The 72,089-nt window shown below is 31.9% G+C and overlaps 4 protein-coding genes across 6 annotated transcripts; 1 reads left to right on the plus strand and 3 right to left on the minus strand.

The window, feature by feature from the left end:
• The first annotated feature begins 23,605 nt into the window (after nucleotides 1–23,605).
• On the plus strand, nucleotides 23,606–31,873 carry LOC147078552 (esterase FE4-like). Of its 3 annotated transcripts, XM_085957348.1 has the most exons (5): nucleotides 23,606–23,892; nucleotides 25,097–25,307; nucleotides 28,508–28,642; nucleotides 29,255–30,543; nucleotides 31,523–31,873. In XM_085957348.1, the coding sequence occupies exons 3-5, from the start codon at nucleotides 28,514–28,516 to the stop codon at nucleotides 31,710–31,712; spliced, it is 1,608 nt and encodes a 535-aa protein (XP_085813474.1). In that variant the 5' UTR covers nucleotides 23,606–23,892; nucleotides 25,097–25,307; nucleotides 28,508–28,513; the 3' UTR covers nucleotides 31,713–31,873. The 3 variants fall into 3 exon arrangements, with proteins under 3 accessions (XP_085813474.1, XP_085813468.1, XP_085813464.1); XM_085957342.1 differs by lacking the exon at nucleotides 25,097–25,307 and having other exon boundaries at nucleotides 23,606–23,917; XM_085957338.1 differs by lacking the exon at nucleotides 25,097–25,307.
• A 3,235-nt stretch (nucleotides 31,874–35,108) lies between these two features.
• Nucleotides 35,109–39,160, minus strand: LOC147078553 (uncharacterized). The gene is made up of 2 exons (XM_085957354.1): nucleotides 38,371–39,160; nucleotides 35,109–36,877 (listed from the first exon to the last, which is right to left on the minus strand). The coding sequence occupies exons 1-2, from the start codon at nucleotides 39,121–39,123 to the stop codon at nucleotides 36,446–36,448; spliced, it is 1,185 nt and encodes a 394-aa protein (XP_085813480.1). The 5' UTR covers nucleotides 39,124–39,160; the 3' UTR covers nucleotides 35,109–36,445.
• A 5,537-nt stretch (nucleotides 39,161–44,697) lies between these two features.
• LOC147078554 (uncharacterized) lies at nucleotides 44,698–46,452 on the minus strand. Its single transcript, XM_085960486.1, has 2 exons — nucleotides 46,069–46,452; nucleotides 44,698–45,072 (listed from the first exon to the last, which is right to left on the minus strand). The coding sequence occupies exons 1-2, from the start codon at nucleotides 46,450–46,452 to the stop codon at nucleotides 44,698–44,700; spliced, it is 759 nt and encodes a 252-aa protein (XP_085816612.1).
• Nucleotides 46,453–53,516: 7,064 nt separating this feature from the next.
• LOC147078555 (uncharacterized) lies at nucleotides 53,517–54,134 on the minus strand. Its single transcript, XM_085960488.1, has 2 exons — nucleotides 54,035–54,134; nucleotides 53,517–53,923 (listed from the first exon to the last, which is right to left on the minus strand). The coding sequence occupies exons 1-2, from the start codon at nucleotides 54,132–54,134 to the stop codon at nucleotides 53,517–53,519; spliced, it is 507 nt and encodes a 168-aa protein (XP_085816614.1).
• Nucleotides 54,135–72,089: the final 17,955 nt, after the last annotated feature.

Below are 72,089 nucleotides of genomic sequence, written 5' to 3' on the forward strand. Positions count from 1 at the left end.
ATCTCACTTTTGCTGCCAGGTCTTCGACGCCGCATCCAGCGTCATTTGACGTATCTGCTTCCTCAGTGATACATTTATTTTCAACTAATATAACTGCACCACGGGGATTTAAGGATTCTTGGCCAAAGCAACTGGAATGCGGCAGCATAGGATCATCTAGGAGCAAGGATGATTATTTTTTTTAATGCCAAAAATGATGATACTCATAGATATCATGAATAATTTTATTTATTCTATCGAATGTATATTATTAATTTATTATTCTCGGTTATCAATTTATAATGTTTGAAGTTATTGAAACTAGTTTTCATTTGATAAATCTCATAGTATTTTTTTACAATGTAAATACAATCCCTAATCGTTTTATGTACTTATAATTTAGATTTATCGTTTCATTAAACTGAATTATTAAAATAAATATATATTTAAATATTCCAATATAATAACCAAAGATTATATACAAAGTAAACCTTCTCTACTTAACTAGACAGAGTGTAAATATTAATTATACCTAAGTGAAGTTGACAAAAGGAATCGAGTGAGAGGAGTTATTTTTAAATCAGCAAATTATTTCGTATTGTAGTCATTTATTGCAATCAATATTATCACCTGTGTTTTATGAATTCCATAAATTATTATTAATGTTGTGATATACTCCAAAACTCACACCTGTTATAGATGGATATTATTGATTTATTTATAACATACTTATTATTATTGTGTATTTTGTACACGAAATATCATTCAAATTATAACGAACATGTACCCATCACGTGAAAAGGTAGATCACATTAACACGTTACACTGAACAATTATTATAAATGGCATTTAGATTAAAAAAAAATCACAAAATTTTATCCAACGTTGACTACCGAAGAAAAGGATTGTTGCTGTTTATATAAGGGAATAACAGGATGCAAACCAAATTCTCTGGGAATGTCCAAGAATGTGCTCCGAGTGAGATGAGATGCTCAAGTCGGTCCGACCAGCTGTTAGACCCATCGGGCCGTCCGGCCTGGTCGGCACAAAGGCTAATTTTATTGCTTTTAAAAAAATTGCGGCGTCTTACTGCGGGCGTGAAGATCTTTTCACTTCAATTTTGTTGTCCAATCAATACGATTAGCTTTTTGTTGTACATTTATTATTAAATTCCTTTTCTTTTTGTTAATTCTCCATACCTTCGTCTACCACGGCACTTTGTATTAGAGTTAAAGTTGGGAGTGTGGCGACCTCTGTTTGAGTATCTGCTCCTGAGACATTACCAATGTGGAAAACTGCTGATGATTCACATCCAAACGTAGGGCCTAAAATGGAGGTTTTATTACATTTTCAAAGCATGATCCTGGACATTCCTTAAGTGTTGTAGATAATCTATTTATATTATTTTGAAGCCTTATTATCCTTTATATTTATTTTAAACATTTGATGACTGCATAAAGTATTTTTATTACATAAAATAGTATTCTTTTAAACCTCTTGCTCTAATGTTTTAGAATGTAGTCATATTTCAGTACATGCATGTGCAGTGGTGTTAAGATTTTTTACATTTACTAATTTTTAAACGCATTTATAAAACCATTAGTATAATTTATGTCGACATTATTATAGTGAAATATTTACGATAAAAAATTATATTGATAATCTATGTGATCCCAAATTTGACAAGAATTAGGCATTTTATTATTCAAAAAATGGGCAAGATTAACACATTTGAAGATAATTCTAAAGATACTAATTATAAGCTATGTCTTTGACCATTATAGTGTGATAAACATCCTACAAATAATGATTGCTTTACAATAATTATTTACCTAAGAATAAGGTAGTGTTTTTTTGAAATACGCCATTTCTTTTGGAATTCCGCAGTGGTTACGCTACAACATACGGCCGTAGCCATAAATTGACAAACTATAATTGAAGTAGGGAGTAAAATGATGGTAACGCGCGTGTTTGAACATGTGCCTAAACGAATTTTTTTTTAGGCTTTCGGGATTCCGGCCTTTGGGATTTCGACCTAGATAACGTTCTAGAAATGTAATCAAGTGCTGAAATACTGAAATTTCACAACACTCTATCTAGTATATTTATTTCACATAGCTTTATTTATATGTATAATAGTAAATGATCTAGTTTAAAAATAACAATATTCAATTGTTTCTTTTAAAATATTATATGTTTTTCAATCAAATACTGTGGGATCGTATTCAATAAAAGTAAAATGGACTCGAAAACGTTGCAATAAATTCCACTAAAATATTGCTGGCATGACTTTCGAATCAAATATCACACAAAAATGTGCTGTTTAAGCAAAAAGCCATATTTTTTTAATCAGAATTACTGTTCGCCGATACGAAGCATTGCTGACATTTGGTGAAACCTCGAATGGAGCTATAAAAATTCGAATAAATTCATATAAAATTGTGCACCGCGATACGAAATTCAAACAGACATGATCTTTAAATCGACTGCATCCATTTGAATCATAAATAAATTGTGTCTCATATAAAGAATTTGGACTATAAAAAGAAGGATTCTTATACGTTATTTCTGTTATGACATTTGAAATAATTTTCCAAAGCGCATGTAGCATGGTTAAGTTGGTAAGCTCCATAAATATTAAAATTATTCAGTTGCCATTCTAATTATCTTACATACGCCATGCCATTCAATGTGATTGCATACTCGAGTGCAGCAATAAACTGTTTAACATATATTTTACGTGACTCTTCAACTAAATGTGTCTTAAGGTGTACTAATGAATTTGAATTTACATGCGCCTGTCAATTACCTACGTGGTCGCAGCCATGGCTTATTCTGGATTGGAACCGTTTCCTCGTGTCAAGCCTATCGGGCACCATTAGCGAGGGGTGCAAGATTAGTAAATGCGCTCCCTAAAGATATAGACATTTCCAATGATGTACTTTGCATTTTGTTTTTGAAACTGTATTTTTCTGTATAAAATTGTATGTTTTTTTGTTTTCAAAAATTATATTTTTTTGTATTAAATTGTACTTAAGTATGTTTTGATTTTTTTTGTTATTATTATTATTAATATTGTTATTATATATATATATTCTATATTCTCTTCTTCTCTCTTGTGAGGGTAATGTTTGACTTATAATGTAAATCTTATGTTGTGTACGTCTTGAATTTAGATTTGTTATGTCCACAATGATTTGTATTCTTAAATAAATAAATAAATAACAACGTCGAAGTGTACTGCTTATGTACTCATCATGACAGATTTTTAAATTTTTATATACCCTGCAAATTAACAAAGAAATGTGTTACCAGTTATGTGAGGTTCTCTGATAAGCTGCAGCTCAGTGGTTTCACACGTACATATTCTAGTAAATTCTTATTTTACTTCACAGTCGATGTCGTCACTCCAAATGTCGCATTCTTCGCGACCGAAAGAGCTACGTTACCCCTGATAGTTTTTTTGCGATTCCTTTCTCTACTCCAGCGAGCAATAATGGTGGGTTTAGAGAACGCGTAGGCCCAACTAACTAACTGACTTTGAGGACCCGACGATAACAAAAAAAAATCATATATTCTATCAATGTGCATAGTAAAAATATCAATGTATCTATTTTCTAGAATCACATCCTGTTACTAAGAAAAAGTATTATTGAAGACGATGTGCATGACACATTAAAATATTATTTGGTTTATCAATTGTGTAAAAAACTACGTTTCTGTTTGAGTGGTTATGCTATAGACAGACCCCTTGTAAGTTATTTGTTGGGATTTTGTTATGATTTTAATGATCGTTTGACTGATTTTAAATGTTTTTTTAATAAATCGATTGGGTAAAAAAATCGCGTCTGCCAGGAAGTCATTCAGCATCCTCTTCGTTCTTCAACATCGGCGCTCTTGCAAACTATATTATGGTGACATAAACTGAGTATGTAAACGAGAGCCTATCCTGGATATTATTCAGCCCTTTCAATTTGGAGTACATTCCTTCATTACTAAATCTGAGAATCATCCAAATGGTTTTTGCCATTCCTATAATCACTACTAGAAAATGTTGGCAGATTAAAAATATGAAGTTTTCAATTAATTATCGTTCAGAAATGATTTAAGGCTATACTTCAGTTGAGACATGGTCTAAAAAGATCGTGGATAGGCGATTCGCGGATTGTGCAAATGACGCGTGCCGAACGAAATATAATTTGTCATAAAAATCCAACATGCGTCCATTTAATGTTATGTTTATTGTTATATTACTAATAATAATAGTATATTCATTGACATGTTTTCTTTTTTAAGTACATAGGTACCTACGTTAAGTGTTTTAGTCATCTTTACACGATTTAAGAATATTTTCATCCGACGCCATGACAAAACAAATCGACGTGCGGACACCTCAGCGGTCGGTCTCCGATTGGCGACTAGTGAGAAATTTCGTCGCAACTACTGTTGAAAATTATTTGCCGTTTCACTGAATTACGCTCTTAATTAAACCATGACGCTTATTCATATAAATTTATTGTGCATATTATATTATTTATTTTATAATGTAGCAATAAACAACATTCTTGTTTAAGAAATGTATCACAGAGCAGGTATTGCAAGTTTTCATTGGTCGGTCTATTAGTACTTGGCGGTATGCTGCCAATAAGGTGTTGGCTGATTAGTATGGTACGGTCGTCAGCCATTGAGATTTTGTATCGGTATGAAGCAAGCTAGCCCAAACTAAACGTGGATTATAATACGATTTTCGTTTATAAGGCCGTCTCTACGAGCACAGCTAATAAATCAAGCTTCGTTGGTAGAAATTATATAAAGTTTATTGACAGTCTTTCGTATGTGTTCAAGATATTAATAGTAATAAATTTTTCAGCTATCTATACTCTATTTCAAAACCTCTCATAGAATTTTAGCATACTTCCTAAAGTTCCTAATCACCCGCAAAGTATCCACATCCTTACAGGCGCATATCGTGGATTAATGAACGATTCTCGGCCTTCAAGCTTCGGAGCATCCCTTAAATAATTAATTTAGATCCTGGTTGTTAATGGTGTACACCAAAGTGTGCACGATAAATAATTGTTAACATCTTACCATCGTAAAAATTGCGTGTTGGTATACGTTCTTTATTATGGTGTATATATCTCCTTAATGGACTTCAACATAAAGGATCAATAGACTTGTTTTATGTGGGCGTATATAATGGCAACATTAGACATCCTTCAAATTTGTAGTGACGGTATCCCATGATCATGGTCGACGTAGCAATGTAGTGGGTGTGACTTATGTTACCACATTTTTTTTTATAAAACATGAAATTTCCCTCGTGGAAACCAAATCTTATTGGTCAATATTATGTTCAGTGAAGGGTTGGATCTATTTAAATAATAAGGATGTGATCGAAATCATGCAATTAATCACATATTCAAATTATACTAAATAAACATGTTTTAGAAGGATTGTTACTCAGACGATTTACTTATGGAAAAAAATGAATAACTAACACCATTGGACAAGGAAAGACGGTTTGTTAGTAGGTATGTGTGGTATAATATAAAATAAATTTATCATGGAACAAAATAACAGAATAACTTTAGGGTTTCTCTCTCTCTTTCGAATAAATGAGGAAAAATAATCAGCAGTCCGTGTCAAATTTACTTTTGCCCTGACACAAATCAATATTTCAAATGTAAAGCGACCACGGGCCCGATATTCGCCCCACTGCAATGTCATTTGACGCTTTGATAAATTCATTTCCTCAGTAGCGTAGGTAACGAAATACAATGCATATTTTAAAAAAATACATTTAGAAAAAATGGTATAAATGAATATGTATATCAATCGAATTAAATTAATGATTCCAAATATTATATAAAACGTAGATAGGTACAGATTATATGTGTCAAAATGTATGTATCACGACAAAAACAAATAAACAGTTTATTATATTTGAGTAGAATAAAAAAATATTTTTAGGTTTTTTTTCTATTTAATATCGAGGGTGTAAAGCCATAAAGATGATATGGAAACTCTGTAAAAAAAAGTTATTTGTTGGGTTAAATTATTTAGAATTTTTAAATTATCACTAATGCACTGTAGAGGTTTTACCCAACTCTATAAACTGACATGTCTATGCTCTAAAAATGAGCATAGACAAAAGCAGACGGAAACATCAGAATTTGTTAGAAGTTCAATAGATAGATACTTATGACACACGTCCGTTCATAAATGTAAAAGTAAAAAGATCGTATCATTATAAATCTGTACAACATAGACTAATATACTCTTGTATATCCTGCCATGTGATATTCACCAGAAGTGTAAAGTAATTGTGCATCATACAAAATAAAACCACTAAAAATGCCCATGCGTGTTTCCTTCATAAAGACCTGTTAAAATGTAAAAATATCATATCTACACAATGGAACGCAACCTATCTGTACATATTATATTAGCGGGGTAGTTGACACAATACAACAACCACACCCTAAATAGCATATTTAGACATCTTAGCAAAGTCGATAAATGGTGGTGTAAACGTACAATATTATAAAAATGTGTCAAAATATTAAGTCTAATTTTGACGTAATCGTTCACTTGAACAAGAAATTGCAATACGAGTAGGTACTAACATGAAAATTAACAGAAAAAAAAATATATTGCTAAATATAAATATGGTTGTAATGGCATTTTTTTTTATTCTTTGATATTATTACTTACTTCACTCAATTATGCTCCGGCATCAAAGTAAATGGAGAAATAAAGCGCTTTTTACCACGGTCTACGTTTCACGACTCTTCCCATGTGAGATAGGGTGAGAGATTATTGACCACGGCGATAATATTGAGTATTAAAGCTCAAAAACTTGAAACCCTGATATTTCACTATCCCTATAACCCTGATTATCTTTTGATAAGATAACATATCTCACAACCATACACGATCGCAAAATCTTCTTTTGATTGATATAAATATACTACTTATTTATAAGATTATGTAAAGGAGCCAAATCGAGCAGTTTTAAAATAAAGTAATGAAAGTAAATCCGTACAAAATCAACGTTACATATGCAGATAGATGTGTTATATAGGCACATAATAATATAAAATTTTGGTATACAATGCAAATTTTGTAACATGGATTCCATCTGCAAGTAAAAGTTTTGAATTAAACGCCATTAGGTAATTTATTGCGTAAAAGACTGAGCCTTCAAAATTATTGTTTTTTATTCTGGTTTTATTTTGCCCAAATATCTGCAGAACCCTCTAGACCTAGAGACACAGTTTAGAAAGCTAGTCTTCTACGTATTTCACGGATATATTTGTTATGTTTAGAACTCATAGAATCCTTAGCATGGACCTAAAACAACTTGGAGAATATCATAGTCTTGATCAGGCAAACTTTCGTCTATTTTGATGTGGATCGTTGTTCAAGCTTGCCATTGTCATTATAATGGAAGAAGAAAGATGAAACTATTTACAGTTCCTACATTGCGTCATTATTGAAAAACTGACCACTTGTATTATCATGATTTTAGTATTGGATTCGTTTGTGCAGTTCAATACTTCTGAGTAGGTAGTTTAACCATTCATGGGTGGCAGTGTCGTCTGAGCATCTAAGATTGAATAGTTTTTTTTTCCATATATAGATAGGTATACCTCCTTCTCACTTCTTGAGTGACCGCCGCATTATGTAGGTACCAGCTGAATTATCCAGCTGCACTCGAGGTCCCTTCGTTGATGTAACAGCAGGTGGTAGAGATAATAGTGAATTCATTCATATAAAAAGTAGTGGCATTGGCGAAGAGCGGAGGTAAGCTGTGAAGATCTGACATAAATAGCGCAAACTAAACTGTATCAGTCATAATTACTTGTTTACATTGAAGTAATCTTTATCTATTATTGTTTGGTTGGGCAGGGCTTAATCGAATAAATAAAATAAAATAAAAAAAAACATCTGCATTTTGTATTCTTAGTTCAATGAAACCAAATAAGTATTACTGACAAAGTGTGTACTATTTTTGTCGAATTTTCACAGACTGCCACTACTAAAATGGTTTGGTCAAGGCAAGGTTTAATTGAATTTTAAAAACTAATCAATAACATATGTAATTTGCATTATTAGTTATATGAAAACAAATAAGTATGATTGGCAATGTTTAGTGTATACTAATTATGTTAAAATTCCACAGTCTACCTCCACTCTTCGCCATTGGGTTAGTGTTCAATAAAATAGTGACTTAATATGAGATGTCAGTTGGGGCCAAGTAGAAAAAGAAAATCAATAGATATTATGCATGTTCTTTATTCATTTTAAGCGTAGGCGCAAGTATGAGTATGATCCTTGTCCAAGAGTTTATTGTCAGATATATCTTGATACCAAATATCATAATGCCTAAATTCCCCATCAAAAAACACTTAAAATCGACAGAGTTGGGAATATAATGATAATATTATTGTAACTGAAAATGAGTCAAGGCTAGACGAGGATGAACGGCGAAACAAACAAAAATAAAGTTACCGTTATCTGTTTCTGGGCGGACGGAGGATCGAGAGTAGGTAGTACAGTCAGTCGGTAATCTACCCTTGAGCCTTGAACGTCGCCTTTAAAAATACAATTTGCTACCTTTTTCGCGCCAAAGCGTGCGTTTACAAATGTTGTTAGTAATTAATTGTTACTTGTCAAGCGAAATATACTTAATGCCTCTGAATCAGTGTTTTTAATAAGTGAAAAGTATAATTCAACACCCTACGTAAACCCCTACCTATCAATGTATAGCAGTTTAGCATAACACTACCAGCATAAATTCGTCCAATTTAGGCATGCTAAGTTTTTTTACTTACCTTAGATTTGGATAATCCGTCACGGTAGTAACGCCGCTGATTTTCACCGAAGTTTTCAATCGAGTTATGAGTTCCTACGCAAGAGGTCGTTAGGCCGTTCATTAATCATTGCGGCATACAGTCACCGCGGAGAGTAATTGGATAAGTGGCCTGAACGTTGGGACAAATTAACGCACAACTTGATGTGGAAGGGGGAGGGTTTTAGACATGCCTTTATTACAAATTCATGACTCGTCCACGTTTTTAAATGCCCAAAAATCTCGAGCCTTAACGGTTTAATTCGGTCCCTAGGTGAGGTACGGAATTTTAAGCGAATTTTTTTATCTAAAACATGTGAAATTATTTACCTTATAACCACTGGCGACTACGTCAATGATGTATTTATTACATACTTAAAATGAACAATAAAACTCAAAGTTGAGATTATTAAGAAACATAATATAATATAATATCGTGTATATCCAACAGTGACGTGCGGTGAGGTTTGCTTATGGGCGTACTATTAGAAAAGTCCATATTATAAATCTGTTATCTACCACAAATTTTCAGCAGTTCCCTTTGTTAAATAAAACAAAATAATTATATTCCGTTACCTACATTGTTGGGAAACAATATTATTATAAAACGTAATACAATCACAATTTACAATAACTACATAATATGCACAGAATGCCATTGCAAAAATATGGGTAGTAGGTTCCATCCGATTACACAGTAAATACACAATAATAGTGCATATTATATTATCGATATAATCATTGATATACTACTAGATGAGGAGTTCCCATACAAGTGTGATTTTAAAAATGTACCACAAAAGAAGATATTACGAATATCGTCTTATAATATTTCCTTGTAGGTATAATGCGTTAAGACCGTTAACACGGATTCCCGAATTTCACCCGTATTGTCCTGGCTGTAAAACTAAATTTGCGTTCTTGGAATAGTGACACTAAGGGTGCTGCAACCCAAAGCTTGCAAGCTACCAAAAAATCATGTCTGAGCGGACAGAGCAAGTCGTCATGCGCTGACTATTAGTTAGAGTATGATTCAAGCTAGGTCGGGCTTACTCATAATTATTGCCAGGTCGTTTTCGAGACAAATATTAAGTGAGCTTATATCGAGTTAAGTCCTCTGATATTAAAACAGTAAGATTTAACACTGGCCGAGTCGCTGAAAATCGGGCGTCATTTTAAGAAGCATATGATTCATCCAGTAGTATATCAATGGATATAATAGATGACACATAGTCTAGCTAGGTCTAAGGGACTGTCCGTTACACACAATGAGACAAATCGAGATGTTGAGAGGAAACTATAGTGATTTACACGAACACCCCTCCCCTCAAAATTTGGCGGTGGCTGATAACATGATAAAATAGAATCACCAATAATTTAAGCAATGTACCCACACACCTAATACGCATTTAATAACAAGCTGTTTCCATAAAATATATACTAGGTATGAATCAACACACACCATGACACTTTTCGCATTTTCCTTGAATTCAGTACCTATTCATTAATTCACCTGAATTCACACATAATATGTCATAAATACATTCTTTACCAGAAAACAAGTTCAATTTCTTATTCATTTGTTGACTGTAGGCGCACAGGTAATCAACCAGCAACGAATTGTCCATTGAATGATATTTGTTGATACCCCATAATTCATTATTCATTAATTTTTTTCACTTTCTAGGATATAATTTTCGTGATTTGTGTAATATAACATAACAAATTATTTTTCTGGGCATGCTCCGCATCTACTATACGTCACTGATATCCAGATATTAGTATAGTGTTCAATTTCATGTGATTAGAATGACATTGTCAACCATCTTTCTATGATCTATGCGTGCTAATATAGCCACTAATCGTTAATTAGTATCTATGTGAATAAAGTATATAGTAACAACGTTATAAAGCCAAAAGGACGTAAGCGACGATAACACAATATAAAGGAAAACAAAAAGAAATAGGTAGGAACTTAATAATTTTTGTGCTTTCGCAAAAATAATGTCCTATTAACAAAAATCTGTGAGGATTTTTGGTTACATGATTTGATTCTAGGATAGAGGTAAAAACAATAATATTTTTACATATATGTTGGGAGTTGGAATTTATAGTTTTTTTTAAATAGTGGGGGCTTCAAACCAGTCAGCGCCACGGGCATCCACATGCTTAAACGCGCAACTGGCTTTTACTATGGTAATATTATTTATATTTAATATAAATAGCGTTTTATATAAATATAATAAATTAGTAACACAATAAAATTATAAATCCATTCTGATATACTCGTATCAATAATCGTGGGGTTACTGCCAAAAGTTGATAAGTCTCGAAATCATGTTATGGAGTAATTGCAATCAGAAATTTTAATATTTCTTCTAAAATCAGGCATAATGCTGATTTCTTTGTAGGTAGGTACCTACTTTATGCGCATAATATGTCGGTTAACCTTGATTATTTTTTTCTATCTTACATAGTTATATTATAATAGGTATAGACAAAAATCCGCATTTAGCTCTAAATAGATCTAATCGCAGCAACCGTTCGATATATTATATAGCTGATGTCGTATAGTCAAAAAGTTTAAAAATCCATTCCCGTTTCTAAATTTAATGTGATACAATACCGAAAATATTCCTGTAATAAAAGAAAATCGTGTCAGCGTTCTCGATTTTTTGTTGGTATATTGCAACACTGAAATCCACGTACACGTAGATCGAATTGTTAACGTCTTTATAAAACAATGTATTGTTATTTTTAAGAAGGAACATCAGACAGGTGAATATGTATTTTGAGCAGGTGTCATTCATAAATGTACATCAAGGTATCTTGATATAATATTTAGAATTGAATAACATTAACACATTCTTATAATATGAGATTTTATAGAGAATGGTGTAGTTTATAAAAAAATAACCCTCGTTTATCATGGTCATATATTTAATTACGTATATATAATTATTTCATTATATAATTTAATTAAAAATTGCATATTATAAAGACTCAATTACGAAGGATTTAATAGTTTAAAAATAATCCCGATATAAAGTGTGTTTGTTATTTTTTTTTTATAGTAAATTGCACATTATTATTTTGATATAAGCTGGAAAACTTGTTCAAAGACCTTACAATCTAAATCTATTTATTTGTCAAAATATATCATGTACTTACCTATAGTGAAATTTCCAAGTTATAAATTCAAGACATTCACAAAATGGCTTGAAAAAAACAAAGATATATGTAACAGTAACAAAACAGAACAGCATTATAAAGCTAAATATATTATAAAATAACGTTGATTTGAACATTCTAAACTCACCATCACGTAAGTAGAATAACATATCAATTTCCGAAACGATTTAGTTGAAAACAGCGATTGCCCTCCCAATTGGTATTACCAATGGCAGGTTACTTCTGCTTCTTGAGAGAATAAACATCATACGCTGCTTGTTTCTTAGATATTTATCATGGACATAATTGGACTCGTAGGTCAATAATATCAAAAATGATAGAATTGGTTACTAAATACTCAAAAATTATATGTATTTTTCAACTACCAATATATTTTAACATTTACGATAATTTTTCAAGACATAGTGAATTATTATATTAATATTATCTGTATGTATTAATACTATGAATTTTGCAAAATCAGCTATGAAAATTAAATTAATGTTCATTGATATTGAATCTAATAAACTTGAAGACCGTATAGTGTACGGTCATCTCTTTCCGATAAGAAAACTCACGGCAAACTGTGAAACGGTGAAATGCTTTACGTTCAATATACTTGTAACCACCTAATACATATACCTAACGTGACCATTTATTTTTTCCCCCAAACCGGGACACCTAAAAAAAAGGAAGGTACCCACTTTAGTTTTAGGCGCCTCACACTTTCATACAATACAATTTACAAGATAGTAATGTTCATGTATTCATTTCCCCCATATTTTTTCATAGTACCTACATATTATTTTATTTATACAGGAATAAATACATGAAAATTTATCAGGTGTTATATTTTTCCGAAGAAAATTTTTTCTTAAGTATATAAATTCTGGTGTTAGTACTAGCTTCTACCTTCAAGATTTTGATTTTGCGCGTTTTTTTTAATTCCTACTGCGAGTTTCTCTATTTTAGAAAACGGGACATTTTGGCGTCCCGAAGCTTTGTTCGGGGACACCGGGACACGCCGCCTGAAAACAGGACTGTCCCGGTGAAAACGGGACGTCTGGTCACATTATGTATACCTACGAAATCTGTACCCATTTAACTTATTTTTGGTCTAATCGGACTTGAGATATATTGACTCTCAGTTACAAATAATATTATAACATACTTTCTACCGACCTATAAATAACTACATAAAAACCTGAAACGTACCATTATTGACAATTCATTCCAACGTAGTTTTCTCTTACATCAGTGACATTTGTATGTGTTATCTAGATTCTAGATGCAGGGCGGTATTGAAAGGTCAATAGTGAACTTTTCGTGACATTTCTGTGCGATAGCCTTCCAACTTCACCCGATAACTCTCTGCAACCCCACCCCTGACACGCAGACGGGTCGCCAATTGAAAGTATCTAAATGCCAGTAGCGTGCCGACCATTTGAATTTTTCACAGTTACAGTAAACCTTTTTGACTAAATATAAAAATATAGTATTATTAAGGCTATACTTCAGCTGGGACACGGTCTAAAATAATCGTGACTACTCGACGCGAAGATTATGCAAACGACGCGTGCAGAACAAAACATAATTTGTCATAAAAATTCAACATGCGTCCATTTAATGTTATCTTTATTGTTCTATTAAAATTAATAATAATATATTCATTGACATGTTTTAATTTTCAAGTAAATGGGTAACGTTTTTTAGTCATATTTGCATGATTTAAGAATTAATTCCCCCGACGCCATCACAAAACAAATTGACGTGTTCACAGCTCGACTATCGCTCTCCGATTGGCAGCGAGTCCGAAATTTTATCGCACCTATAGTTGAAAATTATTTGCCGTTTCACTGAAGTAGGCTCTTAACGTAAACGTCATGTTATCTAGATATAGTACCTATTATTAGTGTTTTCATGTGATTGGGACACGGTTGCTACCATATAGTGCGATACTCCGTACCCTTGTCAAACAACCTCAAGAGTTCCATCGCCGTGGCGACACCCTCTCACCCTGCAGTGGTGCTACAGAAGTGATCTACCTACTTCTCACATCGTGAGACGTGGCGATAGACCGAGGGAAGTGGCACGACCTTGTGCGTACGTTATACCCACGGGGGGGTTACAAGATGAAATAAGTAATTAGGTAAGTATGTATGTAAGGTAAACTGTCAATAATTGTTAGCGGAAATACTCTAATTTCATTAAAACGTGACCAGTATTTGGTTATACTGATAGTATTAAATTATGTGGAATTAGTAATGGTTTCGTTTGTTAATATTATAGCCTTAAAATAAAGCTTACATTTTTGTAATATATATTATGTACATACTTCCTGTAAACCTTTCGATTTAAATAATTATAACGTTTCGGCTTATAATAATATCATGGGTCCCGGGTTCTGAACCCCGGCCAGTCAAATTTATGTTGAATTTCAATGTGTGTTTGTCCATCACATACTATGATCTTCTTAGAATCAAATATGATCAAAATGATGAAATGATGAAATCAAAAATTTGGTAACACCATTTATATTGATCTCTTTTTTTCTAAAATTAATTAATTGGGTACTTTGTGGATCGGTTAAGTTAAAAATATGTAGGTATTATCCATTGAATTTCCTGCAGCTTCAGCATTCACTCTGTCTATACTATTATTCTTGTATAGTATTATTTTGGCTATCATTTGTTTTTCACCAGAAAAGAATCTCGAACTCTTCAGCAGACGGAAGATTGGAAATGCAGCAATATTTGCAGGACTATTCAGGACTAAGCTATCATTCAAAAATATAAAATCCTGGGTATATCTACACCGTGATCGTGAATCCAATCGCTCTGTTGGGTGTGAAACCTGGAACCTTACGGAGAAACAAAAGAAGGTTATCAAACTATTCGAAAACAAAACAAAAATCGAAAAAATCCTTCCACCGGTTAAATATAACCAAAGATAGCCCATCTGTACAAATGCTGAAGTTAACGAACAATATTTAAGCTCAATATAAGCAATGTTCCTGCACGAAGACTCAGATAGGCCAGTCATGTTATTAAACGCGTTGAATCTAAAGCTCTTCATAAAGTTTATGAAGGAACCCCTGCATGAACTTGGCCCCTGAGCCACCCCCGAATGAGATGGGATGATAATTCAAAAGGGACGCACAGAAACTGAGTGGATAGCAGTGACGTCCCTAGACAAAATGCCGCCCCTAGGTAGTGCCAAAATGCCGCCACATTTTTTTATACAGTACTTTTTATCATCCTTTCATGACTCCAATATCTAAGAAATGTGTTGTATGGGTACAATACTTACAAGATATACCACTAAATCTATATCTATAGACAATATTGGGTGTTATCTTCTCAATAGACAACATTGCGAGTGACTGGCAAACATATTCGGATAATTTTAAAATTAGGTATGCACGTGTCATTGCTGTTCACCAAGAACGTGACGTCCAATGACAACGGAAGTAACCTAGACATCGCGGGCCCGACAAAAAATAAAGTCCTGTTAATACTGTTATAGTAAGTAGGTACCTAATTAATACAATTTGTTTCAAACCAGTGAGCTGAATTGTTTAATGGAAAGATATTTCCGTTATTACTGAGTTTGGGTAGCTATTTCTATATATACTTAAAGATTCTCCTCGATTTGCTGCCCTTTGGGTAACTGCCGCCCCCAAGCGATGCTCAATCTGCCTACCCCTACGGGACGTCACTGCTGGATAGAGAGGCAGAGATTCCTGAAGGACGGCTGTATAGTCGGCTACAGTCCTGAATGGTTTTTGAATGAATAGTTTTTATATTTTTATTGTACGTTTTGGCGCATTATCCGAAAACTATTATATCATAATACTGTTGTAATAAATAAATTGATTACAATTATTATTTCCTTTCGTTGGCCATAGCTGGAATTGGGCATTTGTGGGGCACGTTTTGTGCCATTCGCTAATAATAATACAGACATGGTAAAGTTGACTGAGCTTTTAAAAGCAATGAAAGTTCTTTACGTCCCGTAAACCACAATACACGTGTACGTGTTATGAATAATTACTCACTAACGTTAGAATGCCACTAAAAACACTGATTATTATTCACGTAGTAATAATTACGTACAGTTGTTTATATTGCCCATTATTTGGGTATTTGTTTAGCTAATTCATTTATTCAAGACTTATTTTTCTATTATTAATCATTAATAAGATCCACTGCAAGATGAAGGTCTCTTCAAACTGATACTATTCCTTTCAGTTTTGTGCATTGCGTTGCCAGGTAAAGGTAAATAATTATTCTACAACACAAACATACCAAATCAACCCACCCCGCACCCACACTCCGTCTTAATAGAGCGTATCACGAGGTCCTACGTTTTTTGAAGCATCGGCAGTTTTTCGCCTGGGAATTTCTCAGGAGCAGATACCCAAAAATAAGGTCGCCGCGTACTCAAGTGTGTCTTGATTGATTGTTATGTAACAAAAAGTGCATATTGGAGAGATAAACACGGTGAACTTTACTCAAAAAAAATAAATGACTGCAATTAATAAATATATATTATTAAAAAACAAAGCTAAAATAATACTTACAGATAAGACTTTGTGAAGAGATATTCACGTCAATAATATTGGCCTTTGTGGCGACCAAGTCGGATGGATCGATGGGCCCGACAGCTGATTGGACCAACTTGAGATTTCCATTCCATTTTTGGATATTCCAAGATATTATGGTTTGCTTCCTGTAGATATCCGCGACATGGACATGTCGGTTGGGTGACAATTTTAAGCTCACAGAGCTCGGCGGCGAATCCACAGTGATTAGTCGAAAATAATTTTACATCGACACTATCGGTGATTGGCAGGTGTATTCTTATCATTTGATTCAATGCCTATTTCAATACTAGAAACAACGAATAGCTTTTTCAGCACCCATGATGTTATGGTGAATGATTTAACTATACATCCGTTGAATGTAACTCTTTCGTCAAACAAGCGGGTTCTATTTTTAAAATTTTCTACCTCCTAACTACCCTACATTTATCCAATGGTTATTCCTCCTTTGATGTATTACCCATAGGCACCTATTTAAGATTTTTAAAAAACTCTATTTTTTCTTGCTCACACAACAATTCTGTAATTGATATACTGCTTAAGCGCCAGCTAGACGTTCATGCTTTGCCACAAGCTCAACTACGCAAACCGGTTTGTATCGGGAAGCCTGTGTGTATGGACGGGAAAACTGTAGCTCGCGCAAACCGAAAAGTGTTCCGTATTTTTTGCACAAACTATACCGCGCAGGCAAGTCGCTGCCGTTTAGCCGACTCTTTAGGAGGACATCGTACATATAGCAATAGAATTCTCCAAATATGAGCGACACATAGTAATTTTACGACTTACAGAAGTCTTTAAAAACGTCGAGGAACTAAAATATGCTATGAAATTGGGTAGACAGACAAGTTCAGTTGGAGAGAGGGCCCGAACAACGGATTCTCATTTAGAGAAGAGGCGATTTGACAGCCTCGGTAAAATTATAAAAAAAAAATACAGAATGATAGAGCTATTTCAATAATCTCAAGGCCTTTTATAGAATTAAATAATGGAACGTCTATAAGACGATGTAATCTTGTGACACGAGACTATCAATTACTCACTCATCGATCACAGTTTTTTTATAGAAAACTTGTAGTCTAGAGACTGGAGAGCTAACATTATGTTCTGCTACTCTACCCACTATTATATAAGAAAATGCGTCTACCCTTGTCAACTTCACGGAGAATCTACGACGAGTTTTATCCTTCTCTCTACACCTGCAATATTTATAAACATATTTTATCTGAGTTTACCATGGCATTATTTTAAAACATACTCCTGTATCATTATTATAATTATTCAACACTGATATCAATTTTGAATATTTATAATGGTAATAATTAATTATATTACAACACGATAGTAAATATAGATAGTAGTATGTGTCATATTTCCATAAACTAAGACGTAGTCTACTAGGGTCGAATCTCTTCTATACTTCTACTACCCAGCACTCGAAATGGACCGGAACGCACCGTAGCGTAGCTCTGGTATGTGAAATTCTCGAGAATACCGCTCCGCCTCACGGAAAAATTGAAAATGCCGCTCAAGTTCGGAAATTATTATGGCATGGCGTACACACCTATAATATCTCAAACAATAATAAAATTCTAATGGATTTAAGTTTTGTACTATTCCATTTGAGTAAATCCATTAGAATTCAATTCAAATTCAATTCCATCAAGTAGGTACCTTCGGTCGATAGTAGATATCAATATAATAATACAATTTATGTGTTGTTTTGTTACAAAGATTTTATGCAATCTTAATATGACACAAATTCTGATTAATGATACTTTTGTGCCATTCCTTAGGATTTAGGTTTAGTATTCCAGGATTAGTATTCCCACAGTTTAGTATTCCCACAGTGGCCGCGCGGCATAAGCGTTGGACTATCATGCCGTGGGTCCCAGGTTCGAATCCTGGGTCTGGCAAGTACACATATTGTTTTTCAATGTAAAGTTTCAAGTAAACACGCGCGTTAACATAATTTTACTCGTTACTTTAATTATAGTTTGTCAATTTATGGCTACGGCCGTATGTTGTAGCTTAACCACTATGGAATGACAAAAGAAATGGCGTATTTCAAAAAAACACTACCTTAAGTACACATATTGTTTTTCAATGTAAAGTTTCAAGTAAACACGCGCGTTAACATAATTTTACTCGTTACTTTAATTATAGTTTGTCAATTTATGGCTACGGCCGTATGTTGTAGCTTAACCACTATGGAATGACAAAAGAAATGGCGTATTTCAAAAAAACACTACCTTATTCTTAGGTCAATAATTATTATAAAGCAATCATTATTCATAAGATGTTTATCACACTTGAATGGTCAAAGACATAGCTTATAATAAGTATCTTTAGAATCATCTTCAAATGTGTTAATCTGGCCGATTCTTTGAATAATAAAATGCATAATTCTTGTCAAATTTGGGATCACAGAGATTATCAATATAATTTTTTATCGTGAATATTTTACAAAAATTATCTCGTAATAAATTATACTAATGGTTTCATAAATGCGTTTAAAAATTAATAAACGTAAAAGATCTTAACACCACTGCACAGTTATGTACCGAAATATGACTATATTCTAAAACATTAGAGCGAGAGGTTTAAAAGAATACTATTTTATGTGACAAAAATACTTTATACAGTTATCAAATGTTTAAAATAACTATAAAAGATAATAAGGCTTCAAAATTATATAAATAGATTATCTACAACGTTTAAGGAGTGTCCAGGATTATGGTTTGAAAATACAATAAAAACTCAATTTTGACCTTTGACGAGCATGTCCCCCCTTAATGAATTTTGCCTAAATCGGCTATGAAAATGCTCCACGAACAACGTGTATTTTTTTCATCTCGGTGTTATAGAGATGACCGTATAATATACGTACAATTTACATGTCACCCTAATGGATTGGGTAAATTGCTAACAGTTATTCCTCTTATTATAGTCCATCTACCCTATGGAAATAATTATTTACTATTTTTTTACTGATTGCCTGAGATTAGATACAATTAATGTTCCGGTTAATGACGAAAGATAACTACCCGTATTTAGTGTAATCCTGATTACTTCCGAGGTTTTTTTTGTAATGATATTATGATCTAAATGAACACAGATAAAAAATAAAATGTTTATTATTACTTCTTGACTATTTGAGTATGTCGACGCGTAACCGGTTTCTGTAATATAGTATCATAATAATAATATTACCTCATTATATCGACAATTAAATCCCACCATAGACCAGATATACAGGAAATCTTATTGTCTAATCCACTGGTTCCCAACATATGGGTCACGTAAAAAAATATTGGTTTTGAACCAGATCGCACCTCTACTATGACAAGGTCCATTTTTAGATCCCTGACCTGACAGAATAAGAAGCTACACTGCCTACACTGGTACAAAATCTATTTTCTGCTTCCCTTGATGTTGCCATGAAGTATAAGATGATTTCTTGGAGCTGCAAACAATTCCTCGGCAGGTAACTTATTTCATGAAGAATTTCTGAAACAATTCTGAAGGTTATATCCAAATCGTTAACTGAATGCAAATTTATTCAAAGTCACATTTTAAATATTTTTGTAGGGAGTTCTTTGAAACAACCTAGTTAAATTATGTATTATTTATATATATTATATAAATGTATACATCATATTTTAGTACCTAGGACAATAATTGATGAAAATAATGATGCATAACATAAATGTGTCATAAATAAGATGTTTCAAAGAACACTTCTGTAAAATATTTCAAATGTGAGTTATTGTTCTGCATTCAGCTGACGATTAATGTTACCATGCTTGCCTTTGAGTTTTTCTATCATTTGCTTATATGTATCTCTGCAAGTGTGTAAATTCAACGCATCTTTATTTGAAATCCAAGACAAGAAAAAGATTAAATGTCGAGGATGGTATGAGGTTGGCAGTAACGAAAATTCAACCGCGAATTTTGAAGCTGGTTAACGAGTACAATGTCAATCGTCGCATTAAATATGTCGTACGTTGAAATTATATCGAATTATATTATACTGAAAAATTTACTTTCACCGCGTTTTATTTATCTTATTACAAGGCTTTTTACATTGTGTCACTTGGCTTCTATAAAAATGGGGTCATGACTCGAAAAAGGTTGGGAATATGTGGTCTAACCAATCAGTTTGATTATATATTATTTTCATCATAGTAAAAAAATACTAGTAAGAATCGAATGTCTACTGTTAGTATTAATACTTCAATCATTGCTTTTCATGTGTGTAATGTAGATGTATTTCATTATAATTATATTATGTATCTACGAGTATTTGAAGAGTAGATACAGTTTTTCTTTGTAACAAAATACTACATTATTTAAATACATTGCTTATAATATTATATACTAATAGGTACTGTCTGTAGATATTTTAAAGTATCAACGACAAAGCCAGTACACATCAATACACAAGGTAACGATCATTTTAATCTGTGTTTATATTTTTATACCGTGCTTATATTATTTCTGAATTGGTTAGTGCGCACGATAATTTTTTGAAAATATTTACACATTTACCCTATTTTACCTATGTACTAATAAACTTAGGTTTATTATATGCGGTTAATTTTATATATACGGTATAATAAGAGATATATATTATACTGTAATTTTCTCTTAATAAGTTGATTGTGTCACGATCTGTATGGCATGATGCACCATTTTGTTAAAACCACATATCGTCCAGATCAAAATCATGCCAGAAAAAATCAGTAATCATATTTCTGTAGCGTTCTCCATTGACAGTGACTGCATTGCCATTTTCGTATTAAAAAAAATAAGGTCCAATTACATCTCCAGATCATAAATCACACCAAACTGCTAATTTTTGTGAATGTAAAAGTATTTCAAAAATAGCATGTGGGTTTTCATTACTCCAAATACGAAATAATTGTGGTTATTTACGATTTTACGAAGGCAATTAATGAGCTTCATCGCTGAAGATGATTTTTTCATGTAGTAAGTCTGTTTCAAGTTGCTCTAAAGACCAATCATATTATACTTAAATCAAAGTATTTAAGGAATATTTTGGCAGTATCTACACGACATGGAATCATGTACTTATGTAATTAACTAATTATTCGATAAATCTGAAAATATGTTGGAATGTCATAGTAGAAGTGTGTGAAGTCACTTGCAACTAGCTTAATTAGTAGGTAGTGCCAGAGCTCTTTTTTGCTTAAATTTTATACATTTAGGCCATAGATAATAGATTTAAGCTCCACCTCTATAATGGAAGAAGGTTTTTTACAACAGTTAGATACTAATATATCAGAATAAATGATTTGCGATACATAATAATATAATATATATCACGTTTGTGTGAGTGTTTGATCGATTACGTGACAATAATAATGATTGAATTTGAGTTTAATAATTACAAGATAAAAATAACTTTTTATATACCACGTTTTTAAATTTTATGTTTAATCATATAAACTTGACAATTCTATGTATTAATAAATACTTTTTTTGTACTTGATAGAAATACTGAATAAATATAGAATACTGAAATGTCATTTTGACATTTCATATTAATTTCTATAGTAACACACGTATATATTAATAATTTAGTTGCTAGGACCTCCTTAGCAACCAATAATAGTGTTTTACTTTTGACGGATTTATTCCGAAATAACTTTCCAAGCAAAACAGAATTAACTGAAAATAAATTCAATTCTGCTTAAAGATGGCTAAAAGTATTAAAATAATGCTTCGTTATCGTGTTCTGATAAATATTCGAAAAGTTTCAAATGTCTAGCTAGTCGGCAAGTTGGTTGAAAATCGATTGCAAGATTTGGATAAACAAGAAACGAGCTAGTAAAAACGCAGTAAAATAGAATAGAATCAAGATATTAAGATATGTTTTCTTAGTAAATTCAAAAATTTATATTTTTGTATAGTTTGTACCTACCTTCCTACCGAAAAAACTAATTATATTACCTAGTAGTTAGTATTTTTTGGGAAGTGAGATGGAATAAGGAACAGGCAGGGTAGGTTGGTTTGACTTCCAAATGAATAACTAAGAATTTGGTGCGTGAATGAAATGAACCCTGGTTTTATTATTATCTCCTTCCAAATAAATATCAATTTAATTATTACAGATAAGTTTACAGATTATAATTTAGATGCGTGAAATCACGAGTATGCGTTCTGATGAATTGCGAAGTTCGATCGGGCGAAGCAGAACGACAACCTTACGGTTAAATCTTTGATAACTGACTGACCATGTTGCTTTCTTCTACTGAGTGTTTTATAGTAATTCGATACAATAGAAAATGCTGCTATCAACTACTTGAATATTTTTCATAATCATGCTTATGAGGTTTATTGTGCAATGCATGATTCGTCTCATAAATTATAAATAATTGATTTTAATTTGAACAATTATGCAGTTTTAATGGTTGAGCAAGATTGATTTTCATACAAACAACTTGTGTGCATATCATGGTAAACTTACATAGCATTATTTCCTAATTTGCGATATTATAGATTAATTGAATTATTATATTATTTTGCTAAATTAGCTTTATGTTGAAATTTGATTGACTCACATAAATCGCTTGTTTTGCAATTTTAACAATATTATGTTGCAAGATAAATTGTAGTTATAAATTAATGGTTTCCTGCCAAGTCATGCTGGATGGTAGGGTATTCACCCCTACAAATATTATGTGGGTACCTACCTATGTAGGTACATTCATACGCCGTACACTTTTATATTATTATGCATTCGTTATGATTTTCATCGCGTGCTTGCGTAAAAAGATAATATTATTATGAAAATAAATAGAATTGGATTAGGTAAATTAATAATTTAAAACTAGGAAATGGTACATACGTGTGGCGTTGACTGTGAAATCAGCTGTTCATATTTTATAGTTGACTTTATTCCACACAGCCAGTCCGATAATATTCGCGCAAACAAGCCGGAACGTACGTCTTTTCAATATCCGCCAGTTTACGCGGTCAAAGACCGTTTTCTTGTTTTCTAGCGAGTGGCAGCTGTCATTGTTAGAATTGTTAGATTTTTGAGTCGTATTAGTGAATCGGTTAATCGTTCAGTCATTAAAAAGTGATAACTTAAACATTGTGCTACACACTGGCGTAATTCATTAGTGATTTGTCAAAATAATTACCTAGTGTTACTAAAAAAAAGTTGTTTACGATAATGTTTTCGGCACAGATCATTTCAAAATTCTACCACCAGAGCGCGCTGCCTGTACTGTCAACATGGTTGGCACGATACTCCGTACGTTTGAAACTTGATGTCAAAAGTTTTTTTCATATTGAAAACTTGATATTATATTATAAATTTTTGTGGAAATATTTACCAGCGTGTGCTTGCGTTGTATCGTCTTTCATTTACAGTTAATAATATGCTTTGATAGTAGTTTTGAACGCTTTTAATAAATTCATGTGGTAATTAATTTGGTATTCCTTGCTTCCAATTTTGTATGAGAAAATATTTTTTATTGTGGATAAATAATGATCGCATGGAAACAATTTAAATTTGGGGCGAATTAATTCATTTAAAATTTCATTTCATAGGGAGAAAACATACTAACAAGAGATTTATCTTACTTTATTACCTACTTAAATCAAAAGTAGATGTTATTGATACACATAGCACCTAGTTATAACTTATGCATGCATCAATATTTTTTTTAAAACAAATTATTATTTATTCCTATACGTAGGCCAAATCAAATCGGATTACTGGTAGAGCAATTATTCAAAATGGGTCTTAGTAGGTATATTATTGATGAATTTAATAACACGCAAAAATTTGAGTACCTACTTATTCCACTTTTATTATTTAATAAGTTGAAAATGTCCCTCTTAGGCGGACGCAGTGACGTCCCTAGATAAAATGCCGCCCCTAGGCAACGCCAAAATGCCGCCTCATTTTTAATACATTTTTTTTATCATCCTTTCACGAGTCCAATATCTAAGAAATGTATTGTATGGATACATTACCAACATAATATCAGACTAATTATTCGCAAATTTGCACGTGTAGTTTCTGGTCACCCAAGACGTCGAAGGGCAACGGGAGTAAACTAGACATCGGATAAACAAAAAATAAAGTCCTGTTTAACCTTTTATGTTAGTTAATACATTATGTTTCCGACCAGTAAGCTGAACGTTTAATGGAAATAGTTTCGTTATTACTAAGTTTATGTGGCTATTTCTCCTCGATTTGCCGCCCTTCAAGTAACTGCCGCCCCCAAGCGACGCTCAATCTGCCTACCCCCACGGGACGTCACTGGGTGGACGAAACCGGTCCAGATTTATTAAAATAATACAAGTGGAATAAGTACTAAAATTTTTGCGTTTTATTAAATTAATCAATAATACAATGCAGTTCCACCATGAATTGACAGTTAACACAATAAAAGAAAAAAAAATCAGTACTTACCTAGTTATAATTATGTAAATTACAAATTTTACAGGAGAGCTGAAAACAAATTCTTGGAATTAAAATTTTGGTTTTACACTTTTAGTTCCAATAATAACCATTTTATCTGCAGCATTAAATAATAGGATATAGAATAATATAGATCTGATTTCATGGAACACCTTCATTTTAAAGATTTGTACCTATGTGAAGATAAAAATATAATATAAATAATAATATAACCGATTGAAAATTTACAAATAAAGGTAAACGGTTTTTTATTTATTTTTTCATTAGCATTATTTAATGAATAATATTATGCACTTTTTATATGTTAGGTACTTATTTATATTTTTATATTGCAGTTAATCGCAAAAAAATATTTTGCTAGGGATGCGCAAATGCGATAAAATTATCGATATTGTAAATATTTATTTTCTGTGTAAACCTGAAATTCAGCTTCTAATAAAGAATGACTTCGACCCATTGACACCTACAAATGGGTCAAAGAAAGTATATCAGGAATATGCAGTGTCCATACGCTAGATACAAGTAAAATATAATTATTATATTCAAATTCAAATTAAATAATTACATACAATATTTATTTAAATTCTTTGTATGCCAAATGTATTAAGTACACTAAATGTGGAGGCGCTCGTCACTAAATGGCCAATACCGTTATGTTATAATAGAGGTGATAAGTCTGTAGATGCATTAATATGTTAAATGCTGTTAAATTATTATTATTATAATATAGTAGATATACCTTGGTATTGTCATAAGTTAACTTGTTAAAACCTCCGATGTGACATGATTGAAATTTTATGGGCGACACAGAATTACTTTATCACCATAACAATTAAGGCATGCTATTTTTTGTAATAATTCGTTATGCATATAAAAAACAGGTCGTAGGGGCTCATAATCATCGAGTGTTTGTAATATTATAATTATTATATAAGTATTACTATCTTGTTAACGACTTGTTAATGAGCGATGTTACATAAGAAGTTTCTTTTAACACAATGCTTACGGGTCCTTTTAATTAATTTTGTAATTAACGTGCTAATTTGCATTTGAAAAGTAATTAGCAAAAACGCAATTTTGTGCGGCCCGTAAGCTATGGTATTAAGCGTATTTGTGGTGGTATATTATAATGTAAGATTGAGGGTTTTACTAAATAATTTATGTGAAATAATATAAACGAGCATAATAATATTAAAAAAAACAATATGATATAACTATTGTAATATCGGTGGTTTTAACAGTGCAACGACGATAATCATATGATGAGATTCAAAGTGATTTTCTATTTTGTTATAGGTATGAGATAAAAAAAAATATAAAACATAAACTTATTTTTCCAATAATTACAATTATTTTTTATAAAAATATGAATACCTATTAGGGGCCGTCCACATGTGACTACTTCCACGATTTTGGCTATTTTTAACCCCCCCACATCGTCACATTTCGTCACATAACCTTTTACGCTCCTGTCTATATTACGTCACATTTTTGACAACCCCCCTTGAATGTTAAAAAATGTTTTTTTTATATTTATCGTTAAATATTTTTTGGTTTACTTTGTGACGTCACATTTTTTCTGACCTCACCCCATCGTCACAAATCATCGCATTATATCAGACCCCCTTAGAGCGTGATGATATTCCACATATTATGTGGACGGCCCTTAATACTTCATCGGTTATTACTGCATGCATGGATGCATGATTATAATCGTGACTGAATATTAATTCTTTGATTGTTTGTGCGGCCTTGTTTATGGGATTTTTTGCTGCTTTAAAAACATTTTAAAATTCGAACTTCGTTCCATGTAAGTACTTATTATTTTGCATCTCATTTCCATATCGAAGAGTTTTACGTTGGCTTAGCAGCTATGATAGGTATTTATTTAATCATTTAAATATTAAACGGTGTTTAACCAATTTATTTGGTTACTTTAGCACATAACTGAATTAGAAAACCAACATCTGGTAAGAATATCTTTCATTATTGTAGATAGAACATTATAATGTTGAAAATACATGTTTTTTTTATTTTATATTGACCATATATACCTACAGTTATTCGAAATTTACCGAGCCTTTGACTGCGACTCGCTGACATATCGCCTCTTCTCTTCTAGAAGGGGATCCGCCGATCAGATCCTCACCCCTTTTCTGTCAAAGAACTTTACAATTTTGCCAAGCTCTTCCGTCTTACCCACCGCCAGGGCACGTCTCAATTCGACGCCATTCTCTTATATATCCGTTATTCGCAGCTGTACTCTGTGACGTTCATATTTAGGGCATTGTACTGCTATATGTAAAATTTCCTCTAAAACTAAAACATCACATTCATCGCAGAGCTGCGAATCGCTTCTTCTTATGAGGGCATCAAATCTTTTACCCATTGTGTGCCCTGATCTCCGCAACAGTATTACCTTCAGCTCGTTCCTCCTCAAATGAGACTCTACAAACCAGGGCACCAACCGTGGTGATGGCAGAATAGACTTACTCCATTTTCCCTTTTCTAATGATGCCCTATGGTGAAAATCTATCCACATGCTTTGGCATATTGTCTTTATAGCCTCATTCCAGTTCAGGTTTTCTAGTATCCACTGATATGGCACCCCTAAATGGCCTGCTTCCTTTTCCAGATCGTCCGCCTTTCATTGCCCTCAATACCCATGTGCGATGGGATCCATTGAAGGCATAGATCTCCTCCTCTATTTTTTTTGGCGTCGATCTGGTCAAGGATGTGGTATGTTAAGCTTTTACTGTGATGTGAGCGAGTAGCTGCCGCAAGATGTTGTAAAGCGCTTTTGGAGTCTGTTAATATGACAGCGGATTGCGCACAGAAGTCATATTTGAAGAAGTGTATTTAAACATACATGTTCAAAATTCACGACTAACTGGCCCAATTAGTCACGTATGTCTTTTTTGTGAATACAATTTTAAACTACATAATACAAATATATAAAATATAGTCAATGGAATAATTTCAGGGGCGGCGACAATGTATTTATTTTAATTTAAAAAACTTATATAATATCTTCATATTATTACCAATACCATAAAAATAATTAAAATATATATCGTTTACAGATGAATACTTTATCGTTATTACGTACTTATATATACTATCAAATTAATTCAGTTAAGTAAAGAAGGTATGGTCTGATTAAATTGATAAAATGATAAAAAGTGATAAAATTAATTTGATAAAATTTCCTGTGTAACAAAAAATATGCAATATAATTTAAGAAAATAATGATTAGTTGGTAAATACATTAAATTAAGATTTATTTCATTATTTTTGAAAAAAAAAATGTCTGGGGACTATCCCTTTTTACCCATAAGGTAGAGATGTCCCTGAACATGCGATATATAATATATATGTACCGATTGTCTGATATGACTCCTAAAAATATTGAGTAATGACTAGATTTTATTTTTAGAGCACAATGGCGCGGGTAAGAATAAAACAAGGAGAGTTGCAAGGGAAGATGGAAAATTTACCATCCGGTAGTACCTATGCAAGCTTTAAAGGTATACCCTATGCCAAACCACCTGTGGGGCCTTTGCGATTCATGGTTAGTAATATTTGTTTTAAATTAGTATAAATTATAATAATTCAACTCATTGTTGACATCAATATTGTGACCACACTGAAATTAGATTCGATATACATAAAAAGTTTTTCATGCTACTTATATACGTTTTTTTAAATCGATATTTTAAAATTAAATATCAAACTCATTATAACTATAACTTATTCAAAATCGTTTATGTTTTCTCTATCTATAACTACACTTTAATGATAAACATAACCTTACAACAGTAGGCAATAAAAAGATGAGCCACTGTACATTTAATAAGTTTTTTTTTAATTGTAAATTTATTTTTGACATTAAAAAGTAATTATTTTTGTTTGCATTGTTGCTAGATACGTATTAATTGTATACAGTTTAAGATGCAAATTATCAATAAATTATTTTTAATTCAAGATTGAATGTCAACTCAAGATTGAATTCAACGGCTAGGTAGCTCTAGTAGGCAGAGCATTCACATTAAAAAGTCGCAATAAATACAATAATTATGAATTGAATAGATTATTTTTATAATATCTTGGAGACATCAAATCAAGTGCCGTAACATATATTTTTTTTGTTATAACTATCACAGTAAGTTTATATTTTTTATAGGCACCATTGAGACCAGATCCTTGGGACGGAGTCAAAGATGCAACTGAGCATGGAGCTGTCTGCCCTCAGTTTGATACTATCACCCACGCTATACAGGAAGGTAGCGAAGATTGCTTATTTCTTAATGTCTATACCCCGAACGTACAGGGTCCACCAAAGCCTGTCATGGTATTTTTCTATGGAGGCGCTTTCGCTTCAGGGTCTGGAGACTCTGATATGTACGGGCCAGAATATCTCGTTGACGAAGGAGTTATACTTATAACTGTTAATTACAGATTAGAGGTATTAGGGTTTCTATCACTCGATACAAAAGATGTTCCCGGAAATGCTGGCATTAAAGACCAAGTAGCGGCATTACGATGGGTCAAGGAAAATGTATCTCAATTTGGAGGTGACACAAATAATATCACAGTATTTGGAGAGAGTGCTGGAGGAGCTTCAGCCACTTTTCATATGGTGTCTCCAATGTCCAAGGGATTGTTCAATAAAGTGATGACTCAAAGTGGTTCAATTTTTAACGAATGGTCCGTTTCTTCGGGAGCAAAAGAAAGAGCATTTAGACTGGGCAAACTTTTGGGCAAAGAAACAAATGATACGGATGAACTACTCCAGTATCTAAGAAGTGTACCAGCAACTGATCTAATTAAAGTTACTATGGCTACATTGACACCTGGTGAAAAATTTCGTGGACTTCCCATGCATTTTGTACCAATTGTTGAAAAACAGTTTGACGGCACTGAATGCTTCCTCCCAAAACCTACTAAGCAATTGTTCAATGATCACTGTGAAAAGGTTCCACTTCTAATAGGGTATAACAACTTAGAAGGAATCGCCCTACTGTCAAATAACTTGAAAAAATGTAATTTATTTAACGATACTTTCGAAAGAAAAGTACCATGGGATATTGTTCAGCATGTCAAACCAGAACAATTAAAAGAAATTGCTGCGAAAATAAAAGAGTTTTATTATGGCAGTAAAGGAATGACAAAAGACTCAGTAATGGAAACCTTGGATTTGGAGTCTGACTATAACTTTAATTTCAGTATTTTAAACTTTGCCATCGCTGTTGATCAGCTCTCAAAGCATCCAGTATATTTTTATAAATTTTGTATCGACGGAGAATTAAATTTGATGAAAAGGGTGTTGGGACATGAGACAATTCCTGGAGCATGTCACGCGGATGATTTATTTTACATCTTTAAAACTGGAATGGATGTCACCGAAGGTTCGGACAGTTGGATCGCAATCAGAAGAATGGCGCGAATGTGGGCTAATTTTGCCAAATTTGGGTAAGTTCTGTTTTTTTATAATTCGATTTTTTTGTCCAATTAGAATAAAAATTTTTAGCTTGTAGGAATCTCATTTTAGTTGATATGGTATACCTTCCATGAATACAGGTGTTTCATGCTTGAATCACCCAACCCTGCTCTTCTATATTTTACCATAGCATTATCAAAATCAAGAATATTTGTTTTCTCAAGATTCTCGAAAATTTTGCCAATAAAAACAAAATCAAAATCAAGGCTTTTTTTTTTTTACAGAGAAATCAAATTTTCTTGAAAAATACCAGTTGCGGTCGGTAGACGAGCCTGGTAACAATTTCTTGAAGATGTCGTTGATGATTTCTTGAGAAATGAGAAGTCTCGAAGTTTAGGAAAATATTTTTCGACATTCTAGATTGCCCTTTTCTGAATTTGTATTATATATCACAACGTCTACCTTTGACCCATGGATTTTACAACGTTTTTCTTAGCTCATATTCAGGCTCAGGTTCTTTGTCCGATACAAATCTTAAATCGATTTTTAACTAACTTCCCGACTAGCTAGACATATGAAACTTTTAGAATATATCAGAACACGATGCTATTTTTGCACAATTTTTTGATTGTTGATCGTTTCAGCTAGTCAAGTCAAGTTTATATGATTCAACAGAAAATTTAAAAACGTTGTATATAACAAGTTCTTTTTACCTTGTAATTATTTAGACTGACGTTCTATATATTACTCCACTGTGGGTGATAAAGTAAATCGGGTTTTTGAAAATAATCCAACGGAAGTCTATTATACATACATTGCTATTATTTTTTTTAAATATAGACCTACCTGAATTATTATTGATATAGTATAGTGACTGTTAAGTTTTAAGTTAGCCTCTAGCGTTATTGCTTTAACTTTGCAAATATTCTAATTATGCTAATTACTGAATGCTTGTAATGTAAAATGAACAATAGTATAATAATTAACATGAACCGTTTTTCCTTTTCACAGAGATCCAACTCCAGAAAAAGACGACCTGTTGCCAGTGAAATGGAAACCCTTGAACGGAAATGAAATGAATTTCCTCGAAATAGATTCTGAACTAAGACCTGGACAATATCCTGACCGAAAACGACACGAATTTTGGCTCGATCTTTATAAAAATGTTTTCGGAGACAAAACACCGAAAAGCAATTTATAACATATTTTAATGTTTAGTAATTAATATTTAATATTAGCAATACATGGATGATAATGAATAAGGTATTATTATATAATATATCTATTTGATATAATTATATTATGTAAGTAGAAAAAGATAATTTATTTGTTTTGAAATGTTTTAGTATGGTGTTCTTTTAACTACAATAAAGTATTTTTATTTTTATTGATTTATATGTATATAATATTATATTTATTTTATACCTATCTATATAGTGAAAATTTACAAATCTTGTTTATTTGAAAATTCAATAAACTATGAAATCATTTTATAAAAAAAATAATAACAATAATATTCTTGTGTCATTAGGAAAATAATAATGAAATATTATGGACAACTTTCAATAGTTGTTATATCTAAAAACAGAAGATTTTTTGTATTTTGATATTGTAAATACTGGATACGTCGCTGTTTACAAAATAGGTAAGGAGTAGTGTCGAATAAATTATTTAAGGGGGAACGATGTTTTTCTGCCTTTTAGGTATATACACTGATATGACGTTTATACTTCATAATACAATTTTAATATACTGGTAGGTACAGTGTGACAGGTTCTTTTAAATTGAATCGGGGGAACACATGGGTCATCAAGAAGGTTAAAGTAAGTATTAGTCAATGTTACGGAGGAAGGGTATTTATCACACAAGAATAGAACCAGTGTTAATGGGTAGAGTTACGGATTGCAATACCGAATTAAAATGTCAATACCGGTTTTTCGGTATTTCTTAATTAATACCGGTATTCGAAAAAATAGAAGTAGGTGCTTATCAATAAATATAGATATTAAAATCTTTTTAAACTATTATTTTATAGCAAAAACCTACATACCTACATTTATTATGTTGACATTTAAAAATATATCATCATAATTGTAAAACTAGTGATTTTTTACAAATAATTTGAATATATTGATAATTTTAACTAAAGCCCTCAAAACTTCATCAAGTGCAAGTGAAGTCCCGGCTGCAGGAATAGTATTTACAATCTTGGTTTACTGATGCTAAGTTAGTGGTTTAAATTATTATACTTATTTATTTCTCAATTAATTAGATCAGAAATGCAGGTACTTTTTTTTCGACCATGTCCGATCCTAATAAGATCACACGGGCCTCCACAAAGTAGAGGTTTGTATTAACAAATTTTGTTTTTATGAGAAATGGATGTCAGCCACTCGCTCAAACTATTAGGTCCATACTCTGGCTCATAAACAAATTGACAACCAATATTATGTGTACTTGTCAGACGCAAGATTCGTGCCTAGGACCCACGACGTTATAGGCCGATGCTTAAGCCGCGCGGCCATCGCGGGGAGTGGGGGTCGCAGATACTTACGTAAGTATTATTATATTAATATTTCTTATATTAGTAAAAAAAAAACAATATATTATAAATCCTATTCACCTGTATATTTTATAACTTGGTAGTTGACACCTGTTTAATTCATATGGTGAGCTTTATCAAGTATGCCTACCAAAAGTTAACGTTAGGGAGTACTTATAATAATATGTAATATTAGAGTTAATGGACATTATTATTATAAGGTACTAGGGTATTAATAACGAAAAAGTAACTTGTGTGATTTTCATTAAACAATAACTTTAAAATTCTTCATTACACGAATAAAGTATGCTCAAAACAGATTAGAATTCCTAAAAATAAATAGAAATGTCTATAGCATAACACAATTTTAAAAATTTATTGCCCTCCTTCCTATCTATAACGAATTTCCCATTCAACAATAATTATTGTAGCTTGAAAAGTTTATCAGATTAGAAATAACAAACTAACAATGAATCAAAAATAAATTAATTTGAAAAGCGAAGTGAGGTTATTTAACCAAAAACATTTGTAACCGTTTTCAGATTATTTTCAATATATTTAGGTACTGTCTTTATAGAAAAAAGTTTTTTCAACACAGTTATCAGAAAACACTAACACTAAGAAAATATCGTATGTTGCTTGGAATATTACGGTAAATCTTGCTATAATGTTACTTCTAATGTCATAGTGTTCTTGATATTTAATGTACTAAACATAGTTTTTTCAGACAAATTGTATATTATATTGTATAAAACACTATGAAAAATATTGCTTAGATCTGTGATTTTCCTGAGCACCTGAAAATAATGTACTTATTTTGCAAAATATATCATTCTGAGTTAAGAGCAACACCGTTAATATTTATTTTGGATTCATTTTGACAAGAAGTCATTATTTGATTAATATAACATGCAGTTCATTATAAATACGTATTATATTATTTTATTAAAATTATGAATATATGTAAATAAGATTTAGGAATGTTAGATTCTTTATTATTAAAAGTATACAGTTTTCAAAAACCTCAAATATCCCGTTAATAATCATTCTTAAAAATGATAAATAATAACCCGGACTGTGAATTTGAATCCCGGTCGGACCAAATTTTTGTTTTGATTTCCATAAGACCTACTTAACTAAATATTTATAAATTATGACATATTTTTATACATATAAGTATGTAATAAATTAATAATACACTTCCACAAAGAAATATACACATTGAATGAATTACTATAAAAGAGTTTTTTAAGGATTATCATTCAGATGTATATTTCCGAGGTTGTAATGGAAAATATGACATCTTCAAATCTTTTATAAATATTCAGTGTTGCACATAAAAATATTGAATTTAAATCTCTTTTATTTATTATAATTAATATCTTTCATAGCAGCATTTAGAATAAAATGTCAATTTAATTTGCAAACAGAAACAATGTTATTAAGCAAAAAATGAGATTATTGTTTTTTGAGTGATTCTAAAACTATGTTACAGATATTTAAGTGAAAAAAAATCTGTGAGTATTAGGCACATTTAATTATTATTTATACGCTTCGTATTATTAAGATTGAGATTCATGATATTGTAAATAATATAAAATGTCTGTTGAGGAAATTATTTTACTAAAATATCATAAAAAGTATAAACCTCTCTCTTTTCGCCCTGTTATGGTCCCGTCTCAAAGTCGGTACGGGGTAAGCAAAGGGTTGCAAGAGTACTCTCGGACCTGTGACATGCCAAAATTGCAATTCCACTTATAGCATCGCTGGAGGGTCAGGAAAGAATCGAAAAATTACTCATTTGTTTATACTTAATTATAGATACATATTTTGTAATAACATAAACAAAATAACATAATAGTAAAGTATGAACATATTATTATATAATATATATTCATACTAAAACTATCCTTGTTCAGTAGATATGCTTTACACTGCATGAACTTGAAATCGTTTAGAAATATATTATATTCCCGGTAGATGACATTGGTATCGAATGGTATAATATGATTTAATGGAGCAGATACATATTTATCTTTTTATTTTTAAACATTCACATTGTACAGGATTCAAGAAGTACTTATATTATAATGATAGATTCATTGAACATTAAATGAGATTTCATTAAAGTTATAAATTATAATATAAGGATGATTGCTCTCATTTGTTCATTGCCTTGTTCGATAATAAAATCTTTCTTGATACTTAATAAAAAAATATATTCATATTGTCGGAATACATTATGATTTCCTGTAAATTCGGCGTAGAGGAAGGACAGATTTGTCTGATATTGCGGATACGGTGAAATCACCTTAGAGCGGTGTAGTTGGTGTCATTTAAAAGTAACGATACCAACACCAAAATGAGTCGCTCACACTACCAGAAGAATTTTGACACGTTTCTACCTAGCTAACGATTCCATTCATAAAATACTTGCGCAAACGTGCACGAAGATTATAATATATTTCGGAAAAAAAATATTTTACAAATTTTAAAAAAGTACCTACGTAAAAATACAGTAAAATATGTTTTAGAGTTAATATAAATTATATAAAGTGGTTATTTCACATTGTCTTATTTCGTTTCAGTAAAATTATTAGATATTGTTTTCTCGACAAATGATAGGTTAAATTAATAATAACATTAAAAAATATTGTTTTTGAATGGTACCTATATATCTAATATTTTATGACATTATCATTGTCAATCTACGGTAAAATTATTTTTTAACGTGTAAACATTTCATTCATAATTTACGAATATGATATTATGATACGGTATGAATTAAAAAAAAATATATGGTAATTATTTTCTGTGTATTTAAACAGTTACACTAGTTATCTATAAAAAATAGTATCATAATATATCAACGATGTTTCAAAAATAATGTGACAAAAATATACGTATCAGTTTGCTTAAATCATGCTTGAAAAATACACTTAAAAACTAGTGAATCGCCTCAGGGCGAATGCTCTGCCTACTAGAGGCACACAACTGAAAATATGAAGATTACAATTTAATACTTTGGACGCGGAAGACGCACACGGTGCGTAATGACCAGGCGGCCGATCGATGTAATTAACGTGCATTTTAAAGGGGGCAATTAAAATCTCATTATTTAATATAATTTAGATTTTGTGTTAATTGTTAAAACTAAACAATACGTATTTAAAAACATTTAAACCACTTTAATGTTGATAATCATAACCATAAAATTGTGTTATAATATGATGAGATCCTTCAACGAATTTACATTTTATAACGTTTTATAAATTTATGTTTGAATTTTAAAAATGTGTATTTTTCTTTTTAATGTTTCTAACACTTTAAATTGTAAACATTAAAATAAGTGTGTTACTAAGCAATAGCTTCATTCATTAATTAACCAATCCTTACATTAACCCGAGTCTGACGATAGTGTTCATAAATTCGTTGATTTTAATTTTAAATTCGATTTCATCGTCGTCCCAATAATCAAAAATGGAGTTTTTCTGTGTTGTATCGTCATAAAACTCATTCAATTTTTCCAACGCAGGTCTACACAACACTCTCAGAGAAACCATCGACGAAAGTAAGCCGTTACAAAAATATTCAATCATATCTTCCTCAAATACTGTTTTCGGATATAAACATCCTATATCTTCGCCCAGTAGTTTAAGAAAATCTCCAAGGGATTTGTAATAAGTGTCTAAGAATTTCCCGTAGCTTTCTGACAGGACTCGATTTGATGTTGAACAAAATAGTAGGAAATAAATGTCATTGACTGGAGAACAATATTGGAGAAATTGAAAGTCTATCATAATCATATTAGTTGGTTGCCTGTCCTGAAAATAAAATAAAAACACATTTTAAAAAGTCATAACTGTATAATAACATAACACTTCTAAGGTAACCTTTCAAACTTGATAAATATAGCATACGTGTTGCTAAATTTCAAAACCCGCTATAACACTTTATTATTTTGAGAAAATCATTAAAAACTTTTTGAACTAAAAAGGAGTTTGAATATTACATGTACCTAGTGTTATAGCGAGAATTGATAGACGTATTGATTTTGTTTCATAAATGACAGTCAATCGTAGCGGATTTCGAAAGAGACGATAAAATTTTCGTGTAGAGATTTTTAAAACGAATCCATTGATATATATGTATAAATATCTTAATTATTTAAAAAATGTGTTATAGCGGGTTTTGAAATTTAGCGACACAACGACAGTGACACGCGACACTATTGATAATTATACAGATATGTAGTGTTCAGTAGACACCAAGATAAATTCTAGTAGATCTTTTTAATAAAAATATTTAACTAATTTTACAGTTATTACTTAGGATCCGGCTATTTGGAGAACTAATAGCTTGGAAATATTCACACTAGGATAGCTAGCATCTCAAGTAATAGTAATGTATACCTACCTATCAGCTACCTACCGCAGAAATTTTAAATTATCGAAAGAGAATTTCGGCATTATTTTCATTGTTTGTTAAATATATATAGGCGGCTATCGTGGTGCAGTGCGTATGGCGCTGGCCTTCCACCCGAGAGTTCTGGGTTCGATTCCCGGTGAAGACATAATATTAATGTGTTTTTCTCAAAGCCTTTGTGTTTGTGATTGTTCAAAATTACTAACAACCACATTGTAAGAAAATGCAAGGACATGGTTATTAATAATTAAAAAAAAAAATATCTATCGCCCTCCGAAATGTGCAGTATTTGATTATGGATTCATTACTTTTCATGATAACTCTATTTTGATTAAAATATGTAGTAAATGTTATATACTAGTAGATATTGTTAAGTAAATTTAATTCTCTTTTGAGTTGATTATGTGGGAATTTCTACCAATCTGCCACTTATTGCAAGTATCGTAAAAATCTAATAAATTTATCTATAGAATAGTTATACATGTGTTTCATAAAATGCTGAATCTAATAGACGAGAATAAAATAAATCAAATAAATTTACTGCTTTAATGCATTTTTTATTATTACCATAATTGTTGATTATTAATAATTATTGAAAAAAACTAGTGTAAACAACGTATATATCATATTAATATAATGATGACGCTAAAGACAGATGAAATTTAATATAAGCATGAAATGTGATAGTGAAAATAACATTATTAAACCTATCGTGTTATATTATTGTCATTATTGACCTCAATAATAAGTCTGATTAAGATAAATACAATGAATACATCTTTCTACACTTTACTTACCTAATAAAATTTGAAATACTCTTACATAACAATAAAATACATCACACATAACAATATTATGATCAGGTTATTGCGATACTATGAAAACTATTTACCTTGTTATATTTAAACATTCCATTTCTGTAATTAAAATCTCCGTGACAAATAATATGGTGTTGAGATTTGTTATGAAAATTTCTGTTCATTGCTTTATCAATGAAATATTTTCTCTTTTCAGTCATAATTTTCTTAATATTTTCATCGTCGATTAAAAAGGTTGATCGTTCCCATACTTGATCAATTATCTCCAAGAATCTCTCACTCATAAACGGGCTGTTTTTAAAGTAATCCGAAAATTTCTCAAAATCCTTTGGGAATTTTTGTTTTAACGCAAAGAAAAGCGCGTGGTATTTGGCCAGTTCTTTCACCATCAAACTCACATGAGATTCATCTAAATTCTTGAGGTTATCCACCAGAGATTCATACCCTTTATCGCGCAAGTCTTCCAAGATTAAGCATTCCTCTGATGCATACAAGCACTTTATGATGGGATATTTTAATTCGTCCGTTAGTTTTATCTGTAGGGTTTCAAATAAGGGTAAAACTTCACTATAAAACCGCGACTCGCTGATAAATTTTTCTTCAATCTTCAGACGTTGATTTCTCTCTACAGAATCCGTGTGTATTTTAACAAACATATTTTGAACAGTTTTCATACCATCTTTAATTCCTTCCACTTGAATTCGCTGTGAACATCCGCAATACCCTTCCAAAAGTATTCCCTTTGAAGCACTAATATTAAACTCAGAATATCCATTATCATTTAAATATTTTGTAACAATCTGTTGTATTTTTTTGTGTACTGACATATTTTTAGTTAGAGTAAAACGAAACCAGCGTACTTGTTGCGACTCTAGTCAATAATAATACTGAATGATGTTTATGTGGTGTTGGCGTTGAGTCAACATTAATACACTTGCGTAGGAATATACCTAAACGTTTGGCCTTATTTTACGGTGCTTACAGTGGCAAACAACGTTTTAATAGTGTCGGTATTAATATTATATCACATCAACGCATTCGAAAAATTATGTTTCAATGGATAATTGATAATAGGTACTAATATCATTCTTATGGTTGGGCCATGTACACAGGATGGACGAGTCTGATAAAGAAACTGACATTCGGAAAGCCAGAAGGTAAATGATGACCTGGTCGATCTTGTAAAATATGGAGGGATACTGTCGAGTTGGACGTAAAGACCTTGGACGTGTCCTAAACTGGAGGAAAGAGGCTTTGGATAAACCTGGATAAATACGGATATTTAGTGGTGTGATTCTAGCCAGAATATGAACATTTGCCATTTATGAGTAAATTTCAAGTAACACGTTAATATGCAGCAGGTATCGTTCAGTGATGTATCCACCTTTCTCACGTGGCGTGAATGGTTTCATAATAGATAATGACGGAGCAGTTATTCTTAGAACATCACGTTCTGGTACCCCATACTTCCCACAATATTTTTTTTAATGAAATAAGATTATATCTACTTCTGTACCATAAATGCATTACCATTTATTATCTGCATTAATCTACTTAGGTACTTAATTACTTACTAAACTTATTATTTTTAGTAAAAACTAAGATAATACTATAAAAAGATCATTATTCTATTTTTCAAACATAGTTACTAACAATTTTAATATTTTTTGTATTTGGGAACCCGTTGTCAGCATGGGTGGGGCTCTACTTCTGTGCGCATTTAGAGTACCAATAAATCATGTGATATTTTTTTTTTGAATTTAGTAGAAAGAAGACGACGAACGACATGCCAAGAACAAGATGATACTTCAGTGAAACGGCAAATAATTTTCAACTATAGGCGCGATAAAATTTTGGACTCGCTGGCATTCGAAGAGCGAACGTCGAGGTGTGAATACATCGATTTGTTTCGTGATGGCGACGGGGGTATTAATTCTTAAATCGTGTAAAGATGACTAAAAACGTTACCCATTTACTTGAAAAAGAAAACATGTGGATGAATATATTATTATTGTTACTAATAGGATATACGTTAAAGTTCCCACCACCACCCGTCATATATGCACAGCCGTGGATATGCACGGCCGTTTTCTATGACGCTTTAAGAAGAATACACTGCGACCAGGGCTCGAAATGGACCGGAGCTCACCGGAGCGCCGTTCCTGCTCGTGAAATTGGTAAAATTATCGCTCCGTCTCGTGGAAAAAATAATTTGACCGTCTGAGCTAGATAGGCCATATAATAGAAGATCTAACACACTAATTTTTATGAAATACACATAAAATTTGATAACTATGTCTTCTAACTATGATAACTATGTACTGTTCTTCAGAAAACTGTCGAGGGCTCCGGTTCTTAAACTTTTCTATTTCGAGCGCTGACTGCAACATATTTAAAGATCTTCTACTAAGTAGAAGTAAAATAAGTAAAACTAAAATAAGTAAAGAATCTACTTAATATTGAAAGGCGAGTGATGATCAACCTCCACTGATGTTTATGACGTCAAGTATCTGGGTACAGGCGGAGGACCATCTTTTCTCACACCGAAGTCAAAGTGCAGGAACAGGCTCGACGCCACACCAGATATTAGAATGCAACTATCAATATTGTGCCTGATATCACGAAGATATGCAATTCAAGGACAGAAAATCATTAAAGTCATTACATAAGTGCTATATTTACCTATTCATCCAGTTTTATATTTAAAAATAATTAAGTACTAAAGAAACATTAACATTTTTTTAAATTTACTAATAGGAATTACCCACCTAAAAAATAAGCTAAGTGTTCCGTTAAAATTTCCGGGTTTGCGAAGTGTTCCATTGCAGAAAAAGTTTGGGAAACCTTGCCTTAGAGGATCATATGGGCCTCAGCATCTCTGTTGGCTGTGATAAAGTTTAGAGTGAAATAGACAGTTCAGGCTTGTAATTGTTACAATAAGTATTAATATTTCGATACTTTCTTAGTTAGCTGCCGTAAAGGCCGAAAGCAGTCTTGTGTATAGAATAGATGCGCAGGTCTATGTTCTGAATTCATGTATTTATCTGTTCAATATTATATAGAATATTATGTTAAAGATTGTGCATAACTGGACTTGTCAAGATAATGTAAATGATAGTTTGTCTCGATTCATCCATTACATCTCATAAAAAAACAATTAACACCGAGATTGCGGTTTTCACGAAAGCCAATTAAGTATGTTAAATAATAATTTATGGGAAAATGAATTATGATAACAATAATAGGTAGATATTAAATAAATAATAAACGCAGATAACACAATTATTGCAAGAGATTTTATTACAATATTGAATTACCTTGAAATGATGCCTGCGGGCCTATTCTGTACACAAGGCGACTATCGACCGCTAAAGTGATAAATTGATAGTATTTATTAGATATTCGTATTGAGGTATTATAATTGTCACAATAAGTTAGCCGTCTAAATAGTCAAACTGTCTATCTCGCTCTGAATTTTATCACATTCAAGAGAGGTGCTGTTAAAATATAGCACCTATTGCAACAATTACAACCAACTTATTGTGATCGTAACAATAAGTGCTAATGCTTTGATACAAACCTACCCTAAGTTTGATAATATTTATCACTTTAGCGGTTGATAACTATAGAATAAACCCACTGGAATTATAATGACTAGATTTTGTGATTTCTCGTCGTTTCTTGAGATTCGAGAATCGTCGAATTCAACTCGAGACTATTAAATGAAAATACTCTATATTATTTCTAATATCAACTGGTCGCTGTTCTTACAAATGACCGCTGTAAGCTATACTGGGAACAGTTAGTAATGGATAACATTGTTAAAACTAATGCGGAAAAGATAGATAAGAAAGTAGAGTATACTAGTAACTAGCCGATAAAATCGAGAAAATGTGGCATCTCAAAAAAGTAATTATTAGACAACTTGTAACCTCTGCCTTCAGAATAGTTATATGTTAAACCAAATTGCTTCGGGTGTTGATATATTCCACTTGCGTGAGAGTTAGTTTAGGTGGACGCTATTTTATAAATTCTTAAAATCTCCTTAGCAAACTCGGTGTATGCACTTATTTGAACTTCTACAGATGTATAATTATTGTATTTTCACTGATTTTGTATGTTTATATTATGTTCTCTTTTTATTTTCATTTTTATCGTTTTTATTACTTTTCTTCTTTATAATAATGTTTCATGTCATGTTGTGAACGTCTAAAACTTATAATTTCTAATGTCCACTATATGTTGAAAAAATAAATTGAATACAGATACTGAAGAAACGGCAGAACTCAAAAAAATGGTTCTCCTGGATACATGTAACATCACACGTAGATTTATGAAAATCATGACACAATGGGTACTTAGCAACAACCCGTATTTTCGCTTTGTATAGGTACATAATATCTATAATAAAAATAAATAATTATTAATTTAGATTTTAACAAGTTTATTTAAAAATATTAATAATAATTAATTTAGGTTATAATATTAAATGTTGAATTAAAAATACCACATATAAAACCAATATCAATATTATCATCAGTCAGGGTCGATCCACTGATGGATGAAGGCCTCCCTGATCTCCCCCCACTCTTCATTTATCCAGCGGGCTTCAGGGCGTCCCTTTGAAGGTTTAGTGTCCCTTGTGTACGACTGTGTGGCGCCATTTGTTCAGCGGTTCTCAAATCGCCGAGCGATATCGCTGAGCGAATTAACTTTGTTATCAATAATTTATTATTTTAGTTAATTTGCAGTTCCATCAAACTTTTATGATGGCGGATGATACGCCAAAGATCACCGTGATGGTGGAAAATCTCCGCTAGGGGATGGCACGATAAGAAAAAAAAATCTAACAAGTTACTTTGGTTAGGTACTTACCTACTTATCTCTGACATCTACATAGGTATGTTAACAATGTTGACAGTGTACATAAATATTCTTATCTTATACACATAACAAAGTATTTATTTTTTATCTTGCACAGTGTGAAATATATTAAGATACTCTATTTAAATAATATGATAAACATCAAGCGTCGTGCTATATAATAATGCAAAATATTTAATATTACGAGTATCTAAAATTAGCACGTAGCTTTAATGATGTGCCCTTGTACCCTGTAAACATACTTACAATATTTAATTAAGATATAATTTGGGATATCTTCGGAAGCTTGATCTGAACAATTTGTAGACTTCGCAGGAAATATGTAAAATAAATGTCATTATCACTTCCTAACTGTTTTATTTTAGAATTCATGGTCATATTTTTTTGACCATGTCCGATATTGGGGTTACTGCCAAAAGTTGGTAAGTCTCGAAATCATGTTATGGAATAATTATTGCAATTTGAAGTTTGATATGCTCTCTAAATTCGGGCGTAATGCTAATTTATTTGTGCTTTATGTGCATGTTACATAATATATCGGATGAATTTGTAATATACACATAACCAGTTGTTAACTTCTAATACCAAAATTATCAACTTAACAACTTTTGACAGCATCCCTATAGTGCGTCATGGAGCGTGGGCGTCCATAGAACGTTTGTATCAAACGATTTTTGTATTTATGAGAAATGAACGTTAACCACTTGATCAACCTATTAGGTCCATACGCTTACTCCAAACACAAATTGAAAATTATAAGTATACTTTACAGACCCAGGTATAAAACTTAGGTCACACGATATTATAACCATAAGCCGACGCCTAAGTCGCTCGGCTATTGTGGCCGATAAATTAAATATATAAATCGTGTAAAAGGGTAGTATTGTTGACATATTTTGGTACATTAGCTGCCCTACACATTTATTTTATTAACATTTAATATTCTATAAGCAGTTAAATATCATGGATTTTTTTAGATAAAATGTATAGTGCAAAAAGTCTATTAATTAAGATAAATGTGAAATTATTGACAGTTCATTCTTAAAACCGTTTTAATTCCCTAAGTTATCATGGTCTTAGGAGTAAATCTTTTCAGTAAAAATGAAAAATGTACATTAAACTATGTCACTATTAATTTTAAGATGATACATAATAAGTTTTTGTTATTACATGGAATTGCACTATTTAAAATCGTTACAAGTAATGAAGTGCTGCCGTGTAAGTGCTCAGCCGTAGTGGTTTGGCGGGCGCGGCGCGGCGGCGTCTTGCAAAACTCAAACGTATAACCGTGTGTATTATGCCCCAAAAAGACACTGTCTACGAACATTTCACACACGGTTATACGTTTGAGTTTCGCAAGACGCCGCCGCGCCGCGCCCGTCAAACCACTACGGCTGAGCACTAAACGTCAAATGAATTTAATGTCTCAATGAAAGAAATAATAAGTACTTAGTACTTATATCAAAATAATAAAATCGTCATTAATATTAAAATCATAACGACAATGCACTAATTATTTAAATGAAATTGTAACGGGCGAATACTTCCATGATTGCATTTAGATTAACATTGATCTCATTTTTCCTGAATTGGACAGACTTTTCCGTATTCACACCCACCTTGCAGATCAATAAACTTTGCTCCACTGCATACGGTTGATATTTCGTAAGGTCTTTTTGGAAAATTTCTCTCGGATAGCATATTTTTATGTCGCATTGGAGACGTTTCAGAGTGTTAGTGAGCACATCGTAGTATAGGTCCAGTATATTGTGATAATGACTCCACATATCAGCTGATAACGACGTAATCAGAGCGTTAAATATATCCGTGACAGGAGAGTTGAGCTCCACAAATTCAAAGTTCACAAATACCATTTCAGATGGCTCCATATCCTAGAAAAAATGAAAACGTTTAGCATATATTTTTTATTAATCTGTCATGATATTCTCTGGATATGCCTATATTCAGGTACTTGGTTTTTCTTCTTCTTTATTATGACCACACGACCGAGGCTTATATTAGTGTATTTTCTTTAAAGATAGCATTTCAACAATCTGATACCACATTCTGCATAGTATCTGTTACAAAAATGTCATAATACATTTTGCGACGAAATAGCTAACATATTTTGTCGGTGAGTCCAGTAGGTCTATTCGATGTGCAAGGCGGCATCGACAATAGTTTATCATATTTAAATATCGAGGTATTATAATTGTTACAATAAGTTAGCCGTCTAAGCTGTCAAAACTGTCTATCTCGCTCTTATATATAATTAACACAGCCAAGAGAGGGGCTGTTCATAGCACTTGTTGACAGTTTAAACGGTTAACGTACCTATTGTAATAATTAACCGCCTTAACTTGTTGACCGCAAAGCATTTATTTACTATTTAATTACCACATTTAAATAACATACTAATTATATCGAATGGTCAATTAAGGAGGGCACAACAGGTGTACCGTCCGCGTTGAAAAGATTTTAATACCTACATAAATATGATAAACTACCGTCGATAGCCGCCGATACCCGCCTTGTGCATAGAATAGACCCACAGATTGGTTAAATATAACATTTTAAATGTCACTATAATATAACAAATAACAATGAGCCCATGATAATATGATAATATTGTGTAGGTATCCAAGCTGCATCAAAGATTTTTCATAGTTTTCGAAACATGTTTCAAAAGATGAAAGTAATTCATTTAATAAAAGATTCAGAATATAAGTTGTACTTGTTTTAATTTAAAAAAAAAAAACCTAGGTACAGCTCTAATGTCGTCTCATTTCTAGAATAAGTGTGGTATATTTTAATTTGAAAATGGGTGATAGTTGAAAATTTATAATGATTTTGGCAGCTAAAAAAAACTATGATGAAAAGGTACTTACATCGTATTTTATTAAAACGTTTCCTAAAGAGCTGTCCCCATGACAGATCACCAAATATTGGTTTATTTCTTCATTATGCCTTTCTTCAGCAAGAATGCTCAGTTTTTGTAACAAATTGAATGTTTTAAATTTTTCCTTGACTGCATCGTTCTCAATGATTGCAAGTGTGGAATTTAGCGTGAGGTCCACTACGTGGTTATCATATTTTTCCAATATAGGACATTCCGTCAAGTTTTTCGTTAACTCCTTGAAGTCTTCCGGGTGTCTGTGTCTCATTGCGAAGGAAAATGCGTGAAAGCGTGCCAGTTCCGAAATCAATAATGTTACATGATCAAACTCTAATGTGTTATTGCTTAAACTGCATACAGGTTTATTATAGTCCATTTCATTTAAATCTTCCAGTATAATACAGTCATCGTGTGCTAAATAGCATTTTGTTAGTTTGACTTTCTCACTATCGGGACGATCGATTTGCATTTCTTCAAAATTTCCAACAATTTTATCATAAAAGAAAGCTTCTCTTAAAAATATTTTATTTGCCGTAGCTTTTTTATCGGATATTGTTTTCATATACAACTTATCACTATTTTTTACACCATTTTTATCACCTTCAACTATCACTTCATACGTATGCACAAGATCATGATCACCAGTGATTGATTTATATATTATATTAAACTTTTTGTATCCCATACCTTCAACCACTGATACAACATCATGTTGTCTTTTTAAATCGGGAGAAGACATTATTTTAATGTTAAACCGTTTTTATTAAAAGAAGCTTAGACATTGATTTATTAATTGACCGATTCACGGTGATACAATATTAACACAACTTATCTTATCTTGAAAAACACAGATATAAATATATACTTAGAGGATAAGATAACATTGTCAAGGTGTGCTATATTTGATAGCAATTGTCAGAATTAAATTAAATGTTTCATATACAATTGACCAGTCGACTGTTAATAAAAAAAATAATACACAACTATAGTGCAAAGTTTTTATTATTTAATTATTTAATACACAGTATCCAGGAATAAAAATCATTATGAATTCTAAATATGTTGCCTTACAGCAAATTAATTAATCTTCTAATACTGAACAATAAAATCGTTGAGTATTAAAATGACTCAACGCGTCTTAGTCTGTGGGCCTGGTACGGGCGGCCAGGTCGAGCGGAGCCAAAAAATGTATGGGGACCACCATGAAAGCGCGGAGAGTGAGCGGTAGACAGTCTGGCCGCTCTTCGAATTTGCAGCGTTTCGAGCGGCTAGCTAGCGGCGTGTCAAATACAATGTCTCCTCGCCCTTCCTTTCCCCGACTTCAAAAAACGTCGGCAATCGGTAGCGTTAGGTAGCCGCTGCTATGAATCTTTTGGATCACAAAATAGTTTGTGTTTTACACGCGTCTTAGTTTGCTATTCATTTTTATTTGAAGGAAAATACCTACTAATCCCATATTATTATAAATTACACTAGCATGTACCTATACTTTAAGTTTTTTTTTAATATGTACAGGTATAAATAATCTAATGCATTTAAGTTTTGTACTATGTATTTCATTTGAGTCGTTTTTTTCGACCCGGTTTTTGACTTACGGCATCTTCAGGCACTATGCGCACTCATAAATGGTAAATAAACACTGTCAATAAATGCAGTTAATTATATCTAATATAATAAAATTAATACAACAAAGCAGGTACCTACCTATTGAGTCAAGATTACCTACATATTGCCTGAAGATGTCAAATGCAGAGATACAGAATTCCTCCAACTCACACGTACGTGTACATATAAAAAATAAACAACCAATATTATGTGTCATCAATGTCATCTTCAATAATAATTGGATAGGGAAATAGATACGTTGTTATTTTTATTAGGTACGTTGGTAGTATTCTTTATCAAGTCTCTAAACCCACCACTGATATAGGTACACTGATGAAATTTATTTACGATAGTTTTAGATTTAAAATGCACATTAACCTTGATTTCATTTATATTGAGATAATAATCGTACTATCGTTTTTTGAAATTCATATCTGGAAACTGACTAGGTAGTACAAACAAATCTATCTATGGTATGAAGACGATTTCAAAGCATGAAAAACATAACAAGTTGTTTTTTGGAAGAAGGTTGTTTGGGGACCACATGTTCGGAGTACAAAAACAAGACGAAACTTTACTAAATTGGTACCAATAAGCTGCTGTTTTATAAGTTGTGACATTTTCATCAATCATTACATCATCCAGGAGTTTTTGAGTTATGGCCACGGAGCACAGAATTCTCAATAAATATTTTTTTTTATGTTTTTGAACTGTGATAAATATTTTTTACTTCAACACTATCAGGCTCCATCATCGTAGTGCAAGGAAAGCACAAGGTCGCGCCATTTCTCTCGCCCCACGCCATCATCCGCTCCAACCGCTTTATGTAGGTATTATTAATTGAATAAAACATATTTTATTGTACGTGGTGCACATTGTTTCCAATATGTATACCTAATGAATTACATATTATTAAAAATACAAAGGAATGTTATAACAGTAGGTATGCAAATACTATGGTTTCATTCGTATAGTTATATCAAAAAATATGGAAGAACGAAGTGTAAAAAATACGATCGATATTCAAATAATCTTAAAATACTAGGTAACTATGGAAGTAGATAGGTAGGTACATATTTATATTACATATTTGGGCAAAAACTCACGTTGGTTCAACAGAGTTCTATCTACAATTTTTTCATTTAACGTTTAAGTTTTAATTAGAGAAGTTTTTTTTGGTGTTTTATGCGTACGTACTGTTTTAACTAAGTATAGTATTCTATTTAGCAAACCTGGCTTGGGTTGGCAAACATACGTTATACGTATAAAAATGCAATATATTCTTGAAAAACAACAAAAGAAAAGGTTATTGTGAGACCTGCTTTCAAATATCGGACGAAATTGATGGTAAATTTAAAATAGATGTCGTTCGTTCGCATCTCTGAATAAATTTTACCTATTCCGAGAGAAATGAATGAAAAATAAGTAACTGCTAATAACTTAAATATTTATGATTGCATGCCAGCTGATATTAACAAGGTACGCAATATGTAACAGAGCGAGGTTCCAATGAATTCGGCGAATGGCTGATAACCATTCCTCGTAGGTAACCAAGCTCCTTTGCCGGACGAACTATATAAAAAATGTCTATAGGTATTAGGTATTATAGCAGGTACGTCCAAAATATTGTAATTTTGAAATCGGAAATGTCTATTTTTAACTAAATACAAATACATACCTACTATAATTACGTTATTCCTGCTCCATTGTATTTTTTTAATTATGCGGAGCATAAAATGAAATATTATTATTATTATTATATTGCAGGCGACAAAATAATTTTGTTATGGGTATAATAATAATAATGCCGATTTCTTACGAGGCAACTAATAACTTTCTTATTAATTTATTACATCAGGTGTCATGTTTCTTGTCAAAACCATACGCCGTCAGCGCTGTGAAACCTTTTATTATTTTATTATATTATTTAATTCTAAATAAAATAATGTATAATTAATTTGTACCAGATTTTATATAATATTATTATTAACGTTTCAAAAAATGCGCTTGTGCATTACTAAACATTTCAAAGTTTTCAATTCTTATTGTTTTTTTTTAGTAGTTCGGAATTTTTTCTGGTTCGGTTAATCTTATAAGTATGCTGAGAATTCACTGTTTTTGTGAAATACGGGATTTTTACATATACAAATAAAACCCGCTTCTGTGTGGGGAATTATATACATAAACCTTTATCAATTTTGATCTAGTGACTGTCGGGCTATGTAAATTATTTATGTTTATTTACATAATATTGTCCATATTTAGCTTTGCATGTATAATAAAATGAACACTTTATAAATATACACTTGTTTACGTAGGCGTGTGTAGTCGAGATCTCAATAATTCTTCTTCTTCTTGGTCGTACACTCATGGCTGAGGATCGTGACCAAATTTGAATTTCGTCATCCTTTGAGCGACCAAGACTTTCCATCCTTCTCGATCTTCCGCTTCTCTCGGGGCAGAATGGATGGTGCAATAATTCTTACATGATTACAAATTCACCAATACTAAAAACGTTGTGGAACCGCCATCATGTGCCGAGTTATGCCATGTCCCAAATCAAGATAAATAAAAAAACATTATATAAACAGTTTTAAAGTTGCATATCAATTGTTTGCAAACATTTGTATAAAAACAATTCATAGATACTATTTTAAACAAATGTGCATTTTTTTTGTATTTCGCCACGAATAGAAAACGTATGCAAACGCACAAACAAACATGCGAGCGTGGACGTGTCTACAGGTTTTGTTTCACTAAAAGTAACGCGGTGTGGTCTCGACGAATGTTGTTTTGATTAAATCTCATAAATCTGTATGATACGGGCTGCCCAGACCACATTTAATTGATAACAATATGTGCAGGTGAATACGTGCGTAGACTTACAAATGTTTGTAATGTGCATTTGTTAAGCGATATCAGTTTACAAACAATGTGGGTATTTTACAAAAAGATCATACAATACCTTCTGGTTATAATTCAAACAACTCTGCTCAGGTTCTGAATTTCTTTAAATATATTAAATAAATGTTTATATTGAAAAGGTGACGTGCCACTGGCTCAAACCGCTGGTAAAGCGTCAATTACATTGAGCTTTTTTATGAGCTGATTATTGGCAAATTTAAAAGCGGGCGGTTCAGCTACTGCGATTTCATGATTACACACAAAATTTTCCATTCGCTGATAAGCCACAAGCCAGCGAGCGATTTTGACGGAACGTAGTTCGTTTTTTTGCCGGGAGGTCGCTACGCTCCATAATAATGTTTCCATTAAACGTCAAAAAGGTAAATTTCAAAATGAGTAGTTCGTTTTTCCACCACCACGCTCTACTGCGCAGACGCGATACGCCCACAAGCCGGCGTGTTGCTTATAAAGTTGACCGGCTTTCAACTTTTCTCGGTGGAGTGTTTACAACCTGCTTATTAGCTTGTTCGATGATTACACTGGGCGAATTTACAGGCAGATTATAAATTTGCCAATAATCAGCTCGTAAAAAAGCTCAATGTAATTGACGCTTAAAGGACGCTCCTACGTGGGACAGGCCAAGCATTTGGAGCGGATAATTAGTCTAGACTTGGTCGCGCGTTGCATGAGCGTTTCCACCAGGTCCGCGGCCTTAAGCCTACTTACTATGGCAAATATTTTAATTTACAAACACTTAATCTAATATCATATCTTTCTATTAGTATTAACATTGTAACAATTATAAATGATTTTATGTAAAATCAAAGATAGTTAAGAACATTTTCTTCTGTAAAGATTGAGCCTAAATATAATATGTCCCTTCTGAATTTCATTAAAAGAGAATAATATATGAAGAGATAGAGCAGCGCTTCATTGTTGCTGAATAGAAAAATAGTTATTACGTTAAATTTGAATTTCCTTCAGTGATTTTGATAAATAAACCACAGAAGGTTCTATCTGGTAGAAGAAAAGGTTTTTTTTTCAACAAAAATTAAAAATTGATAAATTTTAAATAAAACCAATTTCAGCAAATTTATTCATTAACCCGTTAATGTTCTTTTTAAAATACCTTTTAGCCTTGTGTGAATTAAAATGAAAATAACTATTTTCTTCCACTTTATTATCAAAAATTTCTTTAATTTCTTCTTTATTTCTATCTGGTAACGCAAAAATCCGGATAACAGACAAGCCAACTCCGACTGCGTAAGTCTGAAACTTCACCAAGTCGCTTTGGAAAACACTCCTGGGATAGCACGCTGATGCAGTGTGGCCTAATTTTGCCAGGAACTGAGAGAGAGCGTCATAGTAGATGTTCGTCAGATCGTCCAATCTGTTCCATACATCTGCGGATGTCGAGGAAACCAGTGTAAAGTAGATATCAGTGACAGGTGAGTTGAATTTTGAAAACTGATAGTCCAGCATTACAGCGTCGATTGGAAGTCCATCCTGAAATTTTGAATTGATTTTGAATTTTGCGAATAACTAGAAACCGAGAAGAGTGGGGGAAGTTATGGGGAGGCTTTCACCCAGCAGTGAATCGACACCGATTGATGTTTATTTACGAAAACGAAACATTTTGGACATAAATCAAAAATCAGGACGTTCACAACATTAGATTTACATTATAACAAATATTACTCTCACAAGAGAGAAGAAGAAAATAATAATAATATATTAAAAAAACAAAAACAATTTTATACAATAAAATAAAGTTTCATACTTTCAATAAACAAGATGCAACGTACAACATTGGAAATGTCTATGGGCGGAATGCAGAAACATTTATCATAACTAAAATTTCCTTAGCAGAAAACACTATGAAGAAACATGTCCTTAGTTAAGATCATGTTGTCTATGGTTCACCTAGTCTTAAAAGCTTCGTTCGTTTTTTCTATTGAAAATAATACCATATTTCAAAATTCTCTTTCCTATAGTTTAGGTAAATTATTTTGTAATTGTTAAACGATGACAAAAATATGACAACTGCAATAACTATAAATATGTACATAATTAATATTTAATTATAATACTCTTATGTTTCCGTTATCAGTCATTATACGTGATTTCACAGGCACCGCAAGATAATTTTTTAACATGGTAACACTAGCGTCCAGTGTCATCTTGTATTTCTGCAGACTGGCGTATAAAAAGTAAAATAATATTCTACATGTACATGCTAAACGAATTAACATTATCAATATTCCTATTGAGATAAATTGTTAAATGAATTTGTATTGACTGTTTTATAGACACGCGAATTTATTTTGACAGCAGCTGTCAGTGGTAAATGGTAATACAGAAGGGGGCGTGTTCATAACAAAAGAAGTCTATGGTTAAGGGTCTAGAGTTAAGTCATGCTTTTCGGCAACTTATCTTTAAGATCGAAATCTTGGATTCTGCATGGGGCTCTATGTCTTTAGGGAGCGCATTTACTAGTCTTACTCCCCTCGCTAATAGTGGCTTGACTCGAGGAAACAGTTGTGATCCAGAATAGGTCGTGGCTGCGACCACGTATGATCCTTTGCCTTTCACTATATTTTAGTTCCAATCAAAGAGATTGTGAGGAGATGGGCGAGATGGCACACAATATGTAAACGGGGCACATGAGAGTGGATATGGCAGCCACATTGTAATGTACGAATATTGTAAGGAGTGGAATACTGACTCCCAATCTTCTAATTGTAGTCTAGAATAAGCCGGACTGAGTAGTTATATGGTATACTTACATCAGTATATTTGAACAATATATTCCTTAATGTACAATCTGTGTGGCACACAACAGAATATTTCTTCATTTCATCTGTTTGCTTCGCAAAATCTCCTAATTTCTCAAACAGGTCAGTCCCGATAACCGCCAATTTTCCTTTGACCTCAATCATCAAGATCATCCAATGCCATTTGTAATACTAACTCTACGACTCCTTTAAAACGGTCCTTAAGATAAACAAGGTCGGTCAAGGTTTTTGTCATTTCGTCAAATTCTTTTATATTATCTTGTTTCAAACCAAATGAAAAGGCATGGAAACGTGCCAACTCCGATATCACCAACGATACGTGTTTAAAATCAAAGGTTTTGTCATGATTGAAAGGTAAATAACCTCTGGCACTATAGTCTTCCATTATAATGTATTCGTTTGTCGCTTTGAAACATACTGGAAGGGTCATCTGATCTTCAAGAAGCAGTTGATTTTGTACATCTCTAAATGTATTAATAACATTGTTATACATGAATGATTCTCTCTCATACTTCTGATCTAGATTCAGCTCTTTAATACGGGCTGGGCAATCAGTTTCTGTCTTCAGGTACCATCTTAACACACACTCTTGATTTTCTTTGATTCCATTAACTGTCACACTGTAAACTAGGCCAATAAAATTCTTGCCCTAGCCTCCGAACGACACTTGGATCTCATAAGATGAAAATCCTAAAGCGTTAACGTAATCCTTTAAGTATTTTTGAAACTTGTCATTTAAAATACACATTCCCATTTTAATAATGTGTTTTACTTTATATTATGTACAGCCAATAATATTTGTTAAAATTTTTAATCAAGCATCAATGGGTACTATTTTTTTTTCTAGTCAGTCGAAGATAACGTAATCTACGAGTACATCATGATAACAATATTTCAATAGTGGTTGTTTGTTAATATATATAAAATTTATATTTTCAACATAAAGTAGATAGGTACTGATAACAATAATTAGCATAATCAGTGCATAAATCTCTGGAACTAGTTCGGTGTTCACGCACTCACGCACTGATAAACAAACGATACACTTTTGGATGGATGATATTATATAAGGTTGATGAATGACGATGATAAGTTCAGGATAGATGATATAGACGCGACGTTCGCTCAAACATTGTCAGGCATGCGTGTTGGTTTTATCCCTAAAATATCTAAAACTATACTAAATCATACATAATTTTGGATATTTTATAGATAGAATAATAGTTTTTATCTATTTTTGGCTTAATCAGTTTTAATGAATTTTAAAAAACTAACTAACACTATGTGTAAATTGTAGTCTTAGAGTTCAACGAAAGCAAATAAGTATGAATGAAAAAGTATCCAATATTTCGTCAGATCGCCCATAGCATATCAAAACTATTATGGATTGGTCTAGGCTCGGTTTAATTGATTTTTTAAAACTAACTAAAACCATCTGTAAATTGTAGTCTCAGTTAAAAAAAAAAACAAAAACAAATTGACGGACAGATTTTAGTGTGCACTATTTATGTCAGATTTTACCTGCCTACCTCCACCCTTCGCCACTGCAACAGACTAGTAGAAGATACATACTTTAACTACACAAAAAGGTTTACGGGTGAAGAATTATTTAAATCATACTGTAATGACATCCATAAAACTCTGTTGAAGAAACGCAGTCCTAAGTGTGATGAAGACTAAAGAACATTTTTTTCTTCTAAAAATATATATATTATAATATACAATAATTCCTATGCGTACCGTAGGTTTTCCACAGCTGGTATAATCGATTTATCGTATTTCAACAGTAATTCTATGAAATATTATTGTTTTTGCATTCATAATTAAATTGTACTATCAATACTTATTATCAAATATCAATTGCACAATAAATGAATAAACACTTTTTACACATCAACAACAATGATAACTCAAATACTCGAATGACAGTGATAGATTAAACATATTGTTTTTTAAATTATCGAAAAGTAGGTAATTGAAATACTAATCATCATCGCAAATTATTTTACATTTAATTTACTAATTAACGCAAGAATGTCCAATTACAAAATATATACTACTTTGTAGGGATCACGTCGGGGTCTCCACTGAAGGGATGATGATGTGTGTGTGAAAATAAAGTTGTAATTGCTTTAAAGTTTCGAGGATAGAGTTTATTTATCGATACAAGAATAAATAAATACAATAATAAAGATGCCATAGTAATGTTATAATCGTGGGTACGGATGTACTGATGAGATTGATATTATTGAGAGATTAATAGGACCGCGAGACTGGACTCGAGTGAATGACGGTTGACTATGTCGAGTGACCGGACTCATGATGAGTGACGAGTTATGGATCGTCCTTGCTGTTACATACATTACAAGAGACATTGTCGCAATTAAATAAATCATATTATACACTAATGATCTAGTTTATGATTGAGGAAATGCTGACGACTGCTTCCGCTAAATTGTTTTTTTTTTTTTAAATATACTTGAAGTAAAATAGCGACTTTTTCACCATTAAAGCAAACTTGTTGTGTCTTTATCTCACTTAGCTGGTCAACCCACCACGGTGGGCCCCCCAATGCCCGGGGCACAAGAATAGATTCCTATTAGCTCCCCCCCTCAACTCTTGTGGTAGCCATGAGGAAGATAATCGATTACAATTATTGAAGGTAATTATTACTTAATATTATTATAGATGTTGCAACTACCTACGCTTAGTTGGCTGCCAAAAAATGTCGATGCTAACTTAACTCGCAAAAGGCCAAGTGTGTGTATCAGTGGGTACCATCTTATAATAATTTTAATATTTATGTGCTTTTTAAAATTACTTTGTATTATAAACTTACAAAGTTGCTTTAGTACAATCTTTGAGGAACGTATTGTATTTTATATCCTAGCTAGAAGGTAGGTGTACACAGAAATTCTTTGAAAAGTTTTGGTTACTTACTTAGGAGTACATAGAGAAGTTCATACAAGTCAGCCTGTTTATCCTACAATTTATAAGCATGCATGTACGGAGAAAGAAAAAAAATGTAGCCAAAGTTCACTATACCAGCCGAGCAAAATGTTTAAACGGTCTGTTATCGATGTGCCCAACTGAATATTAAGTTGGAAGTGGGCCAGTTGTTGTAGCCGGGGTACCAAATAACCCCACACTTTGTATGCGGCTTCCTGATAGCATAAACTCTATACGGTTCTGCGTATCACTTTACCCGTGGGTTAATTTGACCCCGGAACGTAAAACACTCCTCTAAGCGCGTCGGAAATCTTTGAATATATTTTTTTTCGTATGGACATTTTATTTGAATCGTAGAATTTTGCAACGTTTTGAATAAATATTTTATTCATATTTCGAACGTAGTGTTTGAATGTTGTCATAAACTGAACTCCCGATATTATCAAAAATGGGGTGACGTTTGAAAGAAGAATAAAGGTTTTTTATGTCGTGAAAGCTAGAACACTGGTATTGAGTATAAACTATCATCATCAATTATTGATTAATAACGCAGAGCTGTTTCAGTGCTTTTTTAAAAAAAGCTTGTATCTCAGGATATTACTCTATTATCTACATACAGGATATTTTATCATTGGAGTCAATTAAAAATAGAAAATGTGCGGATGAATTCTACATATAGAGCCCAGAGTCAGGATAGAATTAACAACTAACTAACATACGCAAATGATTAGGGCATCAAAAAAACAAATGCATAACCGATTTTTACCAAGGATTATTTGGTACAAAACTGTAAATTCATGGTGTACCTGAATTACTAAAGGACAGTGATTAAGGTCTCTAAATGTTTTGACCGAGGTCTGTTCATGTTTATGTCATATGTATTTACTATTCACTTACTAGTGTTGGGCGATATATTATATTCATCACAGAATATTTCTCTCAAGTATACCAACCGCACGCTCATCAGCGTCCAGCAGAGTCCAATACTCCATTCCGTGGGTCATCATTGGTCGGCTTAACGTATTGTACCTACACCAGAAGTTTTATAATATAATATTAACCGGATAGAATTTCAACTGTTTCAAATTTTAGATTCACTCAACCAACCAATATTACAACTACTTACTTAAAAACTTGAATTATTTATATGAATTATTATTGAGAATATTTTGAGTAATAATTACAAATTACCGTAAGCAAACACGTAAAAACTGCTGTTACACCGCTTGCTTTCAATGCGCCAATACACAAAACAAGAAAGAGTACATCCGTTATATGGTTGTCCTTTAGAATTTTTGATAGTACCTACCTAACTTTTATATTCATATCATTAGACAATGTCCGATTCTAATAAGGTCAAATGGGCCTCTACAGAGCAGAGGTTTGTATTAACATATTTTGGTTTTTACGAGAAACGATCCACTTTGCCCAACCTTTTAGGTCCATACATTGAAAAAAATGCATATTTGCCAGACCCAGAATTTGAACCTAGGAATATGCAAACATGACCTAAGCCTGGGTATCAGAACGTGTATGCTGAGATGCCATGTCTATTTAGTCAAGTCGGTGGTTCATCTAGCTGTTGGAACCGTCCAATCTGGTCGCCACAAAGGCCAATTTTGTTGCATCTAGAACATTTGCGGCGTCATGTTGGCAACGTGAAGATCTCTTCATTTAGATTGTTCGACTGTTTTGTATTAGATTTTATTACTTACTATAATTTTTGCCTACGTGCTCTTCTCTCCCATGGGTACTCTTTATTTAAAGTCATGTAAATTCAGTCAACGCACATTTGAGTACATGACGATCTCAGTCTTGGTTAACTGCTCCTGAAACATTCCCAGTCATTAAAAAAAATGATACTTCACATCAAACGTAGCGTCCCGTGATACGCCCGATTAAGATCGGGTGTGGTTTGGTGACACCAATAACTTCAACATATATTTAATCATACTATTAACTATACGAAGTGGAGGTGTAGATACTCACAGGAACAATGCTCAGAAAATTTGGAAGAATTGAAATGTGGATGTAGGTACAGTTGTAATATCTGAAACAGATGCAATAACAAAGTTATAAAATGTCGTATTCTTTAGTTTGACGGATGATAGGTATTGCAGATGAGATACGGTAGTAGTTGTTCGTAATGATGGAGGAGGCGAGATTTTATTTACTGTTTCAAATAACTACAATTGTACTATCGATGCAATATAGTAAATATAACGGTAGTTCGGTGTGATGTGTCTTTGACGAAAACTTGTAATCGAGTAAGATATCCAATCAATTCTGACCCGCTATTTATTGACCGGCGAACTATGAAATAATTATGTTGAAATTATGATGAAATAATATTAATTCGTAATGTTATCAAATTGCAGATCTGCTATCTCATAACATTACGAAATGATAATATTATATTATATAGATACTAACTGATTAGGTATACTTGAAAAATGAATATTTAATAAATGATATTATAATTGAGATCTGGGAATCCGATGACAGCAACATAAATTTTAATGATGACAAATAATGGCATAACATTTTTTTTAAATGCCAATCAATTCCTGCATGTTATCATTTCGGTAGGTAAAATGAACCGTCCCAGAAAAATAAGCTCCTGAATCAAGAATTTTACTAACTGGTTATAGCGCAGCACCTCATCATTCCCTAGAGTCTAGAGCAGTGATAGAAAAAGAAAAGATTGTCAAAATCATCGCCGAAGTTCGATAACGAATATGGCATAGAAAGAATAATATATTATAACTAAAGGTTTTATGAATGAAATGGTTGTACAATCGTTATCAATACAAAAAGTTCATATGAGTGCTTTGGTTGACGGTCACTAATTTTATCAAAATAATATTAAAAGCAGCTTAAAGAATCGTTTATAATGCTCATAAAAATTCACTTTTGCCAAGAGTTAGGAAGTGCGTTTAAATATAAACGACTTTTATCGAATAATCCATCTTATGAATCAACGTTGCACGAATAACGTGTTGAAAACTAGTTTCCGTATTATAAGTACAGCAACGTAGTATGTTATTCCTCATTCACCCTGCTTTAATAATTCTATATACGTTTATTTCATAATATTATGAAATACACTCTGGTACTGTACTCGACGAAGTATAAAAAAAGAATTTTCAAACTTACACCGAAAGGTAATATCGTCTTTGAATGTAATTACTACGTAAATTAAAAGTATTACGGTCTTATTATTTAAGACATGTTAAATCTGTAGCGCATGTTTCATCCAATCCCTTTATTGGAATAGAGAATAATTACTAATTCTAAATCCGAAATTTAGAAATAGAAAATTCTGCATTGGATTACAATCACTCGCGTAACTATTAACTTACCTAGGATAGACAGTGTAACTTCCTTATTATTACGAATACTTAAATGTTGTTAAACTATAAAATCTTTCTAATTAATAATAAACTATTTTTTATAATCAACGAATGATACACAAGATTTTAAAATCTAATTTTCTTTTATTGAACGTACAAATTTGAAAATACTTCTGAAAAATATATAACCTTATATATTATACAGTGTTTTCAAATTACGTATGTTCAACAAAATGATGTTAGCTTCTGAAATATTTGTTGAATACAATTATTAGCAAGTCTAAGTACCTACAAATTAACAAAACTTTGAAGTAATCCTGATACCGGTTTGGAATTAAGGTAATTAAATTCTTCGATTTAAAATACAAAAGCTGATTGCCAATAAGTTTATTTAGAAATAGCTTCAGAGAGTATTGTAAATACATTAACCTGTTAAATTTGTCGCAATTTGATAAGAAACGCATAGCAGAGTGGTCAGTGCACATGGGCGCAAATCCCGTGGGGCGTTGGGTCATAACCTAACCGATTTTTTTTAAACGGTGCATGTTCAAACACGCGTGTTAACATCATTTTACTCCCTACTTCAATTATAGTTTGTCAATTTATGGCTACGGCCGTATGTTGTAGCTTAACCACTGGGGAATGCCAAAAGAAATGGCGTATTTAAAAAAACACTACCTTATTCTTAGGTCAATATTTATTATAAAGCAATCATTATTCGTATGATGTTTATCACACTTGAATGGTCAAAAACATAGCTTATAATGAGTATCTTTAGAATTATCTTCAAATGTGTTAATCTTGCCCATTTTTTGAATAATAAAATGTCTTATTCTTGTCAAATTTGGGATCACAGAGATTATCAATATAATTTTTTATCGTAAATATTTAACTATAATAATGTCAACATACATTATACTGATGGTTTTATAAATGCGTTTAAAAATTAATACATGTAAAAAATCTTAACACTACTGCACATTTATGTACTGAAATATGACTATATTCTAAATCATTAGAGCGAGAGGTTTAAAAGAATACTATTTTATGTAATAAAAATACTTTATGCAGTCATCAAATGTTTAAAATAAATATAAAGGATAATAAGGCTTCAAAATTATATAAATAGATTATCAAAGCTCCATTTTGACCTACGCTGAGCATGTACCCCCTTAATACTAAATTGTTATGTAGATTTATACAATTATGTAGGTCAAAGTTATTCTAGGAAGAAATTCCCAAGATAGTAGGAAAACATATAGGTACTAGAGTTACGCAAAAACTGTTCCTATATTATAAGTATTAACTAGAATAATTAATCACCTCAAAGTGAAGTTAATTTTAACTAAATTAAGTCTGCCTAGTCTATTATCCTCGCCCTTTCTTGTCTGCTACACTTTTCCAATACGTTTAATTGAATTCCTCGACAATTAAATGCAGCGATCAGAAAAAGCGCTTCAGACATTCAGGCGTGCATTTCAGAAGCTTTCTAGAATACTAAGAAAAAGCTTCCCGGAAAAAGTCTTCCAACCAGCGAGAAAGGTATTTTCCAATAAAGTCTCCCGAATAGCGTCATAAAACACGTCGAAGTTAATCATCTGTTGTACTCATTACATTACTACACAGTTGTAATACTTATAAGAATTTGTAAAACATGTGTCTGTAAGCTTTAACTAACTCTCTTAAATGAATAACTATTGTAAAAAATATTTTAAAATCACACTTTCTTACTAGATTAGTCATCACTTATAAACATACATAATTTGAGAACAGCTCATGCATATACCCACTAGAAAATATCCACTTTAGAAAAAAAAATTACACCCAACGGGACTTGAGCATGTAATCGCTGGATTCGCGCCAGTGTGCTTTTCCAATTAAACTACGGGCATCCTTCTTAATTACGGCGATTTTAATTAGTAGTTCTTACATGAAATGGTTATCAAATTGCGCTAATAATATTTTGTTGTTTATTAAATCAAGGTAAATATCAATTAAATGCCTTAATTACTAACCCGGCGTAGCGGATTACTCCAAGTATTTAGTTTTTGATTTAATATACAAAAACCGATAGCCAGCATTATTAACGCAATTTGATAAGCATTAATTTATGTAAGAACTGCTAGTTACAATCTTCGTGATTAAGTAGGATACCCGTAGTTTACTTGGATAGGCACACTGGCGCGAATCCAGCGGTTACAGGTTCAAGTCCCGTCGGGTGTCCCATTTTTGTCTAGTGTGTGCATGAGAGGTTTTTAATTATATATGTTCAATATATAATATAATGTTACAATTTCAAATTTTGTGAATTATTCGTTTAACAAAAGAAGTGGTTTATTATTAAGTTACATTACTTATAAGTTAGAACAATTTTATTTTAATATAATAGCTATGGGAATAAGTTATATAAATAAAATATATATAACTAATAAATAAAGAGTTTGTTATTTCGAATACCATTATTATAAGTCTTTCTGTCATTTATTGACATTGAAAAAATAATAATTTACTTCAGCTGTTTCATTTATACATTAAGTAGTATGTTCCAATAGTTTAAATTAATTTAACTCGTTTGTATTTTAAGCGTGGTTCGCAATTACATATTATATGTGATTATCAATAGTATTGACGTACAGTATAAATCTTATTAACAGTATAATAATTCGACGGAATGTATAACGATACTTATAACCATATTGAAATAAATGAAAAATAAACGTTTTATTTATTCGAAACAATATTCATTAAATTCAGTAAATACACATTGATATTCTATCTAAGAATTTTGTATTTAAATTTTATTACATTAATATTAATGAAGTTAAATATCCAAAAGACTATTTGAGTTGAAGTGTTTACTTCGTTATTGTCAACAGACTAAAGCCATAATGAATTCGAGCTTTAATTGGAATTTCGGTATCTCTTACTTATCTCGAGAGATCTCCTTGTAATGTTGCTTTAATCTTATAATTCACGTAATAATAAAATTTTAGGCTTAAGCGGTGATATATAGTGCGTCCAAAAATCACTGTTCCACTCGATTGAATAAAAAAATATATAACACAAATATTTCTTTATCAAGAGACTTCACTTCAAATAAAATAATAAAAGTATCACCTCAAAAAATAATATATATTTTTAAATCAACATGGGGGGACATGCTCAGCGTGGGTCAAAATGGAGCTTTTGTTCTTTTTTCAAAGCATGATCCTGGACATACCTTAAACGTTGTAGATAATCTATTTATATAATTTTGAAGCCTTATTATCCTTTATATTTATTTTAAACATGTGATGACTGCATAAAGTATTTTTATTACATAAAATAGTATTCTTTTTTTAGAATATAGTCATATTTCAGTACATAAATGTGCAGTGGTGTTAAATTTTTTTACATTTATTAATTTTTAAACGCATTTATAAAACCATCAGTATAATTTATATCGACATTATTATAGTGAAATATTTACAATAAAAAAATTATATTAATTATAATATTTTAATTAATTAATTAATTAAATTTATTATATTAAATTATACTGTGATCCCAAATTTGACAAGAATTGGGCATTTTATTATTCAAAAAATTGCCAAGATTAACACATTTTAAGATAACTCTAAAGATACTCATTATAAGCTATGTCTTTGACCATTCAAGTTTGATAAACATCCTACGAATAATGATTGCTTTATAATAATTATTGACCTAAGAATAAGGTAGTGTTTTTTTGAAATACGCCATTTCCAGTCCAGGATCATGCTTTGAAAATAGAAAAAAAGCTCCATTTTGACCCACGCTGAGCACGACCGCCCTTAAATCACAACATCCGGAATATTCCCAGAGTTAATTTTTGTTACCGTATGATTCGCTATTATATTATAATATATCATGGATATATGGACGCTTAACCAGAAGATTTCATGTAGAGTTGAAACTTTCGATATGTGGCTGTATAGGGGCATCCTCAAAATTCATTGGCCTGATATGGTGACAAATTTATTAATGAAGACGTATTCAAACGAATGGCAAAGCAACCGCAAGTTCTGCGTTGTTTAAACACTAAAAAACTACAGTAATGAGATGCACATAATGAGAGGACAGAAGTACATAATTATTCAACTCGTTATCTTTTTTAAGGAGTAGCAGAGAGCAACGACGTATTTTGTGGCTTTATAACTTCTGTTATTTGTATGAATGTAGCTCCACTGAACTGTTTGGGTTAACTCATTCTTGGGTTTAGGTTTCCACTCATATTCAGCATATGTCTGAACTGAATCTGGTGCTCGCATTGCAGATGTACAATTGGTACATAAAAAGGCTTAAAGAGTCCACACTATGCGATTGTGGTGAGATTCAAACAGTGGAAAACACCGTAGAGTTCTTCAACTTGTATGCTTTTCCATCAGGCATTTTAGCAGTGGCGTCTATCTAACTTAGTTAGATTAGGTGGTTGATTTGCCATGAAGTACAATAAAATAAATATTGGCGGCTCTCATTCATAATGAATGTAAAAAATCAATCAATACACAAATATCTGTAGAAAATGTAGATAGTTATTAATTGCTGTGTTTTTAACATTCGGTGATGCTTTATCACATGCCAAATCTCCATGTAAACCGGAGGCTGTTGCATATATTGATGCCTTAACGGTTTCACTTTGACTTTTTAAATGTATTAAATATTTTGACCCTATTTTTTGTTTTTCTATCGCCATATTATAGAGGGAAAAAAAAATACGGAAGAAGACACAATTAAAGATTAAAGAATTTGTGTCAGTATTTTGACCAGAGTATAAATGGTATGGAGAATAAAACAATTATAGCCACCTTTCGCTACAAAGATGGTACATAGATAAGAAGAATACGTATAAATAAATCAATTAATATTGCAATTGCAAACCGTGCTTAAATTTTTGGTTACAGTGTACAAAATAGACGGAGGGGAAGGCTCGCGTGGTAGCTGTCAACTGTACTAAGTGAATTACTTATCCATGTCATTTGTAGAGACCTGTTTAATGAATTTATGAATATGTCGACCCTTATTATATCTCGCCACTTCTGGCTCGCGGACAAAGAGAAAATTCCGGAAAATGTCAGCCCGGAGATCCGAGAGGCCAGAGTTTTGAGTTCTTTTGAAAACCACTGGCACAAAGCATCGCTTCTCACAAGTGGCATACGGAAGATGCTTCACCGGGAATAGTTCAAAAGCAATTCTTCGCCGACTTAAAATTTAAAAAAAGTATAGATACAACTAATAATTAAAATTCTCATTGTATTAGTATTTACGGATTTATACACGGAGCGCATCACCGTTTAAAGTCTTTAAAACAGCCATACACCTCGCTTTTATGTACTTAGATACTATATTAGACTTACTTGTCTACTTAGTGGTTTAATTAGTATGTTTATCCCTGAATTTCATTTAACTGAAGCATTTCGTCATTCAATTGCCGTCGTCCAGTCAGCAGCATGCAGTCATTAAATCTTCCAGACTCCTACAGCATCTGTGATAAATAAATATATTGGACTTATTAATCAATGACCGCTCTTTACGTGGATCATACAGATGTCTCGTGGTTCCTCGAAGAATCTCTTTCTATCGTCAGTAGTCTTGCTGTTTTTACCATACAGATCATCAAGTCATGTCAGCATACAATAGTTTCCCAGTAAATAATATAATGAAGATATTATTTAGCTACCTTTCTGGACGTCATCAGGTTGACTTCAAGAAAGGTAAACCAGGCAGAGACTCACTTGAGGCAATTGTAGTATATTTCCGAACCAGGCCCAACGTTGTATCTTCAATTTTAAGACAACTCTACATATTCCTACTAGATGGAGTTTTGATTTTGTTTTTAAATGTTTTTATTGTGCTTAAATCATAAAAGAAAATATTTTAGGTGTTACATTCTGGAATTATAAGACCAGATGCAATTATTTTTTATGAAAAGAGTTCATAATAGCGTAATGAAAAGTATAGAAAAACCACAGAAATACATTAATTGTTATGTCAACAACCATCATTCACAACAATAATTAATAGTATAATGGTGATGATTAATATGTTATAAATAAGTATTGACAATAGTCAAAAAATATTCGTTTATCTATAAAATATCTGAAATTATGCCATTAAAATATACATAATTTTATATATTTTATATATAGAAGAATATTTTTATCGATTATGGTTTGGTTGAGGCAAGGTTTAATGAATTTTAATGAAACTAACTAACACCATCAATTAAATATGTAATATGTATTCTAATTAAACGAAAACAAATAAGTATGACTGAAAAACTGTGAACTATTTTTGTCGGATCGTCTATAGCATACCTAAACTATTATGTTTTGACTTAGGCAGGGTTTAATTGATATTTAAATAATTACAAGATAAAAAGAACTTTTTATATACCACATTTTTAAATTTTCTGTTCAATCATATAAACTTGACGATTCTATGTATTAATAATTTAGGACAAATAAGGGAATTGTCAACAAATCATTTTTTGATATTTTGCAACAAACAAACAAATATAGAATACTGAAATGTCATTTTGATTTCCATAGTAACGCACGTATATATTAATAATTTATTTGCTAGGACCACCCCCTTAGCAACCAATAATAGTGGATTAGATTACGGATTTCTTCCGAAATAACTTTTCATACAAAACAGAATTAACTGAAAATGAATTCAATTCTACTTAAAGATTGCTAAAAGTATTAAAAGAATGCATTGGCATCGTATTTTAATATATTCTTAAAGTTTCAAATGTCTAGCTAGTCAGGAAGTTAGTTAAAAATCGAATGCAAGATTTGTACTGGATAAACAACCACCGGACAAACAAGAATACGAGCTGAGAAAAACGTGGTAAAATAATCAAATCACTATCTGTAAATTGTATTATTAGTTCAATGAAAACAAATAAATATGACTGCAATGCACTGTTCACCATTTATGTCGAATCTTAACAGTTTACCTCCACCTCTCGCCAGTAGGTGATACTTATATGTATATGAATATTATCAGTTTATTTGAGAAGTAAAGAAGAAAAAAGATTTAACTGAACCGAAATTTAAAATAATCACGAAGTTTAATGATTTTTCAATGTGATAAGTGCATTTGTATCACTCACAATCACTCACAATCAGCCAAATCCACCTTTAGGTATTTTTGACTTTTTTATGAATTGCTGAAGAACTACTACTTTCTAACATTTCTGCATTTCTGCATTATTCTATACTCGAAATATTATAAACTTTCACCCCTGTGACTATGTATTTGAGAAAACAAAACGCTGTTTTTCTCCTATTCATCTATTATGGACTTGGCTGATTTTGAAATCTAGCGACACATTTATGCTTGGCTCGATGTTTGAAAGAGTCACCAATTATTGTTGATCAAAACAATATGTAAAATGTATTTTTTTTTTTAAATTGTAGCATAATTCCTAATCGCTCGCGTTATACTGGTATGCCAAAGGTAGGGATTCCAATCCCGGGATCCTGAGCTATTTTTGATACCTATGAATCTCGGGATTGATAAACATAATCCCGGGATTTCGGGATTAATGTTTTTATCAATTTTTATGGAAAATAAAATAAAAGCGAAAATATAACAGAAAAAAATACTTTTAATAAAAAATAACTACATTAGAAATAAACTGAGTTTGAATGAAGTTTGATTTATACCCATGTGTAGGTTGCCGATTCATTTTATTTTTTCACATAAATTATTAAAAATGGAAAGATTGGAAAAAAACAATGCTTCGCACTTTTAACAAAGTAATTCCACCATGATATCATACGTTTTACGGCAGTTTCATATTTGGCTGACTAATTAGATTTATGAAGCGGAAAGGCCATAAGTACGCTAATCCATTCATTAAGTCTTTACTATCAGAAACAGCAATCTCCTATTAAATTCACATTATTATTTATATTAAAATATTATTTACTCCATTAAACTTGTGCATTTCCAAGATTGAACGTATACAATATTAATAATAAATGTCTTAAATAGTACCTATAAATTATATGTACTAGATTTATTTTTGACCGATTTTAACAATGTTATTTGTAAATATAAAAATTTTATATTAACAATGGAAAAATGCCAATCCCGGGACCAGTCCCGGAATCCCGGGATTGTCAAATTGTAATCCCGAAATCCCGGGATCAGAATTTTGGCTCGGGATTGGATTCCCTAGCCAAAGAGACCCGCAATAAATTTAGCAGAATGCGTATATTAATATGCCATTTTGGTAGTAGGTAGCTGTATTCAGCTATAAAGTAACATTTTGTTTATCTTAATAATAACAAAGTTTCATAGAACTAGTTCGGAGGACTCCGATTATCTGGGACCAAACTATACGTGGGTCACGAAATTTTTTGACATGAGTATGTACATACATATTCAGCGTGTACCTGTTTAATTATACATCTACAAATATTGGTAGGGAGAAAATATGTTGCACACAGTCACGAAGTCACGTTTTTGGAGAATTCTAATTTAAACTGAAAAAAAACTTGCAAGATTACACAAGTTGTGCATTTTAAAATGGCCATGTTGTACGTGGCGGCAGGCAATTTATCTTGCTCCAAACTCACAAACTGTATATGGGCCAATGGTGCTTTCTCCATATTTTTCAGTTTATCTATGTAGTGCCTACATAGTTTTTTCACAACGAAACATCTAATAAATATAAAGTTTTTAAAAAAAGTAAATTACCTGAGCGAAATTTAAAATAACAGACTTGAAGAAAATGCACCTTGAAATAATAACGTTTATGTAATTATCATTATGTATAAAATTGTATGTTTTTTGTTTTCATTTTTTTTTCTGTATGAAACTGTTCTTAAGTAAGTTTTAATTAAAATATTTAATATTATTTTATATATTCTCTTCTCTCTTGTGAGCGTAATATTTGTTATAATGTAAATCTCATGTTGCGTACGTCTTGAATTTAGATTTGCTATATTCACAATGTTTTGTTTTCTTAAATAAATAAATAAATATAAATCACGACAAAATACAAAACGTAAAATGTCAATTGCAAACTCAAATGGTAATATTACCGGATATATTATTTTATTATGCAACATATTGTAATTTTCTATTTAAAAAAATTCTTTGCAATTTTATAACGACGACATTTTACAATTATTACACTATTTTTTGGTATTAATAATTTATGTTTATATAATTTTATACACTTCAGATAGGTATAAATATCTATTAGGTATAAAAAATAGTCAAATAAAGAATTTTACATTATTAAATCTTTATGAATTATTCTATGAATAAAAAATAGTTATAATTTGATAAAAATAATAATTTATATGGTACGAAAAAGTGGGTTATCATTATGACACATATATAGTATTCCTACAACGTATATAGATTGTTAGGGCTTGTTCCAAATATACTCAAAGTTTTTAGTTATTTTTACGATACGTGGGCCCTTTAAGTTATAGGTTTATGAGTCAATTCATTTTATAATAAATTATACAAAGATATTATTTTTTGTACATCTGCATATTCATTGCTTAGGCTCCAAAATGGTAATTTACTTTCCGTATACTTTATTTAGAAAGTATATTATGCCCTGTCAACATTTTTTCTCTTGACACTAATCAAAATAATTGATTAAGTACGTTATATTTCGCAAAATTCACTGAATTTTAGCAGCGTCGTTACAAAGTTAGTATAAAGGGTGGGTTTCTGATAAACAAGTGGGTATCAGCCCTTGCTTCATAGAACGCGTAAATTCGATTAATGAAAGGTGATAAAGAGGAATCTTCTTACGCCTTTTCCGAACAAAGGTAGAGCGTTATACCCACCAGTGTAGATGTAGAACATATCAACCGGTTCGCTATATGCCCACATTAGATAACCCACGCAATTAAATTCAATGATTTTTCACTGATATCACTGAGCTGTGTGTACTGGCAATCTTTTGACGTAAGCACCCAAATATTTTGTTGATTTTATTTTATACTGATATAGGGTTATTCAACTCGTGGTATGAATTTCACAGTGCTGTCATTTATTGCTTGTCAAATATTTCGCGCGTATTTTTTGATATATCGTCGTTGAGCAGACCCTTTTTGAGTTGCTCCGCTCCGGGACCTAATATTTGCTCCAACTCCGCTCCAGGGTCTGCTCCGCTCCGGGTAAAAGGTTTTAATATGTATTATTATTATGCATATGTCAATTATTTTTTCTTTTAAACATTTAGTTTATTAGTATATTATAATAGTATTAGTTAGGAGCTCTACAAATTTTCGGTGCTCCGGGTAAAATCCCATTATTCGGTGCTCCGTGCTCCTGCTCCGAGCTCCGCTCCAACGCTCTGGTTTAAGTTTAAATTATCAAATTTTTTTATATTAATCTTCCCTCATATATTAAACTTTATTAACATGTTACACTTGTGAGTTGGATCTTATTTGCAGAAATATGTCTAATTGGTAAAGCACACTTGCGTGAATATAGTGGGTGTGGGTTCGAGTCCCACCGGATGTCGTATTTATTTTCAAAGATTTTTTCTAGTAGGTAGGTATATATATGAGTTCTTTTCAAATTATGTATATTAATTAAGTACCTACCTATATATTTACGAGCCGGCAAGAGCCCGTTCTTGAAGAAACACCACTGACTGCAAGGGCTATTCGCACAGTGGTAAAGTGGAAAATTTTCCAGTCAAATGGATATGTGTAATTGCGGACGGCTGGGCTCGGAGGGCGCTTTTACCCGGAGCTATTGGCGTGGCAGTAAAGCACCTGTTTGGTTTCTGTAATGGTCCCGCAACGACCGCAGGTGATAGACCTTTCATACACCGATTGAGTTAATATGGCCGTCAAAGCGGCCCAATAAACCCGATGCGTATTAAATATAATTTGAAAGTCAGTGATCGTAATTAGGGGTACAGAGAAACATTATACAAAGGATATAAAATTGGTACCATCCGTCTTTGAAGATATGGAAGAAAGAGAGTAAATTCATTTAACAATGGACGAAGATAGAAACCTCAGAAATCGTGTTATCCAAAAATTATAATCTTTTGTAATAATTGTGAAAGTAGTCCAGACCAATATACATCTGCCCGCAAACAAACTATTTATGGGTTAGTAAACTTTTGGCGCTACACAAATGGATGCATAAAAATATTTGTTTGAAACTCAGCGCATGTCCACATCTGCAAATATTTATGTTTAATTAAATGTTCATTGGACAGTCCACATCGTACAATTTTGCGCGCTTTAATAAAAATAACCATAATTGATGAGACCGCGTGTCATCTTCCGATAAATAGTATTTTTCCCGACAATATTTGTTTATTTATCAGTCCATTTGCACAAATATAGGTATTATCATTTTTGCAGAAGTTTCAAAAATCCAAGATGTCCTATTTGTATCAAATTGTATAGAATGTTTTTATACAATGTTTACTTGTTTGCGGGAAGAAGTCTGACAGTCTGGACTAAGCATCAGTCGTAGGTTGGTTGTGGTGATGTGGCGGAATGTCTGTCTCTAAATATATGGGTCATAAGCTGAATCCCTTGAACGGCAATGTTACGTGTACACACATTGTAGCAATCATGTACAAACCCATACCTCGTTATATTGACATGGTGACGGGTAATTCATGGCAGAGCATATTTATAATGGAGAGATAAATAATTTACGGCGTTTTTCGTTAATTATATTTTTTTAATATTTAAGGCTTTGTTAATTTTTACGAGTAAATGGTTTCTATCGGTGTTTTTTTGCCAAACTGTAATTCGAGTGTGCCCGGTAGCAATTGTATAGATTTTAATGGTTAGGCGATTGACTTTGCTTTTACTTAAAAATATTTTACTTATCAGTGATTCACACAGTATTATCAGCCGTATTATAATTATAGTAGTTGCACTGAAAACTTGGTCAGATTATAATAAAAAATGAACCATATACTAAAACAGACCATTTATTTATTGATTGATAGATAAGAAAACTTAATGAATCTCGAATCTGACTCAGAAGTGAAATTTTCATTTGCCTGCTCAGAACATGAAAAAGGAGTCGTAATTCGCCATCAAATTAAAGCAGTACAGCCATAGAAAACTATCTTTGATATTTGAGAAACAATAGTTATTTAGAAATATATTTAAATAAACTAATTATACTTAATTTTCAACACCTCGAAATGAATAGTTTCTGAATTTTATTACATTTACCATAAATCGTATGGTTATAATAACAGTATTCGAGAATCTTCTCTTACTTATGCATCCAAAATGTGTAGAAAAGATTTATATCTGACAATTCCTTCGGTGGAGTTTTGAATATTACTACAGCAGTGGCTTGGTATTATTGTGGAAGGTTACATCATACATTTTAAACGCGGCAATTCTTCTTAATAC

The sequence above is a fragment of the Rhyacophila brunnea genome, unplaced genomic scaffold (assembly GCF_057557595.1).
Source record: "Rhyacophila brunnea isolate RB1 unplaced genomic scaffold, BYU_Rbru_1.0 scaffold_11, whole genome shotgun sequence".
NCBI classification, from domain to species: domain Eukaryota; kingdom Metazoa; phylum Arthropoda; class Insecta; order Trichoptera; family Rhyacophilidae; genus Rhyacophila; species Rhyacophila brunnea.

Coding starts and splice junctions, on each gene's coding strand:
- LOC147078552 (XM_085957338.1), top strand. CDS start 23,812: ATGTTTTCGGCACAGATCATTTCAAAATTCTACCACCAGAGCGCGCTG. Junction 23,893..28,507: donor CATGGTTGGCACGATACTCC/GTACGTTTGAAA, acceptor TTTTATTTTTAG/AGCACAATGGCGCGGGTAAG. Junction 28,643..29,254: donor TGGGGCCTTTGCGATTCATG/GTTAGTAATATT, acceptor TATTTTTTATAG/GCACCATTGAGACCAGATCC.
- LOC147078553 (XM_085957354.1), bottom strand. CDS start 39,123: ATGTCAGTACACAAAAAAATACAACAGATTGTTACAAAATATTTAAAT. Junction 36,878..38,370: donor GAATGTTTAAATATAACAAG/GTAAATAGTTTT, acceptor TTTTATTTTCAG/GACAGGCAACCAACTAATAT.
- LOC147078554 (XM_085960486.1), bottom strand. CDS start 46,452: ATGGACTATAATAAACCTGTATGCAGTTTAAGCAATAACACATTAGAG. Junction 45,073..46,068: donor ACGTTTTAATAAAATACGAT/GTAAGTACCTTT, acceptor CATTTTTTCTAG/GATATGGAGCCATCTGAAAT.
- LOC147078555 (XM_085960488.1), bottom strand. CDS start 54,134: ATGGGAATGTGTATTTTAAATGACAAGTTTCAAAAATACTTAAAGGAT. Junction 53,924..54,034: donor GATCCAAGTGTCGTTCGGAG/GCTAGGGCAAGA, acceptor CTGATTGCCCAG/CCCGTATTAAAGAGCTGAAT.